A 72,089-nucleotide genomic window follows, 5' to 3' on the forward strand; every position below is an offset into this window, starting at 1 on the left:
TTTCTCCTTTTCCCTGACTGTGAAATCCTGGATAATATGAATCAAAGCAATGACTATTATTGGAACCTCTACTGCTCCTGTTTCCTTCTTCAAAGCTGCTGGGGCTGCAACCAGAAGATGATACCCATGAATTCACTTCAGCCACTCACAGATGACCATTTCTCTGGCACCCTTATCCCCAGTAAGCCACTGGGAGGGTGAGAGTTGTACAAGCCCAAGCATTAACACCCAAAATGCACAGGCCCCAGTTAGTCATGGACTCCTTTTCACCCAGAGCTGCAGGAACCTGCTTTTTGCATGACCAGAAAAACCAGGCGAATTTCCTAACTGGTTGAATAGAATTAGCACCCTTGCTTTCTAAACACAGGAGGATTTGGCTCCAGCTGTGAGGACACTGAAATTCATTCTTGCCACCCCCCAATATCTCCTCTCCTAGTGTTGACACCAATTCCCCATAGCCCAGCAGGGCCTATGCTAGGGCTTCCTGACACAAACTGGATTTTCTTAAGTATGACCTTGGCTCAGAATCAGCTCCATCCTCTTGTGAAGCCTGGCACTGGAAAGATAGAGCTGGCGACCCCGCCAGCTGCACCTGCTTCTACTCTCCCAATGAGACTAGCTTCTTTCTCTGCCTTCCCAAGTGAGCCCTTGGCAGGCAGAACCAGTGTCTTTCACTGCTATTGCTTCAGGGGCAGCCCCAAAGCACACAGTAGGACCTCAAAGAGGAATTGGAGAGTGGTACAGAAAGAGCCTGCCTGTCTGAGTTGCCTCCTGGCAGGAACACTCAAGATCTAGATTTTGGGTGCCAGAAGAGGCAGGCCCAAGTCCTCTGAGTCCAAATTCCTGAGGGAGAAGGGACAAGGAGGAGCGGGCAGCCAAGGAGAGTGTTCACCCGCCAGAAGGATGATTATGTGTTCCTGGAAACAGGTTTAATGGACTGGCTCCGAGCTGAGCTGGGAACAGGCTCTGAAGCTGGCTGCTCTTGAGTGGGACGTGGCTGGGCAGCCTGAAAAGTCCACATCTGATGAGAGGCAGAAATCTTACTGAATGGGGGGAGGCTCTGCTTTGACTTTATCTGGTGGCTTCAGTCTTCTTTCCCCTGCCATGGGAGCAGAGCAGAAAGGAAAAGCAGTGACTGCCTATAGCCAAGGGATCAAGGTCAAAAGAGAGGAACAGGAGAGAAAGGGAGAAGTGCATGCAGTCCCTTTGTGACTAAGAAAGACCTGGGCAGCTGAGCTAATGCTACACTCTTTCCTATGCCTTGTCCTATCCAGTAACCTTCTCTTCCCACACTGGCTCTCTGCAAGCTCACCCTATTTCCAGAACCAGAACTCCCCCATATGCATAGAATAAACATTCCCAGGACACATGAACACTGTGTGCTCCCAAGAAGATGCCATCACAGCATCTTACTCAGGGCTTAGGAAATAGAACTTGGGCTCAGGACCTGGGATCCATAGTAGATACATACCCCTTTTCTGCACCCCATAAGACAGTTGACATGACAGGAGGGGTCCAGGGTAGGAAGTTGGGTTTCATCTTGACTTTGCAGCATGCTGGGGCTTTCCAGGGCCAAAAGAACTTAAAATCATATCTGAAAATATGGATTTACATCCACAGAAATGTTGTTTGCTTGCTGAGTCTTGGTTTCTCCAAGGCTATTGTTTGGCTAAAAGAGAAACTCAAAAATAGAGAGGAAACTGCCTTTTGATGATTCTGGAGATCAATTTCCCTCATGCAGTCACACTTCTTTCCCAAATCCAGTAACTATAGACCAGGGGGTTATTAGGTATCAGGCTTTCTGGTGGGCCAAGCAAATACAAAAAAAAAAGTTAACCAGCCCTGCACATGTGGGGGGGGGGGGGGAGGAGGGGGGAGGATATCCATGGTACGCAGAGCTCTGTTCTCAGGAGTGACACCTGGTGGTGCTTGGAGGATCATATGTAATGCCAGGATTGAACCAGGGTCAGCTGCATGCAAGGCAAGTAAGTGCCTTACCTGCTTGTACCCTCTATACTCATTCCAGTACCCAGATTTTGTTCTTAAAGGGCTCATAATGTAAACACACATTTTATTCATGCACAGTGTTTGAATTCTCGTCGTAAGAAAATGCTTTCTGGGGCCAGAGTGGTGGCACAGGGATAGAACATTTGCCTTGCACATGGCTGACCTAGGACACACCGCGGTTCCAACCCCCAGCCCATATGGTCCTCCAAGCCAGGAGCGATTTCTGAGCACATAGCCAGGAGTAGCCCCTGAGCATCAATGGTGTGTCCCCAAAACAAAAAAAAATTATTTCTGAAGATATCCTAATTAGCTTGAACCCCATCCTAAAATTAACTGTTTCCTTGATAATATGATAAACATTGTTCTCACATTTTATTATTTCTAAAATCATTTTTCAACCGAACTTTTAAAGGACTTCATAACCATAGAATTGAACACCCATTTTTTTAAAAAATTTCTGGCTTGTCCAGATTTATGTTGTCGGGCACCTCAAATATCTAGATTGCTAGCTGTGTCCTCTTTCTGAATATCTTGGGGGAAGCAAAAGTATCCCACAAAGACCAGGATGCTGTGCCACCTATTAGCCACCAGAGGGGGCAAGAGTACTAAGGAGGGATGATTCTCAGGATCGGTGGCTTTGGAGCTTTTCTAAATTTCCCCTCCAAAGAAGACTGAAGGATCAAAGGAAAAGGTCCCTCTGTGAGCAATGGCCAGGTCAGGAAGAGGAATTGATAGTATCTGTATGATGCTTGCAGAGCCATGCTCAAATAGGCTATGTTTAAATGGATTCCTCCTAGAAATGAGGATACATGCTAGATAAAACACCGCAGAAAAAATATAAAAAACACGACAGAGCTCTATCTCAAGCTGGTAGGTGATTCAAACCTTACAAGACTCAGGAGATCCTCAAAGTTCTCCCAAATGGCATGGCTGTTTTTTCTTCCTACTTTTCCCCTTCATTTCCGTATTTAACAATTAAATGCTGAACACCTACAGCATACCAGCACAGCACTAAACCAGAGGTCTTACATTCTGAATACTAAGTTGGTAAAAGTGTCAGGGAGATAGATACTATACTCAAAATTACACAAAGCATTTTTGTGCATAAATATGTACATAGTATGAAAATAAAGAGTCCTATGAGATCACGGTCTGGGCATGTCAGAAGACTTCTCAGAAAAACATAAAGGAAATGCTAACATTGCCCTTGTGAAAAGCAAGGGGAGGACTCCAAGCAGACACACCAGCATTTGCTGAAGTCTTAATATGGGAAAATCTCAATGATTTCTAAGCATTAGAAGGGGCCAGTGGGGATCTCAGAAACAAGGGGAGGAGAGAGACCGATTGGGACATATCAGAGAAGGGACCCAGTGATGACCATAGATGTGCACTGTAAAGTGGAAGAGAAAGGAAGTATGATGTGAGATTCCTGAAGGGGTAGCTCAGAAGGGAGAGAGAACATTGACTGGAGCAGTTAGCTCTGTGGGAGAAAAAGAGTGGGTTTAGGCTGGGAGTGAGTAGCTTGAAGCTACTTTATGAATAATGGCGTGCAAAGAAGTACACAATTTGTAGATCCCAGGCTTAAATTTGGACTCTAAAGATTAGATTTGGGAGCCATAAACCTGGAGTTTACAGCCAGGGCAAGAGCTGTCATCACCAGAGTACAAGGGTCAGAAGAGAAGGTGTCCCTGAAAAGAGCTCCTCAGAACACTCACATGTAAAGGCTAGGAAGGAGTGAAGAGAGGGAAGTGTCTAGGAGGGATGGTAAACTGTAAAAAATGCCACTGAGTGGTCCAGTGAGATGAAGACTGAGCCATATTTGACTTTGCCAGTAAAAGATTCCAACAACCAATAGCAGAAACAAGGGTGGAGTGACAAAGAAGGAAAATAAAGTGCCAGCTATTCATGTGAAGCTGGCAACCTTACAGTTAAAGTAGTCTATCCCACTAGCAAGTTTCCTTGATAAAAGAACAGAAAAGGGCCCAGAGAGATAGCACAGCGGTGTTTGCCTTGCAAGCAGCCGATCCAGGACCAACGGTGGTTGGTTCGAATCCCGGTGTCCCATATGGTCCCCCGTGCCTGCCAGGAGCTATTTCTGAGCAGACAGCCAGGAGTAACCCCTGAGCAACACTGGGTGTGGCCCAAAAACCAAAAAAAAAAAAAAAAAAGAACAGAAAAGAGGGAAAGTTGGCTTCACTGGACTGAGGCTTCACCACACAAAGGGTATGGGGGGTTGAAAGAATAAAAGTGATGGGCCATGGATCTAGTTGGTTAAGGTCATGGGAATATAACATGGAGATTTGTTGGTGAAACTACCAGATTGGGGGCCTACCTAAAGCCAAAGGCCCAGTCAGGGAATGTATCTGAGCAGATGATCTGGAAGTAAAATTGGTAGAAACCAGAGGAGAGAATCAGAGTTTAGATATTTCTTTGTAAATTATTGTTTTTCTTGGGGTTTTGGTGTTTTTTTTTTTTTTTTTTTGGTTTTGGTTTTGGTTTTGATTTTGGGCCAAACCAAGTATGCTCAGGGATTACTCCTGGCTATGCATTCAGAAATAGCTACTGACTTGGGGGACCATATAGGATGCTGGGGGATCAAACCGTCCTAGGTTAGCATGTGCATGGCAGATGCCCTACTGCATGCACCACCTCTCTGGCCCTTTCTTTGTGTATTATTAAGTCCAAATAGTGGCCATGGAAATCAATCCTTCAGCCATTTTTAAAAGAGGGGGAAGGGGCCAAGTGGAGATGAAGATAAGAACTTGCAAAGTCAAAGAAAAATGAGTTAATGTCACAAAATGGTCATACGTGGATAGTATTAAAAGTAGAGGGGAAAAAGAAAACATTTCAATGATCAGAACAAAAGATAAATATATTCTGACTGGGTGGTCAGTGACATCTTTGTAGTAGAAGTTGCCTTTCTTCCTGACTTGGAAAAAGAGGAGGAGTTTGAAGGCAAAGGTCACTTGGCTCGGAAAACAGGTAATGACCTCTCGACAACAGAGGCTACAAACAGAAAATCCCATTTTTCCCCATTCCCTGAGGTCTCCATGGTCCTCACCCATACCCCTCCAGGACCTTTCCTGACTTACCTGCTTGCTCTCTTTTACTACAGATGAGCAGCCAGCCTTCGAAGGAGAAGCCAGACTCTCACCGCAGGCCTCTGCTGCCTGAACCTCTTTCCAGCAGATACAAACTCTATGAGTCAGACTTCACCAGCCCGAGCTGGCCCTCAAGTCCCCAGGACGCCCACCCAGCTCTGCCCCTCCTGGAAATGCCCGAGGAAAAGGTGAGGAAGGTGGCTCCTAAAAGGTTCCTGGGAGGGGTGAAGCATAAAGGGGAAGAAGAAGAGGTGAAGGAGGAGAGAGGAAGGTGATGATGGATGCTGCTTTCTGGCTTCCTGTGCTCATGTGACAGAAAGTCATAGAAGGCCATGGCAGGAACTAGGGGTTACATGCCTCCAGCCAACGCATAGTTACACTCAGCATCTTCTTGACCTTAAAAAGGTGACAGCATGTGACACAATTTGAGGGAGAAGTCAAAACCATTTTTTTTAGCCCTGTCTCTGTTGACCTCAAAGAAGTCCTCAGTTCAAATGTAGCAACTCTTGAGCAGGGACACAGAGGCAGGCTGGCTTTCCTACTGATGAGGAGAAAAGAACATAGATGCAGGTTCTGTTCATAGAATCTGCTTGTGCAAGCCAAAATTTAGGGGCTCTCGGATCTTTCTTGATCTTGTCCATCACCCTTGACAGGGCCCTACCTGTGTACAGGAGACCTTCTAGGTTCATAAGAACATATCCAAGCTCTTTGAACTCCCTTCTGGAATCCCTTGAGCTTTTAATTATCCTAATTCCCCTTTCCTAAATCTGCCACTTCAAGAACTTTTTTTTGCAGTATTTTCTTTGCCTCTTAGTGGAAGGGTTAATGTTGAAGGTTGCTGCTCTCCATCTTCCTGGTTATATGATCAGAGATCACCCCTGGCAGGGGCAGGGGACCATATGACATGCTAGGGGTTGTACTTAGATCTATTGTGTAAAGGGCAAGTGCCTAACCCTTTTCACTATCTCTCTAGCCCAGGAGATATGTATTGAGACAGGAAGGAGTAGGCTGGAAAAGAATCTTTCCAATAGTAATGCTCAAGGGAATCATAATGTGAGCCATACAGCTAAATTTCAATTTTCTATCCACCCTTTTTTAAAAAAGCATTTTTAAAAAAGCAAGTAAAGTTATTTTTAAAAAATTTTAAGCAACTATATAATGACATAGAATATTATCTCAATATGTAATCATTGTAAAATCTTATTGAGACATTTGATATTTTTTTAATTAAGTCTTGAAAATCCACTTTGAGGAAATCTTGGTTGAGAGTAGGGACATGCCCGACTGCCTTCCATATTGAATGGTCAAGCAGACCATTCTGGCCAAAGCAGTGCACATAGAATGGAGGGCACCTAAATAAAAAAGGGTGTGCAATTCGCCTTGGTGTTCACTCACCTCCAATGAACATTAGCATTTGCCTCATTAGGAATCTGGGTTATATTAGGACTAGGAGTGTCTAAGACTTTTGTCATTGTCATAGATTGGGATTCCCAGGAAGTTGACTGTGAGGTATTGGGGGGCATTGCTTACAGAGTAAAGGCAATAGGTGTAGGCAGAAGTGGGGCTGTGGGCTGCTCTCAAAGTAATTTGAATGACCCCACAGTGGTGATGAAAGATTACATGGCCCCACATATTCACTCATTACTATGGCATCATACTAGTTCTGGTTCTACCACACACAGGCGTAGAGCACAATTTTTCAACTATTGTCATAACTACATATCAGTATCTTGGGTCTCCTTTATCAATTTTAGTTCAGTTTTTAGTTTCCTTGCCACCGTTATTCTGACAAGAAGTACATGGACTTTGCCAAATTGCTGAGAAGAATCCCTAGCAATGTATCCGGGGATCAAAGGTTAAGAAATCATGGTGGGGGGCCGGAAAGATAGCATGGAGGTAAGGCGTTTGCATTTCATGCAGAAGGTCATCAGTTCAAATCCCGGCATCCCATATGGTCCCCCATGCCTGCCAGGAGCTATTTCTGAGCTTGGAGCCAGGAGTAACCCCTGAGCGCTGCCGGGTATGACCCAAAAACAAAAAAAAGAAAAAAAAAAAGAAAAGAAAAGAAATCATGGTGGGCCAGAGAAATAGTGCAGGGATTGAGGTGCTTGCCTAACAAGTGGCCCATGCCTGTTGGATCCCTGGCTACTTACATAGTCCCTTGAAAAATACAGGAGTCAGCAGTCACTCCTGAGCACAGAGACAGGAATGGCCAGGAAGTCACTACAAAACAATAAATTGGAGGGTGTGGATTTGGGCCATATAGGATGCCAAGGATTGAGCCCTGGTTGACCACATGTACATGTCGACCATACTATTTCTTAAATCCTTCCCCCTCCATTTTTTTAAAGAAAAGAAGAGAAATTCTTCTATGAAAAGTAGCCATCTTGGACTGCATTAGTCACAGATGTATGCATGAGCTTTTGTCCTAGAATCCAAAATTCCTACCACCTTCCCTATTCCCAAATAACCCTGGTCTTGAATAATTAAATTCTTTGTTATCTTGTCATGACTTCTCCGGAAAGGATCTTCGATCATCCAATGAAGACAGCCACATTGTGAAAATGGAAAATCCTCGTGACAGGAGTAAAAGGAGAGAAAGTGAGCCAACACATCGAGGTTCTGCTGGTCAGGGTGGTATCAGCCTCTTCCAAGCACTGGGCTACCTCACTGGTGAGATGAAGGAGTGCAGAAGCTGGCTGAAAGGTAGGTAGAGGCACAAAGAGATGACGGTCTCACGTCTGGGGAGAGAGCCACTCTTAGTTACATCAAAGTGGGGTTACCACTATTTGGGATCTCCCTGTAAATATAACCTACCCACAATCTTGAAATTCTCACTAAATGCATTTTACTGATTTTTATTGCTCATATGTCTCCTCTAATGCAATATATATAGGATGACCACATTAGCAATGTGTATGTCATTTGCCACCCCCAATTTGGTCATTCCTGGTCCTCTAGTGACCAAAAAAATACCCACCTGGGTGTTCCAGAGTGCTTTCCTTTTCTTGTTACCTAAACTAAATTCTACAGCCAACACCCCTCTGCTTCCTTTGCCTTGCCCCCACTGAAGTTTGCTGTCACAGAAACCAGCCCAGAGGCCAAATGTATGGTTTATTTTCTAAACCTGCCTTCTGGTCCTCAGTCCAACAGGACTGCCATCATGTCTACCAGGTTCTCTTCTCCACAAGCTTTTTTTTTTTTTTTTTTTTTTTTTTTGCTGTTCAGCATCACATAAAAAGATTAACAAATGCCCAAAAACAATAGAAATTAAGGACATGATAAGTGGTCTTAAGTAGGAACCTTGTTACTTTGGGCAGTGTGAGGACAGGACAGTTGAGACTACACTGCAGTTATCTGGAAGAAGGTGATAAAGTTATGGAACCCTCTCTATAACAGTAATGTAAACCATAGCACCTGAGTTGTTTTTTAAATGCCTGTCATAGAGACAATGTGGGGGTGGGAGGGTGACTGAGGATATTGGTAGAGGGAAGCAGACACTAACTAGTTAAGGGATTGGTGCTAAAACAGTGTATGTCTGAAACGCAACCATGAGTAAATTTTGTAATTCATGGTGGCTAAATTTTTTAAAGTTTACTTTCCTTCCTACCCTTTCCCTTGGACCATAATTTCTCTTATAATACTTTCTTACCAAACCAGTCAACAGATGGATGGATGGATGGATGGATGATCTATGAGTCACTGCACAGTTCTAGGTCTAAGACTAACAGCCACTGACTTGGCAGGCCCCTGGAGGCATGAACTGGTGGCCAGACTCAATCAAAACCTATTCCTGGCTGCATCTCCCAGGTGGCACGCCACCCAGCAGTCCCGCAGGGAAGCACGGGACAGCCCACTGATGCTCTGCTCTCTTTCAGATAAGCCCCTGGCCTTCCAGTTTACAGACTGGGTCCTGAGGGGTGTGGGCCAGGTTATGTTCGTCAACAACCCTCTCAGTGGGCTCGTTGTCTTCATTGGGCTCCTGATCCAGAACCCCTGGTGGACGATTGCTGGGGGCATTGGCACTGTGGCCTCCACCTTAACTGCCCTTGCCTTGAGTCAGGACAGGTAGGGACCTCTCTATGGGAAGTCTTGGAGACTTGGCAAGTGTGTGGGCGTGTGTGGACACCCACGTGCGTGTGAGTGTGTGTGTGTGTGTGTCAGAGGCAGCTAGGTCTGCCCAGCACTCACCCAATAAGCTGCTTTCTTGTGCAAGTGTCAGAAGTGCCCACTAAATAACATCAAACCCACTTGCCCTGTCACCCTTTCCCCCAGGTCGGCCATTGCCTCTGGACTCCATGGCTACAACGGGCTGCTAGTGGGGCTGCTGATGGCAGTGTTCTCTGAGAAGCTGGACTACTTCTGGTGGCTTCTACTTCCTGTCACGTTCACTGCCATGGCCTGGTGAGGCAACTTCCCTCTCTTCTTTCATCCCTGCATCCCCCAAGGGGTATGGGTCTCACAATGGACAGGGGCCTGCACCACGGTGGAGCACACTGCGCGGTCTCACAAGATACCCTGTTAAAACTCATGTTCAGTTACAACACAAAGAAATCGTTTTGAATTGCCACTCACAGGGATTCTGAAAGCAGCAGAGGAGCACCCTTTTCTCATTCGGTCATTCTGATGACCATCCTTAATACCAGTAGTGAATGTACATTGAGTATCTCCTTCATGCCATGCATTATGCTAGCTATTGGGGGCAATTATAGGGCCCAGTTTCCAAGCCCACACATGTGGAGAGTCCAGAGTCCACTCCAAGACTACAAGGCATCAGTGCTGATGTCTGAAACCAGAGTCTTCACTATGAAACCCGAAGCTACATGCTGATTTTCTCCCTTGTGACTTAAACAAGGCTCTAAAGCAACAAAATTACCTGTGACAAAAGCTTTCTTGGATGAGAACATCTGAATTCAAAGCATAGTTCCTCCAACAAGAAGGTGACCTTGCTGAACAATCACTTGGCAAAGACAAAACACAGAGTAACAAAAGACTGGTTGAGTGAAGGGTATACTAGGGCTTTCCCGTAGATCATCCTTAATTCTATTGAATTTACAGTCTGCCTGTTAAGGCCCCTTTCCAAACACACTTAGGAGCAAGTATGTATCACATGGGGGCGGGAAGTGGGGTGACCTCATCACCTACCTTTTATGCTCACACACTCCCAGAAGTGCTGGTGGTGATTTTCAGCATCTCTCCAAAATAAATATCTTCCATTAGTTTCAAAGTCTGGAGTTACTAAAAAAAGTTAGTTTAATTTAATTTAAGTACTTTTCCATTGCTTTTTAATAGAGCATGCACATAAACTACTACGTTAAGAATTCTGGGCAATCTATGTTTCTTCTTGGGGTTCCTGGCTTTCTTAATCCTTTAGGGACAAAGCTAAAACAGTTGTTTCTTACAATTCACTGGCCCCATTTTTAATCTCTGCTACCACATGCTAAAGCAGTCTTTTTTGCCGAGATTTCCTTTCTGGCCTCACACAATGAAATAACGAGGAGGAAGAGATGTGTCTTCATTTATATATATAATAGGCTAAATCACTCCTGGAACACCACACTGGGAACAGTAAATCTGCAGTTGCTACTTCCCCATTTCAGAAGCAAGTAGCCACTGAGCACCCTGCTCTGGGCTGAGCTCTATGTACTGACTCCTGGAATTCAATAATCCATTCCTATGGTCCTTGAAACCAAATCCATGTGTTAGGAATGTTCCTCTGACATTTTCCTGATGTTTCCAACATATATTTGTGAGAGCCTGCTGCTGGGTGTGAGGACTTTTCTAGGTGTTAGATGTTGCAGGTGGTAAGGGGAGTCTTCGCCCTCTTGGTGATTTCCTTCTTGGCAAAAAAATGAATCAATACATGCATGTATAATGACAGAAAGGAAGGTCATGTTATAAGGAGGGTGAGTGCTTTGAAGAACAAAAATCAGGATAAATATGACAGAGCTCAACTTCAGAAGAAGTGGTCAGGAAGGCCAAATGCATCCAACTGGAGATCAAGGTAAAGGGATTTGCAAAGACAACCCCCCTCCCTCCCGCCACCACATATGGAGAAGTGAGATGTAGTCAGGAAATAAGGATGATAATGACAGGAGAGAGAGATTCCTAACATGCTGACCCTGTAAGTCTCTTGATTTTTATGACAACCTTGCTGGGGAGCAGTTAAAGGCTTTAAGTGGATAAATGATCAAATATGGCCTCTCCTTAAACAACTCCAGTGGGTAGATTTAAATTGGAGGGGTGTTGGGTGTATTGCATATAGTGGAGAATATGCTCTAATTACCTTTGGAGGGATGGAGGGCTTTGACTCAGGATGATGTCCATGAGGCTGGTAGAGAGTGGTTAAATTTTCTTAGAATATTATGGAAAACAGAAACAATAAGACTTTCTGGGAGATAATGAAGAATGAGGTAGGGACAAGAAAGAAAGATCAGCATACTCCTATGATTTTCCAAGTGAATGAAAAGATGAAAAGAGAGACCAGAATAATAGCACAGCGGTAAGGCATTTGCCTAGCAAGCAGCCAACCCAGGACCTATGTTGGTTCAAATCCCAGTATCCCATATGGTGCCCTGAGCCAGAAGTAATTTTTTAGTGCAGAGCCAGTAGTAACCCATGAGCACCACTGGATGTAGCCCAAAAACAAAACAAAATAAAAAGGATGAAGAGAAAAGCAGATTGGTGGTGGGAGATAAGACATGAATCTTGAGTTCTTTGTAAACACCTTTAACTTGAGATTCCAAGCAGAAAGCTTGAGAAGCAGTTAAGCTTCTCAAGAGCTAGAACTTAGTGACACTGTCCATATTTGGAAAATACTTCAGCCATAGAGAAAAGAATACCACCAAGAAAAAAGAAAGTTAAAAAAAAAAAAAAGAAAGAAAGCCCTATAGAAAGCCATGGGACTTTTGATATCCATTGTCTGGTAGAGTAGACCTAGAACCAACTAGAACCAATGGAGATTTAAGAAGGAGCAGCCAAACTAATGCAGACATAAAGTATTTCTGTTCAATCTCGGGAGTTTATAAGCTAATGGAGAATGGCTGAATTTGGCAAAATGGATGTCACCTGTACAAGATAATTCCTGGGATGTGGTAGAGCACAGATCAAATCGAAGAAACGTTAAGAAAGACTGGGAATAGAGTCAACAAGAAGAAACAATACTTTTTGAATTTTTGCAAATTATGCTTACAGTTTACTATAATGTAAATATTAATGCTTTAGGCATAGTGTTACTGCACCACACCAACCAACAAAGTGCCAATATTCTTCCACTTCTGTCCCTTTTCATCCACCCCCTCTTCCCCTGTCTTTGGTATTCTCAGTTATGTGGTCAGAGCCTAAAGCTTTGTTTTCAATGGATACATTTATTCCCTTGATGTGTTTTTTGAATATATGCCAATATGTATGAGAGCCTCTGATATTTGAAACACAATAGTTTGAGAAGTATTTCTCTGAATGGGAAAGGGGGCAATAATTGGAAGAAACATAAATCAAAAAGGGGGAATTTTATTTTTTCTCTTGCAATAAATTCATTGTAAGTATTTTGTTTTTATTAAATAATTTATTTATTTAAACATTGTGGTTACAAAATTTTTCATAGTGGGTTTTAGTCATCGAATGTGGTACATTACCTTTACCAGTGTAACTTTCCTGACATCAATGTTCCCCATCTCCCTCTTTTCCTGCCTGTCTTCAGGACAGACATTCTATTTTTCTCTCTCTCACTATCATTGTCATGGTAGTTGTCAGTGTAATTAGTGCTCTAACTGCACTCACTGCACTTTGTGGTAAGCTTTATATCATGGGCTGGTCCTTCAGGCCCTCATCTTTATTGTCTCTGGGTATTATTACCACACTGTCTTTTGTTTTTCTTAAATCCCACAAATGAGTGAGACTATTGTGTGTCTATCTCTCTCCCTATGACTCATTTTACTCAACATAATAGTCTCCATGTCCAACCATGTATAGGCAAATTTTATGACTTCATTTTTCCTAACATCTGTGTAGTATTCCATTATGTATATGTACCACAGTTTCCTTAGTTGGGCACCTGGGTTGTTTCCATATTCTGGCTATTGTAAACAGTGCTGCAATGAACATAGGAGTACAGAGGACATTTTTTTAAATAATAGTTTTATTGTGACCAAAAAGTGAATAACAAATCTTTCACAGTAGTATTTAAGGTGCATAGTGACAATGAATCAAGGCCATTCCCACCACCAGGGTTGTCCTCCTCCCTCCACCCCTTTTCCCATCATGTGACCCATGTCTCCCCTTTGTCCCCCCTAGTGCTAGTGAAACTGCTCCCCTCTATGTATAGCTTGTTGTAGATAGCTTGTTGTAAATAGTTCATTGTAGTTGTTGTTGACTTTAGGTGTGATGTTTATGTTGGATCATTTTTTAATTCCACTCATGTTCATATGGCTGTTTGGTCCTGGTACCGTTCATTTTATTTTCCCCCTCAATTCACGAGGCAGAACAAAATGATTCACGTTGTCTGCTGAAAGAGAAAAAAAAGAAAAAATATAGCAGCTACCACCCCAAAAATAAATAAATAAATAAATAAATAGCACCTAGCAGCAAAAGAATCACCAAATAATAACCACAACAGTGAAAAAAGAAAAATAAAGAAAAAATGAAGAGAGAAGTAAAAAAGAAAAAGAAAAAGAAAGTTGTGCTAGTGTGGCAAGGTTTTGTGCTCCCCCTTTTTTTCTTTTGCATAGGCACAATGAGTATTGGGGAAGTAAGAAAGGGAATTCCTTTGGCCTAAGAGATTCAGGGTTTCTTCGCCCTTGATGCATACTATCATGGGAACAACTACTGGCTATGTACATGCTCATTACCACACCTCAGGGTCTTTTTTTTGCAGTGCCAGAAAACTTTCCACTCAGTTGTGGATGATAAAATCAGGCCTCTGTAGCTAGAGATTTTGGTATTTGCATTGGTCATAGGACAAGGTCTAGGATAGAGTCTTTATGGTTCTAAAAATTCTGTTCCATCATTGTTGTTGTAATCAGTCTTCTGTAATAAGTGGTCTTGGTTTTTGCTCAGATCCTAGACTAAAGCCTAGGATAGTCTTCCTTATGGTTCCCAAATGCTCAGTCTCCATTGTCAAAGTTGAACTTCTGTAATTAGAGATCTTGATTTTTGTACAAGTCCTAGGCTACAGCATAGGGTAAGATTTTTCTTATTGGTCCCAGGATAAGTTCTGCCCAGTCATGGTTGTGAAAGTCAGTCTTCTGTAGTTAGTGCTCTTGGTTCTTGCACATATCAAAGGATGCCATGTCTTCTGATTTCCTCTTACCATTAGGTGATGTGATAGGACAACCTGCTCTTAGTTCAAGTTGTTGTTTCCTCGTTGTCAGGATGTCATATCAGAATTGGCGCAAATTGATGCCAGAGCAGTGTTAGAAATTTCCCAGTGGAGTTTGGTTCCTGGTGTTGTTGCAGGGAACTATATCAGTTCTACGTCTGGGATCTAGGGTTCAGGGTTGGACTAACACTTAACACTGTCCAATCTCATGGAGACTGAATTATATCTACATGACACATGTTTAGGGAGGGAGGTGCCCTGTGTTTTAAAAAAAGTATGAGTTCTTATCCCTAGAAGATAAGATCTTGTCTCTGTGTATATGGTTTCCCCTGTTTTACTGTGCCTATAGAAAAGCATATGGTGTCATATTGCATTGTTGGTGTTATTGTGGGTAAGAGTGACAGGCTACACAGTCTCTGTGCTCTGGTTTTGACCTGAGCTTTTAGCCCAGGCAAGACTTTTTCTTCTCAGTTTTCATACCAAGCAGAACCAAAGCCTGTGAGGATAAAGAATAGAACAAATAAATAAAACTGAATTTAAAAAAGTAATTGAAGAAAACAATTGATGGAGTAGGCTACCTTTATATTTGGGAATAAACACCCTAAGATGCATTATTATAAAGATATTAAACATGCAAAGGCAATATAGGCCTCCCAATCAGGTCTTTTGAGATATTCTTGTGAGAGGTGAAATCCAAGGCACTTTTTTTTATCACACACCTTGGTCTTGAGTTTGAGACATGATTTGCAGCATTATGGAATCAGGTAGTGTCCTTGACCTGGGGGTCTTTCTGAAGCTGAAACTGGTACCATGCAACAGAAGTGAATGAGAAGGGCCACATAGCATGAGTCAGCAGGCATGTTGGTTGTAGTTTCTTGCGGGGTCACGAGTTGTGGGACTGAGAGGATGTCTTTTTGTTTAGGTGCTGGGTGGTGATTTGTTGGGGCAGGAGGTAGGTCTTGGTGCCTAATGAGCTAATAACTAAGGTTAAAGAGAGTTAAATAAGGAGGGATAATGGATCAGGATTTGGGGGTGAGAAGGTAGAAAAAATTCTAAAGTGGGGGGAGAGGTAGTATATAAGAGGGGCTATATACACTATAGACATGGATTGTTTACAGTGTAAGTTTGGCAGTCAGAGAGAAGACCACTGTATAGAAACTCATGCACACATATAAACAGACTTTAGATATCTATTTGAGTATTATCCTCTGGGTCTTGGGCATTCTATTTCCTTTCCTAGGAACAATCTAAAATTATGAGCACTGTGGAATAATGGTTAAAAAGTATTGTTGCCACGCGGGCGCATTAGCACCCACACGCTTTTGAAAATAAGACTAGTGAGAAAGGACCCTCCTGCAAGGGGGTGCACTGCATAGGCCCATTTATGGCTATGGAAGGGTCTGATTTCCCTTCCCCCACCACCACCAAAGACCCAGCTTCCCAGCCTTGCCCTGAAGGTCTGATCTGGCATGGGGAGTCCCCTACCCCTGCACTAGTGCTCAGTACAGGGGGCTTTTCACCTAGCTCCCCCACTCAGTGACCCCCACATACCAGTTGTAAGAGTAACAGTGAATCCTGGCATGTGAGGTCTACTGAAGCAGTCTCTAGCCTCACCTAGGCTTTTTGCATTAGGGGAGGTGTGTCTCCCTGCCCCCTATCCCCCAGAAACCCAGCTGCCCAGCCTTGCCCTGAAGGCCTGGTCTGGCATGGGGGGTCCCATACCCCTGTACTAGTGTTCAGTACAGGGGGCCTGTTGGCTAGCTCCCCCTCTCAGTGACCCCCACAGACCAGTTGTAAGAGGAACAGTGAAATCCTGGTGGGGTCTGCTGAAGAGGGCATTTTTTTAGGCCGTTATGAATTACAAGTCTTTCACAGTTGTATTTCAGGTGTTTAGTGACAATGAATTAGGGCCATTCCAACCACCAATATTGATGTCCCTCCACCATAGTTCCCAGCATTAATCCCAAACCTCCACTCCTAGCCTTCGGACTAGTGTAACAGGTCCATTTTGTGCTTAGTTTGTTATAGATTGGGTCTCTTGATTCTGTTGTCATTGACTCTGGCTTGGGTATTTAGATCTGACCTCCTTTTTTTTTCCCACTCAATGTTCCAGAGGGCATTTTTATATTGTGTTTTTGTGTTTCTAGGGTATATATCTAGTAATGGTGCTTCTGGATCTTATGGGAGCTCAATTTCTAGGTTTTTTGAGTAATATTCATATTGTTTTTCAGAAAGCTGGACTAGATGGCATTCCCACCAGCATGATGAGAGTTCAAAAACAGGAGTTTTACAAGTAGAAGATAATACTAGAGCATGTTTAATAGTTATCTGAGAACAATACAGAGATAGAGGAAAGGAAATACTGTGACAAGTTGGATCTGTAAGTCTAGGGAAAAGAACCAACCTGATCAAAAAGCATAGATACTGAAATTGTATGAGAAAGAGAGAGTTGGAGTGTAAATCAGGAAAATAAACTATGAATTATCTGGTCCTGCCTATTTTCATTTTTTGTTTGTCAGTTTTGGGGCCATCCCAATGGTGCTCAGGTATTACTCCTGGTTTTGTACTCAGAAATTACTCCTGATTGGCTCAAAGGACCATATTGGATGCCGTAGGTTGAACCCAGGTCAGCAAGGCAAATGCCCTACCTGCTGTCCTATTGCTCCAGCAGGTCATGACTGTTCTCTTACCAAAGAAAAGCAAGGTGGGCAGGGTAGTAGATGAAGGTAAAGGGAAGTAAACACTGGAGTGGAGGAATGGAATAATGTGATACTGGTTGTGAGGCAAATTGGAAATTCTTTTGGTTGTGTAACAGGGGCATCAGGTAGTCTTAAATGTCTATGTTAAATCCATTATCATTAATTAGAGTCTCACCAACTAGATCTTATAATTTCACATTTTGTCTTGGGCTTTCAAATTTAGAGATATGTGGTAGGTGTCTGGTGAGGTAGATCCATTAAGAAGACTCAAGGTAAGGGAGATGAATGGCTATAGAAGTTAGAACTTGCACCCGTCCATCTATCTCCAAATTCATTGTCTCAAAGGAAGAGGTCAGAAGGTTACAAAAACCCTGAAACTTCCTTTTCACTGGATGAATCCCAGAGTAGTACCAAACATTTCTGCTGAATCCAAGTCTTGAGATTACCTATGTCCCTGCAATCACCTCCTGGAAGGGCAGGCTCAGAGTGTTACCCTAGCCCAGACTGCAGCCTTTGTGCATCTTCATGGTCCAAGGACAATATATGGCATTTTAAAATGATCATAATTGGTTTCATTTTATTGAAACCAAAGTATTTTAATTATTTTATAAAGTTTTTATTTTTAAAAAAAATTAAACTTTATTGATTGATTAGTTGGTTAGTTGGTTTTGGGGCCACTCCTAACGGTGCTCAGGGATTACTCCTGGCTCTGCACTCAGAAATCGCCCCTGGCAGGGTGGGGACCATATGACATACCAGGAATCGAACTAGGTCCCTCCTGGGTCAGCCACGTGCAAGGCAAATGTCCTCTCCGGCCCCTGTAAAGTTTTCTACTCAAAACAAGTTATAATACTTTAAAGTGTGTTTCTTGATGGTATGGTCCTAAATTAAGCACCTCATTCCAATCCCAGATCAATGTCATTAGATATTCCAAAGAGCCAAGCATGGTCATGTGAAGGGAAGGGAACAGTCAATGATACAGTTTCCACAGCTGCAAAAATACCATGACAGTAATGAAGTTTTTTGCCCTTTATCTTCAGCCCAGTCCTTTCTAGTGCACTAAATTCCATCTTCAGCAAATGGGACCTCCCTGTCTTCACTCTGCCCTTCAACATCATAGTGACTCTATACCTGGCAGCCACGGGTCACTACAACCTCTTCTTCCCCACGAAGCTGGTGGAGCCTGTGTCTTCAGCGCCCAACATCACCTGGACAGAAATAGAGATGCCTTTGGTAAGTTACCTCATGACAGGTGAGTTGGGAGCTCAGGCTTCACCACAGATCTCTCAGTAAACAATTGGGGTGACTAAGGCTCTCAGCTTTTCTCATTGACTTCACTATATGCTGAGTCTTGGTCATGAAGAGTGAGGAAAGTGTCACTGCCACACCAGAGGTTCTTTAACAAACCTTCCCTGAAGATCGTATGTGCTGGGGTCTTCATCAAACCCATGGAATCTACAGAGGAATGTCCCCACTATGCCTTCATGTGGTCTATACTGCATAGTGGGAAACAGATCTGAAGCAAGAAGACAGAGGAGGGTTGGCAATACAAACGGTGGCATTGAGGAAGCAAGGAATGAAGTAAAATTTGTAAATGATTGTAATAATTAGGGTTTTATAAAGAAAATATCAATAGAAGAGAGGGCTGAATTGTATGTACTTTTCATATAAGGGTACTCAAGCATGCTTGATTGTTCCCCACTTGAACATTGGTAGATATATGCAGACAATTTTTAATTGTCAATAGAGAGATCTAAGGGTTCTCTTTGTCTGTAATGAGTGGAGGCTGGAGAAGGGGAGTAATTATAGTGACAGGACAGCTCTTGCCTGTAGCAAAGGAGCTTCCCATCCAGCTGGGAATCCTGCCAAAGCTGAGGAGCCTGCTTTATGTCCTCTCCTGACAAGCTTGCAGATATATGACAAGATTGCAGATATTGCAATCTCTAGATGTTGAAGCTAATGGGGTAAAATAAAGGCCTAACAAGATTAAGTATGCATAACTGGAAATTTTTTGGCCATGTTAATGAGACTGGAGCCAAGCTCAGTTAGTACAAAGGCAACAAATTATATCAAATACTCTTCCAAACCTTTAATTTATTAACTCATTTCACCCTCATAATATCCCAATAGTGTAAGTTCAATCATAAATCTCACTTTATTGATGAAAAAACTGTAAGGCACAGAGGGTTTGTTGTTCAACCAACCAAACCACAGCTGGTGCCAGGGCTTAAAACCCAAGTTTCAAACCACCAACTTAGTCCCAGACCAGACAGACACACCTGTAAAAGGAATTGCAGTGAGGGAAAGTCACAACCCCTCAAGACACTCATGAGTGTTGTTATCTTCTTTCCATTCTAGGGAAATCTATCTTGCTTTATTTTAATCCAGTGATTCTCGCTCTGCTTTCCAGATAAATCCAGAATCATTATTTCCAGAATCTCTTGACTCATAGAAAATAGAATCTATTCTTCAAATACTGTATGTAAAATCTGAAACATCATCAGCCAGCCCAACTCCTCATCTGAATTTGCTCTAGTACCCCCCCCTATTGCAGGTTGCTTAGCCTTCAGAGGTGCCCATGACTACAGGGTAGGGTACCCAGCACAGGTTCTTTGAAAACAACGACAAACTATCCCTACAGATAAGGACAAGATATTGCTCCTAGGAGCAAACTTTCTTTTAAAAGTTGTGTTAGGAATTCAAGTGTCAGTGTTAGAGCTTAAATGAAGAAAATGAAAAAGTCAGAGCCCTGCACTGAAAGAAAGACCCAACTCTCAGAGGGCAAATGGTTGGGGTAGGTACAAGAACAAAATCCTAAATCTCACACCATTGATAAAGTCACTAGTGATCACTCTTCAGCTCACTGCCTTTGGAGCACTGGCCACAATCCCTGAGACCTGCCAGAAGCACAGTCCATGTGACCAGGTAGAGTGACATTGTAAGAGACTGGATAGCCTCACTAACTCTGTAGATACAAGACTGGAAAGGCCCAGACAATGGGTGCTTCTTGTTCATCTTCAAGCTAAGCAGAGGGTAGTAGAACCCAATTCCATTTATCCTGATATCCCGACTCACCCTCTAAACTCTCACCACACACCACTCTAGCCTCAGGTTCCACCTCTTCCACATTGAGTCTTTAAGAATCCATGGCCTGAACTTTTTCTTCAAAACAATGGAGGGAAGTGACTTTCTTTCCACTTAGTTGGGCTGGGTTGCTTTAGGAGGATGGCCCAGAGTCAGGAGGTCAGAGCTCAGTAAATTTCCAGGCACACCTGACTGCCCTTCCCACCACCTTGTGGGTTACCTCATGGGGACCTGGTGGAGGGGACATCAAGGCCATTGTGCACAAGCTAAACTCTGGGTTGTAGGGGGAAGCTTCCTTCCAAACCCAGGCTCCTTTCCAAGGCATCTTGTTCCCTCATTCCTCTCATTCTTGACTATTTGGGCTTAACATCAGTGTTCCAGAAGGGAAAGGTAAAAGAATTCCCCATTGCATTTCATAGCCTTTGAGAAGACATAACTATTTATTGAATACCTATAATTTTGTTTCTCACACTGCTTTGTAAACACATTGTTTTCAAAGTTCTTATAGAGGTCAGAAGAACTCAAAGAACTGGGATACATGCTTTGCATACAGGAGTCCCAGGTTCCTGCCTTATATCGCATTATCCACTGAGCACCATAGGGTAGGGTTCCCACAAAAATAACATTTATTCAAGAGTTTTTTCTTGCCCACTTTACTTTATTCTTCTAGTTTCTTTGTTAAAAATTAGGAGGTCTGTATCTGGACTTTCACTTCTATTCTCCTCTCTCAAAATAAGCCTTTATTCCAGTAGCATACCATCTTGATCACTGTAGCTTTGTAGTATAATTGAAATTTGGAGAAAGAAAAAAGTTTGAATCATTTTAAAGCTAGAAGAGGTCTAGGTGAAGGCATCCTTCTTGTGCTACGCAGGAAAGTGCCAGCATTTAGAGTGTGACAACACTGATATGCCTCTACAATGAGTGCACACAAAGGCCCCTGAAACTCTTAGAGTCCCCTGATTCTAGATCAGAGCTTCCCCAAACCTACCAATCTTCTTTCTTTTCTTTAAACCCTGAAAGACTGCCAGATTGATGTGGATGATCAAGCTGGGTAGGAAAAGATCACCTGACATCATGCCCATGAGTCCACTGTCACCCATTGATTCTCAGCTCAGTGGGTGTAGGTGTAGTATCTTCTCCAGATGTTCTGTATAAGGCAAATGGTTCTTGTAGAACAAGGGAATTGTCTCCTCCTCTTACCTGGTCCCCACACCTAGGGGAGCTCTGAGTGTGCAGCAACACCCGAAAGAATAGGGTTCAACTTCAGAAGCTAGACTAATTTTGACCACCAATAAGCTGGGTAACCTAAAGTCAAATCATCCATCCATCAAGAAACTCAGGGATCTGTCCTATATCCTTAAAATTTAATGGATTTCAGAAGCTTTAGAGGAATTTCCAAAGTGATTTGAAATCCCTAGTGGCAATGAAGGAGAAAAGTGCTCTCTCCTCTCCAAGAATAAGACATGTGCCCCTCGAAGTATCCACTCATGCTCCTAGTGGGAAAGCTGCCTGTTTTGCAGGAGGGGTGCTGAGATGCCTGCCAGGTGGTGGAGTGAGGAGCAATTTGTTATGGTTTGTGGTCCCCAGTGTTCTGTCACACACTGGAGGGCACAGCCATTCCCACCTTCCAGCCCATTACTCTCACAAAAATTGCTCTGTCCAAACCCTGGGGCCTGGTCATTATGAGCCCATGCTCCAGTGACCAGATTCTGTTGACTTTGCAGCTGCTACAAGCCATTCCAGTTGGGGTAGGCCAGGTGTATGGCTGTGACAATCCCTGGACAGGTGGCGTGTTCCTGGTGGCCCTTTTCATCTGCTCACCGCTCATCTGTCTGCATGCTGCCATTGGCTCCATCGTGGGAATGCTGGCAGGTAGGCCAGCCCACTCTGCAGGGAGCCTGGAGGGCATTCTCCCAAGACCATTTCTCCCCCCCGCCACAAAACAAAATGTTCAAGCCTCCTTCCCTTGGCTTCTATTTCTAAACTATGTTTTGATGAGGGTCTCTTTTCCTGACTTAAGTCTCTAAAAGAAGCAGCTTGCAACAGGGCAGGGATGCAAGGAACCTGCAAACCTGCTTGGCTGCAAACTGAGCCATCAGAACTAAGAGGGGAGAGGATTGTGGATGGGAGCAGAATTGACTCAGCAGGGAGAAATGGCCCAGGCCTGGGAAACTGGACTGCCATTGACCAATGATGATTTAGCATTGCCAAGTGTATGTGTGTGTTTGTGCAGACATTTCTGTATGAATACGTATATGAATATGTTACTTATTCCTATGTTTTTTCCAAAAATACCTTGGAAGCAGAACTTAAGAAAAACTCTAGGGGCTAGATAGATACTACAAAGGTCTGTCACTTGCCTTGCATGTATCTGCATTGGCAAAGACCCTGTTTTGAATCCCCTAACACTGCATATGTTCCCTGATCAACTCCAGGGATCAGTAAGTATCAATCTAGGAATAGGTGCTGAGTAACTCCAGGTGCAAAAATTAAAATCTAGAAACATTTTGGAAATAATTTTAATCTAATCCAAAATTCCAAAGATGAAAAGCAGTGTGTGAGGTACCTGTGAATTCTTTATCCAGATTTAACTATTGCTCACTTCCTTCTACATCTGCTGCAGCAATTCTATCCTCCGCATGCCTGGAGATCATTGTTCTGCAGGAGCTTTCCTATGAGATATTTTGGTGAAATTTCAGCCACTGAAGCCTAAAAAAGTGGGGAAGACCTGGAGCACCTCTATTCTGTATCCATGCACCCTCCATGTTAGATCTTTGCTCTTTGAAAACCACTGCTCTTTTCTCCTTGTAGTGGGTGCTCCCCTGTTGGTTCTAGAAGGGGTGAGGAGTGAGGTCATCCTAAAGACTGGCACCACCAGGTGACACAGAACCCACAAGAAACACCTCCCACCCCTTCCTTCTCCCACAGCTCTCACAGTGGCCACACCCTTCGAGAAGATCTACCTGGGCCTCTGGAGCTACAACTGTGTCCTCTCCTGTATTGCTGTTGGTGGCATGTTCTATGCCCTCACCTGGCAGACCCACCTGCTGGCCCTTGTCTGTGGTGAGTATTTGGGAAAATTGGCAACCAAGTTAATTCAGCTTCTCATCTCCCCACCCCACCTCTTTACATGAAAAGGGGAGACCGTGAATCAGAGCTCGGCCTTTGGGAGAGAAGAGCTATCCCTCCTGGGGTGATGAGGGATACAGGTTCAGTGCTGGTCCCAAACAGTGGAGGCGTTGCTAAGTATTTTCCCTTCAGAACAAACTGACTGTTGCTGCTTGTCAGTGCACATGGCGCTGGAGCATGTACAAGGAAAACGCATATGCTTTCCCATGTGCCCTAGTGGCAATCATCCCTCTCACAATCACTCTTCCTTCAGCATTTCTAGAACTCCACAAAGTGCCAAGTATTAGGCTGTTTAAGGACAATTAAAGTGATGCCCAATCCCTCACGAAGTCATAGTGGAGCAAAAATAGTAGCGCAAATGTTGATGAAGTCTTTAGTGATGATGACGAGATTGTTGGAAAGAATCAGTGAGGTGATGCACCTAGGAGCACGAAGCTCTCTGAACATCTTAACCTAGCACTATGGAAGCCTGTTTCCCTTTGGGTCAAGGGAGAATGTGCTGTCCCAAGAAAAAGTTGACAAAATCCTACAATAGAAGGTCCCAGCATCAAGCTCTGCTTTATGCAGGACAATTCACTCATCCCACCAGGTATAGCAGTCAGCACAGTTTCACAAGGGAGGCCATGATAAGGGCTGTTTCATGTGTCCTCAGATACAGCTATTTCAGGCAGAACTGCATCCACTTTCCCTTCAGCCTTCCTGCCTTGGAACCGTTCCATTCTCTGGAAACAGCAGGTGTCTTGTAAGCCAAACTAGAGACAAAGAACAGGATGGTATCCAGAGAACCTGTATTTCATCCCTTGTGTGTGTGGAGAGTGTCCATGGTATCTGTGCCCCTTGTAGCTCCCCAGTAGTCAGCGTGAGGCTGAACATGGATAGTCAGGATGTGTTGCATCAAAAGTGCCAGTTCATTGAGAGGCTTGGGCTATCACAGGCCCTTCAGAGAAGTGTCCTGTCCATAGGGCTACTTCTATCTAAGCTGGTGTACCTGTCAGGTGGGATGTGAAGTTCATCTCCACACACTACAAGTGGAATTTGGTTTGGAAAAGAATGGAGACAGTGTTCTGAACAGAGAATCTGAAAGAACAAAGGCCCAGTGCCAGAAAAAGCTTGTTCTAAGGTGCCAGGACTGGAATGAGAGCCCCTAACTGTCCTGTAGACCAGTTTCTAGGGATTAACTCAGGATTCCAGGCCATGAGGAGAGAACAACCAACAGCATCATAGCAACTCAGAATCTCATAATATAAAGTCTCCTAAGGGCTGTATATATTTATTATATTTATTCATATACACTCTAAGGAGTCTAACTTTTCACCCCTAAACAAGTAATTAGACATCGAGTCTTTGCTCCACCATCCGCAAGCTCATTGAGAAGACAAAAGATGCCTCCTGTGCCCCCAAAGAATATAGTATTTTCATCTCTGCCCCCAATGCAAACAGTCTGATGGGCAAGAGGTCACACCCAGCTGTAGAGGTGGCTCAGGAGAGCAGGTCAACAGGCAAACGGTGCAGCACAGACACCCAGATATGGGCTGCAGGAAGCAGGATATCATCCCTGTTCTTGGGAAGAGGGACATGGCACCCAGGGATGCTGATTCTTGATAGCTCTTATTCCTTCACAGCTCTGTTCTCTGCTTACATGGGAGCAGCCCTCGCCAACATCATGTCAGTGGTAAGTTTGGATTGTCCTGAATTTGATCCTGAAACATCTTTATCCTGGTCAGGGAGGGCTTCAAGCTACTAGAACTTGTACTTTCTGCCATGACTTTGTCAAGAAGGCAGGTTCTGATTTTATAAGACTGGTGATTGTGTGCTTGTGCCTTTGAAGTGTGTGTGTGTGTGTGTGTGTGTGTGTGTGTGTTAAATATAAGAGTGATAGCAACCTAACCACCAGAGAATGCATACAACCAGATGGAGGGACTTGTGTTTGGCTAAATGTGGGGATCATTCCTATTCCTATTCAGCCACGTCACTAAAATAATGTAATTAAGGGAGCAAGAGAGATAATACAAAGAATAGGGCTCTTACCTTGCATGTGACCAACCACGGTATGATCCCTGGTACTCTATATGGTCCTCTGAACCCACTGGGATTGTTCCCCAAGTATAGAGCCAGGAGTAAGCCCTTGACACTGCTGGGTACAGCACCCCAAAATATAAAACAATAAATTAATTTAAAAAGTAAAGAACCTGACTTTCTCCAAAATACCAACACTTTATATTCCTTAATCTACTGCTATGATGTTATATCACTGACTATAATGGTAGGGATCCAGAAACCAATGCTATCCCTAGGGACAAAGGTTCTCTTCCTGAACCCTTACCACATCTATCTCCACAGTCCAGCACCATTCTCAGAGCCCCATGCTTTTCTTTCCAGATTGGTGTGCCACCCTGCACCTGGCCCTTCTGCCTTTCCACCCTCATCTTCCTGCTGCTGACCACCAGCAACCCTGCCATCTACAAGCTCCCACTCAGCAAGGTCACCTACCCAGAGGCCAACCGTATCTACTACCTGACCATGAGGAGCAGCGAGGAAGAGAAGGCCCCCAGCGGTGACTAGCCAAGTTCCTGGCAGAAATGCTCTTAGCCTAGACATAGCATTTCTCTCTGGTTTCAATTCTGAACCAATCTTCTTCTTCAATCTCCTTCTAGACCTCTCCATGCATCTGGGTAAAACCAAGCATACCTGTAGCTTCCTTTTCTTCTCACTCACTTCTCTCTGCTCACATCACTGTCACTGTGTGACATCAGAGGACTTTGGTAACAAGCTTGCTTGTTCCATGTTTCAAATGCCATCAACATAAAACAGAAGTGGAGGGGTTGTCTTTAGAGAAGCTGAGTAGTTCCAGGCTGACTTGGAGTGGGCAAAAACTTGGGAGGTGCTAGGGTACACAAAAGTCTGGTGGCCACATGCAGCTTTTTAGAAAGGAGGGGTTTTAGAAGCTAGAGGAGTGACTGAGTACATGCCTAGCAGGTGTAAGGTTCTGAGTTCTATCACCAAGACCATATGCCCTTCAAGCACCTCCAAGCACCATGGAAGACTCCTAGGATATCCCCTATTTAAAAATAAAATAAAATAATTTGAAAATCGGTAAACTTTTAAAGTCAAGACAGGGAGATTTAGGCATTAAAATTATCTCAATGGCTAGTCTCATTCAGTTATTTGTAAAGAGCAAAACGATACTTCAGAGTAGACAGGAATTAAGGAAGACAGTTCTCCATGGATCCCTTAATTTGGCCTTCCATTAATCATCATTGGGTTGTATTTTTGTCTTATATAATTCAGGTATGGCTGGGCTGGAGCAAAAGCAAAGCAGGGAGAGTGTTTGCCTTGCATGAGGCAGACCCATATTCAATCCCTGCAATCCCATATGGTCCCTGAGCCTGCTGGAAGTGATTTCTGAGCACTTATATATGAGTAATCCCTGAGCACCACTGGGTGTGACCCAAATACCAAAGAAAAAATAAGGTATCAAAATTCTTTTGAGAAAGATCAAGCATTAATTAATATATGGGACTCCAGCAGTCATAAAATTTTCCCTATACGCACTGAACCACATAGTTGTATGAAGCCACTTAGCTACTATGTAAACAAATGAGCATAGTGCTACCTTGCGATATGACTCTGTACAAGGCAACAAGCTAGACAGAATGCACATGCAATTTTTTTAGACTCTAATATTGAAGTTTGGTACAAAATCTGTGAGTGCTGGTACTTGACCTAATAGTGATGGGGATGATAGGTGGTTCCCAAACCTGAAAGACCCCCCCCTTATTTTCCAACAAACATAATAACACAAATGCTGCCTTGTAGTTAGACAATGAAGATACTTAGGAAACTGTTCCCCAGACAATGAGATCATTGTGGCCCTAATCGGGACCATCTGCTCCAAAGATCTTTCTACAGAATGGAAAAAGCCAGTGCCACTCCCTGGAAGTGCAATTATAAATCAGTCCCCCTTCAATCATACCTTCAGGCTCACCCTTTCTATCCCTTAATCTGTCTTCCAGCAGGCCCACCACTATCTATGAAAGACTCTTGAGTACAGGATTTTCCATGCAGGAAAAACACGGAGACCCTAGAATCTTTGCATTGGCAGAGAGCATGAAGCCGGCTTGTCCCTCACAATAAAAACCATTCTCTAAGATTTGAGCAGTCCAGGGTTTCAGATTCTTCTCCCCTGCACCAGGCCTCCAAATGAGACTCAATGGTCCCAAATGGAAGGTAACCACCCCAATAAATCTATCCTACAGAGCCATAAAACTTAATTTGCTCCTTAGAGGTACAGTGCAACCTGACCTAGGGACTCCCCCATCCTCTCTGGGAAGACCCTGAAACTCTCCATCCAGAGAATCTAATCAGGATGGGAACTATCTGGAAAACTCTTCAAATATCAAAAATCCTTTCAGCTCATTTGTATGAGATTATCTTCCACTTCCTTCCCACATTCTTTATAGTTTGTGATTGACAATGTACCATTTGGGGGTGTTTATTTGTCTCTCCCAAGATCCCACTTTAACCTCTCTAGAACAAGCTGAAAAGGTCAATTGAAGAAAAATAAAGACTAAGCTTATTGAGAAAAAAAGTAAAACCATGTCAGAAAATGTAGAAGTTTCCACAGGAAATACTGCGAGCACTGTGGTCCAGATGGGCCTATGTTAACACGGTGAAAGTAAAATGAATTCTCTATTTATCTTCTTTAAGAAAAAATCATGGTAATAACTAGCCATGAGAAATCTAGTGTGCATGATGAAAACTCTTGTTTAAAAACATAGAAGTAGGGGCCGGTGAGGTGGCACTAGAGGTAAGGTGTCTGCCTTGCAAGCACTAGCCAAGGAAGGACCGCGGTTCGATCCCCCTGCATCCCATAGGGTCCCCCCAAGCCAGGGGCAATTTCTGAGCGCTTAGCCAGGAGTAACCCCTGAGCATCAAACAGGTGTGGCCTGAAAAAAAAAAACATAAAAGTATTTATGAAATTATCTTATTTCTCAAATACAGTCACATCAGTTTCTCCAAAGACCAGAAAAAAGCAGGGGAGACATTGGTGAAAGACAAATGAGACACTACTCCTTGTGAAAAGTTTCAGGTTCAGTTTCCCCTGTCCAAGGACCTGAGCAGATGCCCAGTTTGACTTAATTCACTCACGTAGTCTAATGGAACGGTGAGCTGCTAGAGGGAGTCTGTCTGGCTTTCATTCCACGGCCTTCCTTACCATGAACCCATCCCACTGATCCCATGAATGACCCCCTGAACTTGCAGATTCTCACAGCCAACATGAACTTTCCCAGAAGTAGTCCACCAGCAGGGAAAAGAGCTAGCGGTTCCATCTTTGTGCTCTTTCTCTATTACCCCAAGCCACCACAGTAGCTCTTGTGTGTTCAAATAACAGTTGAAAACAACCATGCAGGGCTGAACAAAAAATAGCTTTGACCAGAGAAGGAATGTCTTTGTGATGTTGGAGCACAAGGCCATCTAAAGTGGTTGACTTTTATTCTCTTCTTTTATACTCCATTTCCTTTCCCCACAGTCCACCAACTCCAAATCTCTTCTCTGCCTCCATTCTCACTTCATCCATCCCTGTTCATCTTCTAGCCCACAGCACTTAACACTACTATCTTGAGAAAGAATGCTCCTGCTGTATTTCTTCCAGTTGTACTTTTGAATGACCCATCTTGAATCATCTTTTTAATCTCTTCTATAGTAAATGACTTAGTCAAGTTTTCTTCAGTTTTCCAAGTTTTCTCTGGCCTAACCTGAAGGTTTGCTAAAAGATCATCCATTTTCTGTACTTATTGTGTAGACTGTGTAGTCCTACATTATTCAGAATGTCCTTGGGCAAGTTTCAATTGTGTGTCACCTGAACTGTGGTTTAATCTCCTTTCCAATTTTTATCCTTACAATGTTCTGTTCTCTCTTTTCTTAATCAGTTTTGTGAGGGATCCATCTGTCTTAGTGCCTTTTTAGATAGACATGTCTTTGGTATGTATTTACCCTTTCTATTTGTTTTGGTTCCTCTTCTATTGATTTCTCTTTCTTGCTCTCTTATGATTTATGTTTTCTTTTTTCCTTATGTTTTTAAATTAATGTAAGATTTCTTCCTTTTAAGTATTCCCTTTTGACCAAAAATGGCATGTAAGGTTATTATTTTTTCTCCCTCATAACAGCATTTGCTGTATACTAGTATCTTGGAATAAAATATCCTACTTTATCAGTCTTTAAATTGTTTATAATGTTTGTTTTTATTTTTCTTTGATCCAATAATTATTTAAGAATGAGTTTCTAAATTTACAGCATTTGGTATGTTTTAATGTTGTTAGACTCTTTGGTTTTATTGGAATACAAGCAGAGAAAATAGGTCGTAAAATCTTTATTTTAAAATTTTATGAAATTTTTAGCTAAGTAATTGATTTGGGATGTGAAATGCAAAATTTTATTTAAAAAGAAATGCATACTAAATACATTTTAAATTTTATTATTTAGTTCTGCTTTAATTTTGTTTATGGGGTTATAATTCTAAAATAAGGGTATTAAATGTTTAATTCTCAGCATTTAAATGTTTAAATTCTCAGCATTTCTGAAACTTTATTCTCTTGTATTTAGCTGCTGCATTATTTGATACCTATTGGCTGTGCTTGCCATTGAGTCTTCATAAATTTGAACTCTTACTATTATGAACTATAAACTGCATTATTTTAATCCTCATTCATGGTTTTGTTTTTTTTTTATTTTTGTCGGTTGGTTTTGATTTGGGTTTTGAAGTCACACCCAGCAGTGCTCAGGGATTAATTCTGGTGCTGCGCTCAGGGATCACTGCTGGAATTGTTCAGGGAACCATACATAGTACTTTGCATCAAATCCAGATTTCCATGGACCAGGCAAGTTCACTGCCTGCTGTACTATCTTCCTGGTTGTATTCTCACTAGTGTTTTAACCTTCCCTGATATTACCTTTCTTTGATATTAATCATCTTTAGTATTAACATTGTCACACTCCGGGGCCGAAGCGGTGGCTCAGGGCGTAAAACATCTATGTGCCTTGCCCACGCTAGCCTAGGACAGAAAGCGGTTCGAACCCCATATGGTCCCCCAAACCAGGAGCGATTTCTGAGTGCATAGCCAGGAGTAACCCTTGAGTGTCACCGGGTGTGGTCAAAAAACAAAACAAAACAAACAAACAAACAAAAACCATTATCACACTCACTTTCTGGAATTCTCTTGTTCCTGTTTCAAAATTTTTATAGCTTTTTAACAACAATTTTCTTCTAATTGTATTTCTTAAAAAATAGTATATTGTAATCGTTCATATTTAGCATGATCACAGTGTTTAGATCATTTAGGAGGAACTCATTCTATTTATATTTAATGTAAAAATCAGCATACTGGTTTGATCTATTCCCTCACTTTATTTTTCACAACTGCTCTTGCTTTTTTATTTTCCTCCTTTTGCAAGTTTACTTGTGTCATTGTTGTCCTCTTTCTTCCCTTTATTGATTTAGAGGTTTATTATTATTTTTCAGTCCATTGATGGTGGTTACCCCCCACAACCATAATCAGAAAGTATAGATCTTTAACATAAAAATAAGATCCCAACAGTTTATCCTACAAAAAAAATGCCTTTTTCTCCAGGATTCCTTCCTGATCATGAAAAACTAAAACCTTATAACAGTTTCACTATCCTATCTCCACTGCTCCTTTCTTAAAACATTTAATCCCCCAATATTTCTAGCTCTAGAATTTCCTGAGATGATTTTTTCCACTTTGCATTTTTTTGTTTGTTTTTTGGGCCACACCCAGTGACACTCAGGGGTTACTATTGGCTCTGCACTCAGAAATCACTCCTGGCTTGGGAACCATATGGGAAAAGGAAAGAAGGAAAGGAAAGGAAAGGGAAGGGAAGGGAAGGGAAGGGAAGGGAAGGGAAGGAAAAAGGAAAGGGAAGGAAAAAAGGAAAGGAAAGGAAAAAGGAAAGGAACGGAAAGGAAAGGAACGGAAAGGAAAAAGGAAAGAAACGGAAAGGAAAAAGGAAAGGAAAAAAAAGGAAAGGAAAGGAAAGGAAAGGAAAGGAAAGGAAAGGAAAGGAAAGGAAAGGAAAGGAAAGGAAAGGAAAGGAAAGGAAAGGAAAGGAAAGGAAAGGAAAGGAAAGGAAAGGAAAGGAAAGGAAAGGAAAGGAAAGGAAAAAGGAAAAAAAGGAAAGAAAGGAAAGGAAAGGAAAGGAAAGGAAAGGAAAGGAAAGGAAAGGAAAGGAAAAAGGAAAAAAAGGAAAGAAAGGAAAGGAAAGGAAAGGAAAGGAAAGGAAAGGAAAGGAAAGGAAAGGAAAGGAAAGGAAAGGAAAGGAAAGGAAAGGAAAGGAAAGGAAAGGAAAGGAAAGGAAAGGAAAGGAAAGGAAAGGAAAGGAAAGGAAAGGAAAGGAAAAAGGAAAGGAAAGGAAAAAGGAAAAGAAAAGAAAAAAAGGAAAGGAAAGGAAAAGAAAGGAAAAAGGAAGGGAAAGGGAAGGAAAAGGAAAGGAAAAAGGAAGGAAAAGGAAAGGAAAAAGGAAGGGAAAAGAAAGGAAAAAGGAAAGGAAAAGAAAGGAAAAATGAAAGGAAAGGAAAAAAAGAGAAAAGCACAGAGTCAGGAAGTTTGCAGCCTCATGAACTGAGAGCCCTGATATCCTCCATGTACAGTAGTTATTGTTCAGGGCCAATAAGCACAAGAAGTGCAGACACTAACAAATAAATACTTATCTAATGCTAGTCAAGCCTAAGTGGGTCTTTACATATCTGAAAGATATGTGCATCAAAGAGGAAACTAATGGAAAGTATCTCTGGATCGTCTTCTTCCAGGAAAGGTGGCAGTCAAAAAAAGTGAGCACAGGACACCACCACTATCATTCTCTATGGGTGCCTGCATTCCAGTAATTAGAAACTAAGAGTCCTTAGATCACCTTTTTCTGTCCCTCTCCTCAGACATATTAATTAAACGTTTTTCTAACTAAACTTAATCAATTTTTTGGATGCCTTCATATTTAACACTAGTTCTTCACAAGTATCATCCTGTATGTTTTTGCTCTGTGTTGAGATATTTCTGCCATTTGATCTTCCAGACGACTGATTCATATCCTAACAAAAACTTCCTTTCATTCAGTTTAACAGATAAGTTGAATTTTTAATCAAAAGCCATGCCTTTCCATTTCAGAAAATTGTTGAAATGATAAGAGAAATTGAATTCTCATTTAATTATTTATTTAGTTGTGTTTATCTTTTGTTTTTCTCTTTTCCTCCTCCAAAAATTAGATACAGCTTTTGATCATTTGTGCTCTCGACTATCTTTTTCATAATCCCATGTGTTCCTTTATTCCAATTGTCCCTTGTGTTGATTGCAGGGACCATTTACCAACTTTTATGAGCTAAGGCCCTAGAAATTGCCTCATGGGTTTACCCCATTCACTCATTCATCAAGAAGGCTTTGTCAGAGGGACTATTAATATGTTACCCAGACCCATGCTTGACAATAAACCCAGAAAGAATCAAACCAGTTCCTGCCTTCAAGGAATTTCGCTAATAAGAATTTTCTCACTAAGTAAGTGATCTTGCCTGGCATAAAGATGAGGCTGAAATCCAAACTGTTTGAGCCACATACGTTTCGTTTATTTTGAGAGAATTACCTGGTTGAGTTGGTCTTTTGTTCAGGAAAAATATAAAGTATGATTTTAAGGGTTCTAGAAATTTTTCTTGTTTTTTTCTTGTCCTTTATTTCACCATTCCCAGGCATCCTTTCAATTTAATAGTTTTGAACCTGTGAAAATATAAATATTCCCAGGAAGGTAACATAATAAGCATGATCAACCATTTGTATCTTAGGTTAAAGGAGTAATTTCTGAGAACAGGTTGGATTTTAAATAGGGAGAATACAGAGAAAATAATGGTTAACATTTATTTTTAAATAATTTTTGGTAAAAGAGGGTATACACAGATAAGATCAAGCTGGGTCTCTGGGGTCTGGAGTCCTTATCTCCTGGGAAATGATTACGAAGCTATTATATTTGGCTCAGAGAAGAAACAGGTCATGACTGTCTGAAGGAGGGGTAGCAATATAGGAAAAGTTGACTTTCTCTGCATCACTCCAGAGCAAAGAGCAAGGACCACCAGACTGAGTAATAAGCAGGATGATATATATCAATGAAGAAGGGAGCATTTTAGCAAGGGAAGTTGCCAGAGATATGATTGTCCTGTGAGCTCCTAAGGTCTATGCTCTAGAAGGAGTTAGAGGTTTATGGGGGTGCATATTTGTGAAAATTTGAATCAACTATAAAGCCATAATGGGGTTGGCAGTTTTAATGTAGATAAGACTTGTATTCAATAAAGAGGAGCCATATGGCCTTCTTTCTTTGTATAAGTTTTTCCTCCACTTACTTGGCTCACTTCTCCATAGGGAAGCTTTCTATCCTTAGTAGAAATATTCCAAGACTCCTTATTGAGGTGTAAAGGGAATTGCCAGAAAAATCTTTTTTTTTTTTTATTAATATCCTCACACAGCTGTAAGGGTTCTTGGAACAGAGTTTTAAAAGTCTGTATTTGGAGGATTTAGAGCAGCTACTATTTACTCCATGAAACAAAGTTTTCCTTCCTGGAGGGCACTTGCCTCCTCAAGTTTAGTCCCTGACCATAACTGAAGGTCTTGTTTCTCCAAAATTAAAAATGTAGTGAAAAAGGACTCTGAGCTTAGCCAAGAAAACAGTGCTGAAGTAAACTATGATTGACCAGGCCCTCATATCTGAGCTGTTTTCTTCACTGTGTCCCTTAAGGACAAGAGGCCATGTTGATCAATGCTTTCCAGGATGATCATGGAGTCTCCCATCCCATTACTATAAATATGACTGCATTTCTAAGTACCATAGTTCCATTTGACGCAAGGAAGGTATACTGACTCTCTTAAAGGCTCCTCAGGATTGTAATCATGCTCTGTCTTCAAATTGGTTATTTGCTGTTTGTTAGTGCATCTCCCCATTCTTTCAAGGATGGAGGAATGCTTATGGGATTCAAGTGAGGGCTCCAAAACTAGATCAGTAGTCCTCAGGAGATAACAGCACAAGTAAGTATGAGCATCTAGGCCTGAGCCAGTTAACTATATAAAAGCAGGGAGGGTAAAGTCTTGTCAACATATAGCCAACAAACCTTGTACTGACAACACCAGGGAAAGTCCTTGAAAGAAAAATGACCGCTCTCTGGAATGTGAGGCCCACTGGGTTCCTCCCCCACCTTGTTTACTTTTCCTCTTCACAAGGTTCTCCGTGATCAGGACCCCTTATTGGCAGTTCCAAAACACCTGGCACGGTGGGACAAGAGCCTTTGACGTCAGTGGGGTGTTTGTCTAGTCAGGTGTAGCTAATTCCCTCAGAGTGTAGTTTTATTTCTGAACCTGAGGAGGCCACCTCACACCCGTGTGTATGAAGGGGGACCAGGGTACACAAGTGCAGTAAGACAAGGAGGGCGGATAGATTCTTGACCCAATCATACCCTCAAAGCCAAACAAAGCATGTTTGGATTGGGCCCTTCCCCAAAATCCATGGTCTCATGGGACTTGGGAGGGCCAGCTCTCCTAATATATAGACCTCATCATCCTTTCCAGAGACCTAGGTTAGATCAGACCCTTGTTGCTCTACAGAAGGTTTATGGTGAACCTCCAGATTCCCAATTAGCAAAAGTCAGAAGGAAAGGTATGAAAATTTCCAGAGAACCAGAAAGAGAGCATCTTGTCTTGGGCTCAGCAGAAATTTCCACTGAGAGTCTGATGATAATACTGTTCCTCAATTTGTGTGCCCTGTCCCTATGGGGAATTAAGGCGGTTTATTGAGATTGGAAGGATAATTGGCCCCCTGAGGAGACAACACTTAGATGTCTGCTTTAAAGGCAAATACTGGATCAAGCAATCTAATGAGTTGAGTAACTAGAAGATAATGTCTGAAAGAGAATAGAAAAACTACTATTAAATCATCCTGGCTCTGTCCCTTTAAAGGAATCCTACCTGGTCAAAACCACTAGGGAACCATGGTAGCAAGTCTTCCCTGGAGAGGTTAGGGAGTGATCTCCCCCATCAGGAGTCAGGAAAGCCAGAGCCAGTAAGAAAAAGAAGAGTGTGACTGCAGCACTTCCTCAGAGTACCTTTCAACCTGGAAGCCATCACCCAAGCATAGATTTGGGCATACAAAGTGGATTCAGGGGAAATCAGCAAGAGGTTGATCTAGTGGATTCTAGGTAGTAAAAAGGCTGGAACTGAGGAGAAGTCCAGCACCAGGACCCAAGGACCAGACACGAAGCCCCATCACAAGAAGCTCCTCTCTCAGTTCTGATGCTCTAGGTTCCTCCAGTCCTGTACGGGAAGACAAACGGAGCCAGGTAAGAGATCCCCAGGGGCAGAATTGAACCAAATAGACCCCTTAGCCAGTAGGAACATGAGATTTTGCCAAAAGGGGTGGTGGGTGGGTAGGAAGAAAATACCTTTTCCTGTTTCTTTCTCCTGTTGAGCTAAGGTGTATGAGAAGCCAGTTGTAAGGCCAGGAACCTTGTCAGGTGCTCCAGAGAAAGTTTAGATTCTAGAAGTTTACATCTTCACTATTAATGATTTACCCCTTACTTATAGTTGAAGAAACCATGACTTGTCCAGGTAGGTAAAGAGCCTACGTGGAAGTCCAGGTGCCCAAATTCACATGCTGAAGTACTCTTTGGTGATAACACCACACTTAAAGCTTCTTTTTACCCCTATCTTATTGAATAAGCCCTTATGTCATTTGTCACTTTTTCTGATACTGTAACTCACTATTCTGCTACCAGTGTGCTACCCAGCACAACACAGCATTGAATTAAGCCAATGCTAATGTGAAAGGAGGCTAATGAGGTTGACTTGAACAACTTTTCTCCAGTACTTACTACCTGTTACTTTCATATGAGAAAGTCCAGTCCAGACACTTGTTTCCCACTCCTCAAGTCCCTTCCCCTTCCACAAATATGTCAATACAGATAGACTACCTCAGTACCCATGAACATACCAGCAGGATATTCCCATAGTGCCATTCTAAATTTTCATCTTTTGTTTCTCTGAGCCATTCTGTATGGGGAAGTTTCTGAAAGACAGACTGTTGTGCTATATGAACCAACACATCAAAATATTGAGTTTATCTGATCACAGAATGAACAATTGTGTGGGTTAGATAATCTCCAAAACTGGTACCCAAAACTCTAAATCTTGGTGAACTCACAGAGATAAGGGATCTTTTGAGCCTTGGACATGACTAAGGTTAGGGCTCTATCTGTTTTTAATACCTTGGCATGTCTTTTCTCTCTCTCAAACATGGACAGTACCTATACCCCCCCTTAAATATTAGTGAGGAAATTAAGTTTTCACTCAGGTGGTGGAAAGATTCTGAGGCTATATTTAAACTTACTGGAAAAGAGTGCTCTGATAAATTAGTTGTTTGTCATGTATAATATTAGGGAATGTAGGATAGATGCTGCAATGATATGAAGAATGAAAATGTGACCACAAAAATAAAGTGGTAGCTGTTTTGGACCTCTTCGTCGGTGTTGCAAACATGCCAATATACTGGTTGATGGGTTTTGTTGAGGATTAGTTTTTTATTGATGTTGTAAATTTGTTACTCTTTTAGAGATATGAAAAATGCATCATTTTTTCAAATGAAAGGTCACAATTACTTTGATATCATTTGGGTGGTTGATATCAGCCATCACTTGCCTTACACTTATACTCCAGAAACAAGGAATCAAATACAAAAAGTAAAAACCCAGCTTCTTAAGTGACTATAGGAGTGGTCCCAGGTGAGCCACTTTTCTCTGGATTTCTCTGTTTATGTCTAGATTCATGGATCACTTAGTTACCAAGGATTGATTGATCCTACTAATTCAGTTAGATTTGGGAAGCATGTCTTAAATACTTCTCTGAGGCATTAGAATCATCAATATAAAACTCCACCATGACCAAAGTTTCAAAAGCTCTAAAGTGCCTTCTGCAAATGCAAAGGTAATTCAGTGAATGAAATTAAATAAGTCATGTATGGCCTTGTGGTGGAGGCATATTATAAACAAAACCTTGAAAGGTAGATATAACTTGAACAAGAAGAGAAAGAAGGCACATAGGAGTAGTGATTATGACAGAGTATCAAAGAAATGAAGGCGTGTGTTGGAAGGAAAAGGAGGATGTGTCGTGGAACACTTGGAAGTCAGGCAGGAGACAATAAACATCATACTCATGGTGATAGGGAGCCGCACAGACTGTTGAACATGTGAGAGAATGATATGGTTTTGCAGTTTAATCATAGAATAAATTGAAAGGAGAGAGAGAACAAAGGCAGAGAACTTGATAAAATAGATGTGCTGTTGTTTGTATGTGAGTTGTGTAAAAAATGGGGAAGAGGATCATTGACATATGACCATGGTAGCACATGAGCTTATTTAGATTTTAGATTCTCTTTAATCTTACTGATGAGGTTACTACAAGTGGATTAATGAAGATGCAAACTCACTTAAAATTATTAAAGTTATCTTGGAGGAGTGAGCCAAAAACTCCAAAACAAAGAAAAATTAAGGTAACATTGTCAAACTAGTGAACTAGTAAACTCTCTATGGGAAGGAAAAGAAGTTTAGATCATTTATTATGAAGTCTATCTTATTTTAGTATTATAATGACTCATAATGCCTTCTTTAAAAATATTTTTAAATATATATAATTAGAACACTGGGATTTTTAAATACATTTTATTCTATCCATCTCTCTCCTAACTCAGTCTAGATATAGTGGGAAGACACAGGGGATGGGAGATACTTTAATTTCCTGAAGGAAATGGAGCCTGTGTTTTTAAAGAATGTATCCAGAGTACCTAATCAGGTGATTATATTCAAAAGTAGAGTAAATTGGCAGACTCAAAATAAATACTGAGTAGGAAGTAAGATTTAGGGAAATGGCTCTAGACTGGATGGCCAGACATAAAGCAAACTTACAGAGTTTAGGTTATATAAAGCCCCTACCTGGGCCCCTAGCTGAGCTCCCTATAAATCTCTCCTTTCCTTAGCCCTCACTTTCCCAGGTATGAATGGAAGAACTGATTCTTTTTTTAATATTTTTTCTTTATTTAAACATCTTGATTACAAATATGATTGTGATTAGGTTTTAGTCATGTAAAGAACACCCCCTTCACCAGTGCAACATTCCCACCACCAATGTCCCAAGCTCCCTCCATCCAACCCCACCCCTACCTGTACTCTAGACAGGCTTTCCAGTTCTCTCATTCATTCACATGATTATGGTAGTTCTCAGTGTAGTTATTTCTATAACTGTACTGACCACTCTTTGTGGTGAGCTTCATGAAGTGAGCTGAAGTTCCAGCCCTCCTCTCATTGTCTCTGAGGATTGTTGCAAAAATGACTTTTATTTTTCTTAAAACTCATAGATGAGTGAGACTATTCTGCATCTCTCTCTCCCTCTGACTTATTTCACTCAGCATGATAGATTCCATATACATCCATGTATAGGAAAATGTCATGACTTCATCTCTCCTGACGGCTGCATAATATTCCATTGTGTATATGTACCACAGTTTCTTTAGCCATTCGTCTGTTGAAGGGCATCTTGGTTGTTTCCAGAGCCTGGCTATTGTGAATAGTGCTGCAATAAATATAGGTGTGAGGAAGGGGTTTTTGTATTGTATTCTTGTGTTCTTAGAGTATATTCCTAGGAGTGGGATAGCTGGGTCAAATGGGAGCTCAATTTCCAGATTTTGGAGGAATCTCCATATCGTTTTTCATAGAGGTTGTACTAAACAGCATTCCCACTAGGAGTGGATAAGAACTCCTTTCTCTCCCCATCCCCGCCAGCACTGATTGTTCTCATTCTTTGTGATGTGTGCCAATCTCTGTGGTGTGAGATGGTATCTCATCATTGTTTTGATTTGCATCTCCCTGATGATCAGTGATGTGGAGCATTTTTTCATGTGCCTTTTGGCCATTTGTATTTCATTTTTATCAAAGTGTCTGTTCATTTCTTCTCCCCATTTTTGATGGGATTAGATGTTTTTTTTCTTGTAAAATTCTGTCAGTGTCCTGTATATTTTGGATATTAGCCCCTTATCTGATGGGTATTGGGTGAATAGTTTCTCCCACATGGTGGGTGGCTCTTGTATTCTGGGCACTATTTCTTTTGAGGTGCAGAACCTTCTCAGCTTACTATAGTCCCATCTGTTGATCTCTGCTTTCACTTGTTTGGAAAGTGCAGTTTCCTCCTTGAAGATACCTTTAGTCTCAATGTCATGGAGTGTTTTACCTACGTGTTGTTCTATATACCTTATGGTGTCAGGTCTGATATCAAGGTCTTTATCCATTTGGAGTTTACCTTCATACATGATGTTAACTGGGGGGTCTATGTTTGCTTTTTTGCAAGTGGCTAACCAGTTCTGCCAGCACCACTTGTTGAAGAGGTTTTCCCTGCTCCACTTCGAATTTCTTGCTTCTTTGTCAAAAATTAGGTGATTGTATGTCTGGGGAACATTGTCTGAGAACTCAAGCCTATTCCACTGATCTGAAGGTCTGTCTTTATTCCAATGCCATGCTGTTTTGATAACTATTGCTTTGTAGTACAGTTTAAAGTTGGGGAAAGTAATGCCTCCCATTTTCCTTTTCCCTAGGAGTGCTTTAGCTCTTCGAGGGTGTTTATTGTTCCAGATGAACTTCATAAGTGTTTGATCCACTTCTTTGAAGAATGTCATGGTTATCTTTAGAGGGATCACATTAAATCTGTATAATGCTTTGGGGAGTATTGCCATTTTAATGATGTTAATCCTGCCAATCCATGAGCAGGGTATATGTTTCCATTTCCACATGTCCTCTCTTATTTCTTGGAGCAGGGCTTTGTATAGGTCCTTCATGTCTTTGTTCAATTTGACTCCAAGATATTTGAGTTTGTGTGGCACTAATGTGAATGGAATTGCCTTCTTGATGTCCATCTCTTTCCTTTCATCATAGGTGTATAAAAAGGCCATTGATTTCTGTGTGTTAATTTTGTAGCCTGCCACCTTGCTATATGAGTCTATTGTTTCTAGAAACTTTTTGGTAGAGTCTTTAGGGTTTTCTAAGTAGACTATCATGTCATCTGCAAACAGTGAGAGCTTGACTTCTTCCTTTCCTATCTGGATTCCCTTGATATCTTTTTCTTGCCTGATCACTATAGTAAGCACTTCCAGTACTATGTTGAAGAGGCGTGGTGAGAGCAGACAGCCTTGTCTTGTACCAGAATTTAGAGGAAAGGCTTTTAGTTTTTCTCCATTGAGGATAATATTTGCCATTGGCTTGTGGTAGATGGCTTTAACTAGATTGAGAAAGGTTCCTTCCATTCCCATCTTGCTGAGAGTTTTGATCAAGAATGGATGTTGGACCTTATCAAATGCTTTCTCTGCATCTATTGATATGATCATGTGATTTTAATTTTTCTTCTTGTTGATGTTGTGTATGATACTGGGAGATTTACAGATGTTTAACCATCCTTGCATTCATGGGATGAAACCTACTTGGTCGTGGTGTATGATCTTCTTGATGATGTATTGGATCCTATTTGCTAGGATTTTGTTGAAGATCTTTGCATCTGCATTCATCAGGGATATTGTTTTGTAATTTTCTTTTTGGGCATCATCTCTGTCTGGTTTTGGTATCAAGGTGATGTTGGCCTCATAAAAGCGGTTTGGGAGTGTTCCCGTTTTTTCAATTTCATGGATGAGTCTGGCTAGGATTGGTAGTAGCTCCTCTTGAAAGGTTTGAAAGAACTCATTAGTAAATCCATCTGGGCCTGGGCTTTTTTGGGGGGGGCAGATGTTTGATTACAGTTTCAATTTTCTCAATAGTGATGGGAGTATTTAGATATGCTACATCCTCCCTATTTAACTGTGGAAGGTTATAAGTGTCCAAGAATTTTTCTATTTCTTCTAGGTTCTCATGTTTAATAGCATAATGTTTCTCAAAGTAGTCTCTAATTACCCTTTGGATCTCTGTGATATCTATCGTGATCTCCCCCTTTTCATTTCTAATGCGGGTTATCAGGTTTCTCTCTCTCTTTTTTTGTGAGTTTTGCCAATGGTCTATCAATCTTGTTTATTTTTTCAAAGAACCAATTTCTGCTTTCGTTGATCTTTCGGATTGTTTTTTGGGTTTCCACTTCATTGATTTCTGCTTTCAGCTTTGTTATTTCCTTCTGTCTCCCTATTTTTGGTTCCTTTTGTTGGTCATTTTCTAATTTTATGAGCTGCGTCATTAAGTTATTCAGGTATGCCCCTTCTTCCTTCCTGATGTGTGCTTGTAAAGCTATAAATTTTCCTCTCAGGACCACTTTTGCTGTGTCCCATAGATTCTGGCAGTTTGTGTCTTCCTTATCATTTGTCTCCAGGAAAGTTTTGATTTTCTCTTTGATTTCATCTCGGACCCACTGGTTGTTCAGTAGCAGACGGTTTAATTTCCAATTGTTAAAGGTTTTCTTCCGTGTGCCTTAATTTCAGAGCCTTGTGGTCAGCAAAGGTAGCCTGCAAGATTTCTATCCTCTTGATTTTATGAAGGTATGTTTTATGTGTCAGCATGTAGTCTATTCTGGAGAATCACCCATGTACATTGGAGAAGAATGTGTATCCAGGTTTTTTGGGCTTGAGTGTCCTATATATATATATATATATATATATATATATATATATATATATATATATATATATATATATATATATATATATATCTACTAGTCCTCTTGGAAGAACTGATTCTTGATAATCTCAGAAATCCACACCCAGATCCAGGAATATGACACAAAAGTGGAATAAACATTAATTTTGAGCTAAAATAGAAGCCACTTCCAATTCTAATATTTAATGTCTTAATTAAATGGTGTTTGACAAATGGCACCTACAGCTTCACCAAAAGGAGTACCAATTCCTTTTAGATTTCCTCTCTCTCACACAATACACACACACACACACACACACACACACACACACACATTCCGGAAGTTACAAGTCATAATGCAAAGTTTACTACCTTCCAAAATGTGGGCTAAAGTGTGATCATAGAGAAATGTATGCAGAAAGAAAACATAAAACTTGAATTATTTATGGTATGTCAAGTAAAAAAAAGTGTCATTCTGGCATAGTGACTATCAAATTGTCTTGTGATGTGTGGTGTATCCTCAAAAGTATGTTGGAAGGAAGGAGAGACTCTGGGAACTAGAAGAGGGATGAAAAATGCCCATCAATTTGGAGGTTCTAGATGCTTCATCTATTGAAGATTGAGAAAAGTCTCCAGAGGGCATCAATCATATCTAAAAGATGGAGAAGCCTACCCCAAATCTGAGCAAAGTGACTTATAAAAATTGTCTATAAATGAACCTGTTTGAGTAAAGGCTGGTTTTCAGGAATATTAAGTCAGTTCTCCTCTTCTGAAAGCTGTTTGATTTAACTTTTTTTGGTTTCTTTAATTCTCCTCAACAAGATGGAGATAAAACCTCAGGATGATATTTGGCAGGTAGAATCTTCTACAGAATCTTTCCATGGTTGACATGTTCTGTGTGTCAGAGCAGTGTCTACCTAGCACTCTGGGCCATAACTATCGGCAGAGGGCCTGTTTCTGAGTCAGTAAGTCTGGCTCATGAAGTTCCTTCAGATCTCTGAACCAGCAGTAGGACCTCATGCCTGGAGTGTGGTCTGTTAAAGCAGAAAATGGTGGCATCCTTGAGGTTGGGGACTGTGCCTAGAAATGTTTCCAAATGTTCCCCTACTGTGAAGCTCCCAGCTTTAGGGCCTTTCATGAGGTTTGCAGAGAGGAGAGAGCAGTTGTTCTTACCCCAGAGGACATGACAGTTTTTCTCAGTGTTAAGTGATAAGGAGTTTCTCAGTTCTCAAGGTCAGAACTTCCAACCCCTGTGCCACCCAAAAGTGTCTAAGCCAAAAGGAAAAACTTCACCATAACCCTTCAGGTGGAGCTGATGTGGCCAGAGTTCCTGGGCTACCTTCTAACTAGAAACATCCCAAGTGTTCATACTTACAATTTTCTTTTTTTTGTTTTTGTTTTTGTTTTTGGGCCACACCCGGTGATGCTCAGGGGTTACTCCTGGCTATGCACTCAGAAGTCGCTCCTGGCTTGGGGGACCATATGGGACACCAGGGGATCGAGCCGCGGTCCATCCAAGGCTAGCGCAGGCAAGGCAGGCACCTTACCTCTAGCGCCACCGCCCGGCCCCCACACTTACAATTTTCAATTTTCTTTCTTTTTTCTTTGTTTTATGGGTTTTCTCTTTTTTTTCTCCTTTGTGTGCGTGTGTGTGTGTGAGTGAGTGAGTGAGTGAGTGAGTGAGTGAGTGAGTGAGTGAGTGAGTGTGTGTGTGTGTGTGTGTGTGTGTGTGTGTGTGTTTTGAGTTGCACTCAGGTATTACTCCTGGCTCTGTGCTCAGAAATTACTCCTTGAAGGTTCGGGGACCATAAGGGATGCTGGATATCAAACCCCGGTACACTGCGTACAAGGCAAATGTTCTACCTGCTGTGCTATTGCTCCAGCCCCACATTTACAACTTTCTATCCACGTTGTGATATTGGCAGGTGAGGGGTGGGCCACTGGAAATCATTGAAAAAAGTGTGAGAAAACCAGAACTTGGGTTCTAGAACACCCTGCCTCACCTTCCAGCACCTCTGAGTTATTGGGAGGGAAGCACAGAACAAATCACATTCAGCCACATCTCTATATCTGATGATGTTCTCTCCTCTCTCATCAACTCTTCTTCCTGACATTCACCTGCGATTTCTGGGATCCTGGTGAGTTGGTCATGGGTGGCTGATAACCTTCTAAAAACTTTTCCTTTGGCCATGCAAGCATGGACACAATCCACTCTTTAATCCCTCGACTCTTAGGACTCCACAGGATTTGGTTCTTACCTTTGCCTTCATTTCAATATTTATCAAGCATTTAGGGGTGCTTTATGTTTTGTTTGGGGGGGGCCACACCCGGTGATGCTGAGGGTTTACTCCTGGCTTTGTGTTCAGAAATCACTCCTGGCTTGGGGGGGCTTAGGTTACTGGGAGATAGAATCGCGGTTCGTCCTGGGTCAGCCGAGTACAAGGCAAACGCCTAAAGCTGTGCCATTGCTCCAGTCCCCCAAAATTATTTTTAAATAATTTGTACCCTAACATACTCAATAATTATTCACTCTACCATTTAGAACCCAGGAACTCTGGGTTCCTTTAGTTTAGCAGGTGCCAAAGGTTCCAGAGTAAAACTCAAGAGTCTGTGGGGGTGACAGACCCAGCACATTATTGACACCTGACTAGGTAAGGGTGGGTGCAGGAAGGCTAAAATGCCTGGTGTGCAACAGGATAAGGAGATTTGAAAAGAGATACAGAGCTACTGAAGGAAATGGTCTCCTGAGGAGGTGCTGAGATGTGAGCACAATAGTGATGGAACATTTTCACAAGCATTATCTCATCTTGTAGCCACATGAGAAAGAAATGGCATTATTTTCCTCCCAAACATCTGCTGTCCTTCTGTCTGCAGGCTGTGCTTCCATGGTCAGGCCTCTACAATCAGTGTATTTCTCTCGGGGAGGAAACAGTAGTTGTAATCATATGACTTGTAAACTGAGTGATTTCCAGTTTCTCAACAGTAGCACTATTTTCTGCTATGGATCCAGTGGCCTTCATTTCCTAGAATGTTTGTGTAGATGTGTTGATTATATTCTTTACTTGGAAAATACCCAAGCATTGCTTAGGGGACTCAGGGACCACTCCTGGCAATATTTGGCCAGCCCAGTCAGATAGTTCAGTGTCGACCAAGGATATGGTACTGCTCAGACCCCAGCAATGCTGGGGTCCTCCTGAGCTGGCCAAGCAGTGCAGGGTAGAGGGGTGGCCATGCGATGCTGAGGATGGAACTTGGGTCCTCATGCTTAGGAGGCATAAGCTGACCACTGAGCTATCTGGCTGACACCCTACCCTATAATATTCTTGAAATTATTTTAACCCATGATGTGAGCTTTGAGATAGAAGAGGTGAATGACTGTAATTTTGGATTTCAGGATTTGTTGTAAGTTTTGTTTAATGTTTTCTTTTTTAAAAAAATATCTTTTTGGGGGGAGTCACACCCGGCAGCGCTCAGGGGTTATCCTGGTTCTATGCTCAGAAATCGCCCTTGGCAGGCTCAGGGGACCATATGGGATGCCGGAATTCAAATCGCCGTCCTTCTGCATGCAAGGCAAACACGTTACCACTATGCTATCTCTCTAGCTTTGAAAAAATATCTTTTAATTGAAACACTTTAAGATATACAGTTACAAAGTTGTTCATGAATTGAGTTTCAGTCATACAATATCCAACACCCATTCTTTCATCATTGCAAATTTTATGCCACCTATGTCCCATTTCTCTCCCATCCTTCCCCATCTTCCCCTCTCCCGCCTGCTTCTGTGACAGACATTTTTCTTCTCTTTATCTCATTTTTCTTCCTCTTTGCCCTTGAGGCTCCATGTTTTGCAATACTGTTACTAAAGGGATATCATGAAGGGATATCACTTTATTTCCTTTCAGCACCCAGTTCTTGTCCAGAGTGATCATTTCCAACAATCATTGTCATAGTAGTGCCTTCTCTGCCCTAACTGCACTCCCCTCTACCCCATTTGTGACAAGCTTCCTACCAGGAACCAGTCTTCCTGACCCTCATCTCTATTTTCTTTGGGTATTACTACCATCCTATCTTTGTTTCATAGCCTACGAATAAGTCCAATGATTCTATGTCTATCAATCTCCTTCTGACTCATTTCACTCAGCATAACACTCTCCATATCCATCCATGTCTAAACAAACTTCATGACTTCATTTTTCCTAACAGTATTCATTTTGTAGATGTACCACAGTTTTTTATCCATTTGTCCTTCAGCACTTTTACAGCTGATCTAGTGGGGTATTTTATCTCCAGTCTTCTTCTGGCCATCTCTCTCATCCCCTTCATTCCCAGCTCTAAACCAGCTGTGTGAGATGCTCCTCCTCAGGGCCACAGTCCTTTGTGCCAGAACACACATGAGACCCAGAATCAGGCCCACCAGACCCCACATTTGCTTCCTCTCTCTCCCCAAGGGAGACAGAAAGGCATTTTTGAGGTAAAGGTGTGTGTTCCTACTGTCCACGATAGATCTGAACACCAAGTACTGTCTCAGCAACCTGTGAGCAGGCAGCTGGGTTCAGAGGCACTGAAGGGGAAGGGACAGGGCAGGAAGATGCAGAAAGACCAGAAATCCTGCAGATGATAAGCTGAGCCACCTTTGCCAGTCAAGGGACCTGCATGGCTTTGCCAGGAGCGATGTGAGTTGTGAATTGGACTGAGTCCCCTTCTCTGGCCCGGGATTTGGGCTGAGATGAAGGTCAAAGTACCTCTCTGTGCCACTAGGGGCGCCCAACAGCAGGTGAGGAATAGTCACCTGGGGCCTGTAGCTGTGCTCCAGGGGAGCAGCAGGTGCTGTTGGGTGATGAATGTGGCACCTGTTATTCTGCACCACAGCAACCCTGTCCCTGAGGTGCCCCGGGTCAGGCTGGCACTCCAGAGGTGACCCCAATGTCAGGGTCAGTGTTTAGCGCTGAAAGTCTTTCCCTGGGGCCAGAACAATCATACAGCAGATAGGGCACTTTCCTTAAATGCCTCTGACCCAGGTTTGTTCCCCAGAACCCCACATAGTCCCCTGAGCATCCTCACAGGAGTGATTCCTGAGCACAGAGCCAGGACAAAGCCCTGAGCACAGCCGGGTGTGACCCCCAAACCAGCTCGTTGAACCCTGGTATGTGTGTTGGTAGCAGAGCTCCCACCCTAGGTTCAATCCACTTAGAAAAGAGAGGAACAGATCATATTGTTTATTGAACCTGGGACACGGTCCAGGCGCTTGTAAACTATTTGTTTTCTTTGGGGATCCTCTCAAATGGTGCTCAGGAGACCAGTGGGACAGGCCCAGTGTTACTCGACCAATAGGACAGAGGCTCAATGTGCAGACTCGAGGCTGCAGTACAGCTCGGGCCTGTGGGGCCTTGGATTTGCACCCAGAGCAGCCCAGCAGTTCTTGGGGGCCTCGAAGAGCAGGCCCAGGAGATCAGGGAACCTTGCAGTGCTGGATAAACCAGGCGCAAACATGCACCTTAATCCCTGTAAATGCTCATGTGGAACCAACATTGAACTCACATACAATATGCGCACACTTACAAGCTCACCACACAAATACATCCACATATTTGCACATATACACACGGATGCACACAGTTGCATGTAGACACATATGTGCGTACATACACATCATATGCTCGGGCGCGCGCGCACACACACACACACACACACACACACACACACACACACACACGTTCCTGCCCAGACGGTGACCGCAGTGCTGACTGAAGGCCTGTGTGGTCAGTAAGGCGGACTGGGCCTCCCAGCACAGGCCCCAGGAGCAGAAGCATCCTGCCAGCCTGGCCAACACCTGCAGGATCTGGACTAATGAGCTGGATGGAGCCTGGGGTTCCGGGGGGGGGGGGGGGCCAGGAGCGAGGCCTGGCTGATGCTCTGTCCTCTGCAGCTTCCTCGCTGTTTCCCGGCTGGCTTTCGAGGCTCTGGTGCTGTGCTCCACTCAACCGGCTCCTTTCACCCCTGCCAGGTGGGGAGCAGCAGCCGGCCACAGCCTGTCCGAAGGCCGTCGAGGGCTCGACAGCTACGCGCCCGAAGCCCAGGAGCGTGTTCCACATCGAGTCCATCCGCAGAAGGAGCAAAGGTGCGAGCAGCTTCCTGGCCACCGGGGTGTGGATCCCCCTCGGCCCTCATGGAGAGTTGGGGGCCCTGCTGCCAAGGCGTGGGGAGAGGCACAAAGATCGGTTCCTGCTGGCCCACTGAGTCTTGCCCCCAGCCTGCCTGCACTGGGGAGCCAGGGCGCACCGTGGGCTCTGGGGGGAGGCCAGATGCTGGTTGCACGCACCCCATCCCACCCCGACTCAGTCCTGGGTACTAGGAGGGTCCCACAGGCTCGCCACTGCCAAGTCAGAACACTGGTGCCCGGGGCTGGAGACGGGAAGCAGCCTGATTCTGCACCCCAAACTCAGAGAGACGTTTACCAGCCCAAAGGACCCTGCTAAGGTCTTTGTCACCCAGAAAATAATTCATCGTTTTCTTCCTCCGGCTCGTCTCTTAACAGAGAGCCCAGCAAAGCAGCAGCGGTCAGAGGGGCGGGAGTAGGTCAGCGAATTGCAGGAGACCCGCCAGGGGGTTCCCCAGAAGACGGGCATCACGTACATCCAGGTCTCCCCGCCCCCCCCCCGCCCCAATTAATTGACTTCTAAAAAGAATAACCTCACGCTCTCTTGCATTCTCCGTCTTGCATCCTTCCCAAACGAAAACACAAAACCTGGGGCGTATCCCTCTTCCCGGGGCGTGGATACTGGAAAGATGGGAAAACGAGGAATCAGAAAGACTAGTTAGTTCCTCGCTGTGAAAATAGGGGCGCGCAGAGGCCAGCTTGTCATTCTCATAGTTGACCACAGGAGAGAGCCAGAGCACCAACACCAAACCTAAATGTGTCAAACTCACCACAGCAAATCTTGTAACCATGACTTCGTAAAAGGTTCTTGCCTTGAACCTGGGTTCAAGGCCTGGCAAGGCAATAAATAATAATAATAATAATAATAATAATAATAATAATAATAATAATAATAATAATAATAAACAATAGCTTATATGTATATATAAATCCTAAGTAAATTGATCCTTTCTCATAATAAATTATATGGCAAATAGAAAAACTTTTAATGAGCATTGTGCAAGAGTTTCAAGAATTAAAAGGATAGGGGGGGCCAGAGTGATAGCATGGAAGTAGGGAGTTTGCCATGCATGCAGAAGGACGGTAGTTTAAATCCCAGCATCCCATATGGTCCCCAGAGCCTGCCAGGAGCAATTTCTGAGCGTAGAGCCAGAAGGAACTCCTGAGCACCACCGGGTATAACCTAAATAAATAAATAAATAAATAAATAAATAAATAAATAAATAAAAGGATAGACTAAAATATTTTTAAGCAATGACATGGATAGCAAATTAAATCAATAAGCAGCTACTGAGAAATGATTTCAATTCAGAGGTTAATATCCAAAAGGTACCAGAACAGCCCAAAGGAAAAGATTAAATCTGATCATCATGGTCAGAGTTAAACACAGGCATTGCATAGCTTAAATAGCTTCATACTTAAAAATATGGTCTCTCCTAACCCACCCAAGGGAGTGAAGACCAAGGAGAAATGTGGACCACTACATGAAAATTCCAGGATTCTGGGTTTCCTCGGGTGGGTTAGGAAAGATAAGGTTTCTTAGTTTCTCAAAGAAAACAAAAAAATAAACACTGAAACTTTGCCCCCCAAAAATGTGCTGCTCATGGTCTAGGGCAAAGATATTTGACTGCTAATGGTCCATTCTCCCTGCTGCAGTGTTTGGAAAAGGTGAGCACCAGGAGAAACAAGCCAAAGACCCCTTTCCCTATCACTACCGCAAGGCCACCGTGGAATTGTTGGTGAGTAATGTTGGCTGAAGTTAGGGATTAGGATGGGGGCAGTGGTACCCACAACCTCACTTCCAGCACCCCTACACTAACCTGATCCTTTTCATGAATCTGCGTTTCCAGTCACTTAATTCTCTGGGGTCCCAAAATGAGTCTTCTTGCAGCTAGTGATGTTTCCTGTTCCTGTTATTTGAATTATTTCTGTTCCATCCTCCTCTCTGGCCAGCAGCATGCAAGCTTTTAGGAAACTGCATCCTGTCTGTGTCCAAAGAGAAGAATGTCAGGTTTCCTTGAGTGGCCAGTTCCATTCTAAGGTGGGGCTGAGGGTGTCTTCATTTCTCCAGGGGTAAATCTCCACTCACTGGTCTGTCTGCCTTGGCTTTTGTCATGAGAACCACTCCCTGCCTGAGCCCACAGCTGAGAATGAGGACACAGATAAACGTCCGTACTGCTCAGTGGTTGCCCCTCCGACAGGCACTAACCCTGTCGCACAACACAAAAGCTCTTGCTGGCCCAGGAGCTGATTGCACAGCCATTGTACTAACCATGGAATGAACATCTGAATGTGGCTGGGGCGTCTCTTCTGGGTGTGAGAAGTGCTGGAGGTGGGAACTTGGAGCCCCTGCCTTGTCCCTCGACAGGACCTGGACACCATGGAGGAGAGCTCGGAAATAAAGGTGGGCGCCCACCCTCCCAGGACCTCCTGGCTTCAGAGCACCATGGCCGCCAGCAGCAAAGGGCTCAGCAAGGTGCTGGGTTACATCACGGGGGAGATGAAGGAGTGCGGGGAGGGACTGAAAGGTAAGTCTATGGCTGCTGGCTGGGTCACCTGGAAGTGTCACTTGAAAATATGTTGCCATGAAGCCACCAATGACCTTGGAACTGGGCTCTTCTGCAGAATCCCAGGCTCTGCAGAGGTCCTACTTCTGAGCATTGTGACCAAATTGAACTACGAGCCCTGCTAGGACAGTGGTCAGACTTGTGGCTTTGGGATTCCAGGAGGTGGCCAGCCTTTCTGTAGCAACAATGATAGTCCCCTGGGTCCTCCTTAACTCCCCCAGCCAAAGATATAGTTCCCTGACTACCCCAAGTCTCCCACCTGACTCTGTCTTCTGAAAACTCATGTCTCCTTCCAAGCCTGGCTCATGGCATTTCTGCCCACTACCTGAGCCCCAGCTAAAGTTCACAGACAATAAGCAGTAGGCTGGAAGAATTGGGACAGGGCCTGAACCCCCTGAAGTCCATAGATTATGAACAGTGGACTCGAAAAACTGGAGTCCTCTAAAGTCCACTAAAGCTTAAAATCAATAGACAGTGTGTATAGGACCCGGGCAGGGCCTGAATCCTACTAATGTCTGAAAAATGAACAGCAGTACTGGAAAGACTGAGAAAGGACCTAAAGTCCACAGTCAATTAGTGGTGGGGCTGTAAGGACTGAGACAAGGCCAGTCAATAGTGTCCTTCTGTATCCCTGCTGTCACCAGGGTTGACTCTCTGCCATCCCATGCTGGATACAGAAATTAGGGCCTCACGACCTCTGCCCTCTGCCTGATCTCCCACTTCTGAGCCATCTTCCACCCATTTTCTTTTCCAGACAAATCCCCAGTGCTCCAGTTCCTGGACTGGGTGCTGCGGGGCACCTCTCAGGTGATGTTTGTCAACAATCCCCTCAGCGGCACCCTCATCATCATCGGCCTCTTCATCCAGAACCCCTGGTGGGCCATCTCGGGGTGCCTGGGCACCATCGTGTCCACTCTGACAGCCTTGGTCCTGAGTCAGGACAAGTAAGTGCTAAAAGACAGGGGTCCATTTCACTTCCAGGTTTCTTATGGCCACAAGAGGCACCACCTTTCCACTCCCCTCACTGCCAAGCTTCTTTTGGCCATCAGAGGGCACATTTTCCTTTCCATTCCCCAATGCTAGTGGTCACCCCTGTAGTCACCAGGGGGCACCACCTTTCCTCTCCCCTCACTGCCAGGCTCCTTGTGGGCACCAGGGGGCACCTTCCCCTTTCACCCCTCACTGCAAGGCTTTCTGTGACCACCAGGGGGTGTCCTTCCTTCCCACTTTTCACCACTAGTTTGACAATCCTAAAAACAAACAAACAAACTGCACAAGTTTCTGATCACTAAAACCCATCCATCTCTGGTCTCTGGTGACAGCTCTATGGTAGAGGGAGGGCGGAAAGGGCAACGCATCTATTGGTTTGAAGGTGGGTGGGCCAGATCCGAGGTAAGAAAGCTCTGACTCAGAAGGAAGAGCCCCACAGGGGTCACGCGTAAGACCCACTTCACTTGTCCCTCCGCCCTCCACCCCAGGTCAGCCATTGCAGCTGGACTTCACGGCTACAACGGGGTGCTGGTGGGGCTGCTTATGGCCGTGTTCTCTGACAAAGGCGACTATTACTGGTGGCTTCTGCTCCCTGTCATCATTATGTCCATGACGTGGTGAGTTTGTTTCCAGCGGTGCAGGTGTGGGTGGGCTGTTGTGGCTTGTTTAGGCCTGAACATGTGCCTGAACCTGGTATTAGAGTGGAGAGTGAAGAGGGGTGAAGACGGGGCCAAGGTGACTCGGGACAGTGGGATGGAGGGAGGGCCAGTGGGCACTTTGGTGGTTGTCCAGATACAGTAACTTTGTACATCAATGCCATCAGTATTACCACTGATGGGACCTAAACTATAATGAAAAAGTTTAAAACTAAATACCGAGGGTGCTGGAGTGAGTGAAATACAGTGGATAAAGCCCTTGCTCGTAGCAGCTGAGCTGGGGTTGATCTCCAGCACCCTACTAGAAGTGGTATTTAAATATTGCTAATAAGCTCAGTGTTTGGCTCACTCCCTCTGTTCCTTGTGCCAGCACACAGGAAGGATAGGGTGGTCCCTCTCTGTGACACATGTGGGCTGGGGTTTTCTCAACCGCTTTTCCTGTGCTTCTGCCCTCAGTCCCATCCTCTCCAGTGCCCTGGGCACAGTCCTTAGCAAGTGGGACCTGCCTGTCTTCACTCTGCCCTTCAACATTGCCGTCACCCTGTACCTGGCAGCCACAGGCCACTACAACCTCTTCTTCCCCAGCATGTTGCTGCGACCGGCAACCTCTACACCCAATGTCACCTGGTCAGAGGTGCAGGTGCCCTTGGTAGGTGTCATGATGGGGACAGGGCAGCACCTCCCCAAACTGCTGGGAAGGGGCCAGGCCTGATTTTGCACAAACATCCATGTGTAGACATGCATGTGTGACTAGAGTAATATGCATGCATGTAAATTTTGTGTACATATGTGTGTATATGTTTCTCTTCATGTGTGCATTGTTTTGTGTGCGCATGTGAGTAAGCACTGAGCATGCCCAGCTCTCTGCTCTAGATCCTCTTTAGCTGACTTTCCTTTCTCTGTCCCATCACTGAAGGGCTCATTGCTGGCTTCGTCCTATCACAGCAGAGAGTAGGAAACTCTCCCAGTGTCTTATAGCCACTGAGGTCACTCAGTCAGATGAAGAAGACTTGGAATTGGGGGGAGGGGAGTGGCTCCCACTCCACTTGCAGCCTTGATTTTTGGGGAGTCAGTGAGAGGGTCTAAAGATCTGTCATTTGTAGGCCTCCCACAGTTCCTCCACTCTTAAGGCCCCTGCATGGTCTCACCTCGCCTCCAGGCCTGTGTAAAATTCCCTCAGCTGCCCCCTTGCTGTGATGTGCCAGATCCCAACCTGTTCTTTGTTCTGAGCTCACAGGACACTGAGCCTGCATTCCACTCTAATGTCTCCAAAAGTAAGCAATGATTCCCCCAAGAGCCTCTGAAATGATCCAGGGGCAGGAACAGTATTGAAAGCAATTGGGAGGTGCTTTCTGATTGTGTTTGTTCCATACAAGGTAGATTTCATGGGGGCGGGATTGCTGGTAGGTCAGATAAGTGTGGGAGTTTCTGCATAACTAGACAAAGCCCAGGGGTCTTGCAGGGTTCTGGGGTCTACAACCCTCCCAGCAGTCCCTCTGTAGCCCACATACCCTTGAGGAAAAAGTCCCAGAGGACTTTTGCATGTATTTTTCATGTATGTACTTCTCTGCATGCCTATGCATAGTTTTTATGTGCACCTATGCTCATGTGTGTGATATGTGCTTGCAGGTATACATATGTATAAATGTTTGCTTATGTACATGTGTGACATATATGATGTGTGTATCCACCGGGGTGCTTTCTAACAACACCCCAGCAAATGCCTAGAACTCAGATCTAAAGGCACTATGTTTTAGATGAACCTTTGATAAATTTAATTAATAAATTAAGCTTTAGGAGATTAATATCAGTATATGTTAATGAATCAGAACAGTGATGCTGTCATTAAAGAAACAGAATGTCTACACTCTCCATATTATACTGTCTAGTATACTCTGTAGGGCTGCTAGTACTATTTTCAACCCATGGTGGCCTGTGGGCCACTGAGGGGGCCGTTGACATTATCTGTAATCCTGCTGCACCCACAGCTCCTGAGAGCCATTCCCGTTGGCATCGGCCAGGTATACGGCTGTGATAACCCCTGGACTGGAGGCATTTTCCTGGTAGCTTTGCTCCTGTCTTCACCTCTTATTTGTTTGCACGCCGCAATTGGGTCCACCATGGGGATGTTAGCAGGTCAGTGTCCTTGCTTACTTCTGTCTTAGTTGTGGGCTATCAGAATGCTAGTGAGGGAGGAGTCACTCCCAAGGAGTGGTGCCCCATGTATTCAAAGCTAATCCCCAGGAAGGCTGCTGAGTTCATCCTTTACACCCGTGTCTGAAGTTTGGGACAAGTCTTTTCCAGATAAGCTGAAATTCAGGTCTTCTTTCTGATCATTCAAAAAAGGATTTCATCTTATCTGAGGGCAGCAAGAAATTGATGGAGGGGTCATTATTTGTTTATTTGTTTGTTTATTTTAAATTCAGGAGAAGATCCTTCTGTGGGCTATTGGGATCAGCCTTCACAGCTCCTCCCAGCATCCCCAGCTATGGTCTTTATGGCTAGATGCTTCCTCGAGGTGCCTTCTACTGAGTAAAATCACAAGATATTTTTACAAAGACAGGGTCAACATTTAGTTGGGGAGAGGGATCAGTGATGTGATTGTATATCCTGTACTAGATATGAGGAGGACCCCAGTCCTCTCACTGATGCCAGCCTTCTCTCGCAGCGCTGACCATCGCCACGCCCTTCCACTCTATCTACTTTGGCCTATGTGGCTACAATAGCACGCTGGCCTGCATCGCCGTGGGTGGCATGTTCTACGTCCTCACCTGGCAGACTCATCTGCTGGCCATCGCCTGTGGTAGGTGCTGCTGGCCCATCTCCTCTCTCTTTAAAGGTGACAAGGATGTCTCTGTGCCCCTCAGAATACAGGGAGGACAACTAGTAAATTCTCTTCATTTAGTTGACTTTACTCTCTCACAAGACTAGCATGTGCCCTGGCCCCCAGACTCAGATCCACTCCTGGTCATGTCCCCGTCACAGATGTCTTTAGAACATGTAACTGCTGATGTCCGTTCATTTTTCAGGGCCTGATTCCATTCAAAGAAATTAAAATCTAGAACTGCAAAGCATGCTGAAGATGATAGATAAGGCCAAGGGTCTGATGAGCATCTGGTCCTACAAACCTTCCAAATGCAGCCTCAGGATCAGAGCAGGGGACCTTTGTCAGAGCAGGGGCAGAGTGGGGACCTGTATTCATGGTCTCCAAAATATTGCCTGAAACTGGAGTTTCAGAAGTTCATGGCATCAGGTGGGAAATGACAGCCCAGCACTTCCCTGGCCCTGAAGACAGCTATGCCTAAGGAAATCAGAATTTTTTTCCTGAAAAAGGCTGTGCAGAAAAGAGATCTGACGATGGGAATTTGGACTTCCACAGTCACATTTAAATGCCCACTTTGCAGAGAAGATTCTCCATGCTTCTCAAACAGGATAGCCACCCCTCACCCCAGACAGAGATGGTGGTGACAGATGATAGATTGGGTCATCGCCCTGTGAGGAAAAAATGATTCCTACATTTTAGTGGATACAAAGAGGGGCTTGGCTCTCTTGATCCACAAATGACAGGGGCAACTCTAGAGTTACCCCTCCCCCTCCTAAATATCAGCAATATCCAAGGTGCCCCCACCTCAGTCTATACCCTCTCCTGCAAGCCTCCTCCCTCCACCCGGGAAAGAGTTGGCATCTGCTACAGTCCAACCCCATAGACAGATGCGAGAAGTTCAATGAATTGAGACAAGCCAAGATGGGTCAGTCTGACAACAAGTCCATGCTTTTTGCAGCCCATAATCAACCATAATGGCTTCCTAATACTGATGCTGTCTTCAGGAGACAGGAACAGAGGAAGCAGTCAGGCCTTTCCCATGTCCATAGAGCTATGATGCATGGGACAGGCAAAGTAGCCCTGAATCCTTTATAGAAGATTTCTTCCACCACAGCCTGCTTGCCCACTGCAGACATGACTACCTCCTAGCCAGACACACCAGACAGAATGTGTGTTCATTTCCTTCCCTCCTCCCAGCCCCTGGTGCTTCTTCCCTTACTAGCAGCACCTGTGGCAACACTTAAGCCATGAAAAGTTTTCACAGACTTTCCTGCTGTGAGCAGACCTAAATGAGGCTAGAGGAAGGAGTGAGAATAAACCCTTTGGCTCTGTAAAAATCTCTACTAATTAATTAGGTAGAGACATTTTAAAAGGTCTGTGATGTGACTTAGCAATAGAGCACTTGCCCTGTACATGCCTGAGGCCCCGAGTTCAGTTCTTAGCACTGCTAGAAATAAACCCCAAACTACTATTTAAGTCTATTTAAGTCTTATTTAAATCTATTTAAGACTCTGGACCTCAGGAAAGGTGGTTGAGCTGGATGGAACTGGCCTATTTCAGTCCTCACAGTCTGATCTTAGAGCATCCGCTCACTCAGGCTCTCCTACTCTGGGTCTGGTCTTCTGAGCCCAAGTGCACTCTTCAATATCCCCTCTTTCTCAGCTCAAATCTTAATGGCTGCCTTGGGGGAGCCGGATAATCAATGAAAAATTCCCTGAATTCCCATTCCTGTCATTGACCACATCTAAGATTGATGCTGCCTGTCCTGTTGACAGGACATGATCCATAGAGGGTGCTTGCGAGTACTGGGTCTCCTATCTGCCCCCTGGTGAAAGGGATGCAAGCCAAGGCCACCCTGGACTTCTGTGCCCTCCCAAGAAATGAGCCCCATAAAAACCACCAGAGTGCCCCCAGAAAGCATTATGTGACCATGCTCCAGAAAACTCCTTCCACTGAAACCTGCCCCTGTAACAGTGGTAATTCTCCAGCTTAGGACAGGCAGTGCAAAGCACTAAAGTTTCATCCTGAACCCCACCCCATCTCAGATCCCATCTGAAGCATGAGGACAGCAATGTCAAGTTGTGGGGCTGTGAAGTGCATGCTCAGGACCAGCAGGGGCACCTAGTAACTCTCTGATCAAGAATCAATTGGGATGCTAGACTGAGAAATGAGGGGCTCTAAGACAAAACCAGCCCTACTGGTCTGTTTTGTTGTTGTTGTTGTTGATGTTGTTTTTCGGGCCACACCCATTTGATGCTCAGGGGTTACTCCTGGTTAAGCACTCAGAAATTGCCCCTGGCTTGGGGGACCATATGGGATGCCGGGGGATAGAACCGCAGTCCTTCCTTGGCTAGCGCTTGCAAGGCAGACACCTTACCTCTAGCGCCACCTTGCCGGCCCCTACTGGTCTGTTTGCTCAGGGCCACCCTGTCTTCCCTGGGCCAACCTGCTGAGGTCCTTTCATGCATAGCCCAGCAGCAGGAACATGGTGAAGCTTCCTTAAGTCTCCCGGGTGCCATCCTAATGATGCTAATAACTTTTTTTTTTATTTTTATTTTTAATTATGAGAACAAAAATGCAAAGAAAGAGGACAAGGTAAAGTTGCAATGGGAAGACAATCACCCATAAACAGAATTCTCAGAAGAAAACCCCTTGGTGACACCTTAATTTTGAACTTTCAGTCAAAGAACATTAAGAAAAATAAAACAGAACCCATGCACAAATACTTTGTCCCTCAAGTCCCCAGATTGTAGTACATTATAACATTTCTTAGATGCTAATAACTGTGCCAGTCTATGCTAGCAGTGGCTCTGGGAATCACTTGCCTTAGCTGTACAATGAAATTTGCTTGGATGTTTGTGCTGCCTAATGTTCCATCTCTGGAATAGAAGGTTCTGGGGTCCAGAGAGGGTCAGCCATGGCTCATCCTCAGAGCTCTACACCATTCATCAGACATAGCTGCCTGACACTTGCAGGCATGGAATACTTCCCACAGTAGCCAACCAGACCTTGTCACCCTGTTTGGGATTTTTAATCCAAGGAAGCATTTGTGGAAGTAATTGTCTGAGGAGAGAAATGAGATGGAGACTCCTACTGAGACACCCTGAGTCACCCACAATCTCTTGGTTCTTTTTCCAGCTCTGTTTGCTGCGTACTTGGGGGCCGCGCTGGCTAACATGTTCTCTGTGGTGAGTGAATGTGGGTAAAGACCCATATACACCCTTTTCATGTTCCTCTCTTGATTTTATTTTTTGTTTTGGGGCCACACTCAGTGGTGTGCAGGGGTTCTACTCCTAGATCTGCATGTATGAATCACTCCTGGTGAGCTCAGGAGACCATATGGGACGTGGGGATTAAGCCTGAGTCTGCCATGTCTCTGCCACCCTCCTAGTCATCTCTTAGCTTCCCCCAAATGAGCATTGGCTCCACATTCAGATCATGCCTCTCCCCTCCCCTCAGCATCCCAAGACTCCCACAGGGGCTCAAAGTTGCCCTGCCCACTGGGGTTTATTGGCAGCCAGTGGAAAGTCCTATTACAGAACCATATCAGGGGACATTGTCTTGAAAATCAAACCTTGCTGTGTGAATCCTCTAGAACAGTTTCAGATCTTTGCCATCTCCATGTTTGTGAGGTCACAGAGTACCCAGCACCCTGCATACCTTTCTTTGACATGTATCAAGAGTCCTGAAGCCACATGTCACTAGGAAAGGTCATGAGGAAGACGGGCAAAGCAGCTGCCAAACTCAGAAGAAGACAGAGTGGGTGGCTCAGGGCCTATGCCATAGTCTAAGACCCCTTATCTGCACCCCAGTGCAGTGCGGAGGAGCTGCCTGCCAGTCCCAGCCCCCCTCTCTGTGACACTACTATGCCCTAGAGTCCAAGAGGGGTTTCTGCTTCACTGCAGCCCCCAAATAGCCACCCAGTGCTGATTGCTTTCTAAATATTCCCCATCCAGAGCCTCTGCACATAATCCCTTTGTGTCTGTGTTCAAATGAGAAGGAAGATGCTCTGCCCAAGTTCTGTCTTTGAACCAAAGAAACTGCAGTCAAGGCAGAGGCTTCTCCCCAGTTCAACCCACCATGACCAAAGAGAGAAAGATCTGGAATGGTTGTCTAAGCATGCCCCCAACCCCCCACACACACACACACACAATGGGAGAAGGCCCAGGGCTCTGAGTGTAGAGGTCAAACCTGACCAAATACTCCCAGACATTCAAACTATGTCTGCACCTACTGGACTGTACTCTGCAAAGACAGACTTTAGCAGCATATGACTGACCTGTGTGTATGTGTATGAACTCCACTCACAAGGTTTTGTTTGATGGTCATCAATTTGCTACTCTTCCCAGTGCTCACAGTTCCACCTCTTTCTCCCACATGGGGGAAAGTAGGGTGGAAAAGATATTGAATCTAATGTCACTCTTTTCCTTGTGTCCCCCCCTCCAGTGTGGATTGCCACCCTGCACGTGGCCCTTCTGCCTCTCAGCACTCACCTTCCTGCTCCTAACCACCAACAATCCTGCCATCTACAAGCTCCCACTCAGCAAGGTCACCTACCCAGAGGCCAACCGCATCTATTATTTGTCCCAGGAGAAAAACAGAAGAGCATCGACCGTAACCAAGTATCAGGCCTATGATGTCTCCTAACTTTTCCTTTCCCAACTAAATCACTATAAATTCACATTCAGCAGGTGGTCTAGGCCCCAGGCAAATGCTCACTTAGCTCTCTGACCCATGATTCTCCTAAGCCAACCTGTCTCTACCCACAGTTCTCCCCACGCACAAGGAAATACTGAGCTAGTCACCCTTGGGAAGCTCTATAAGATCCTTGACACTTAGCAAACACACTTTTTCAACCAGCATTTCTCAGACAGGGGATATATGGTACCCTGTGGGCACCCCAGGACATTCCAAGGGGTCACGGGTAAAGATCGTGTAAATGGACTGTCATGGCACAAGATTGAGTGAGGGAGTCAGTAAGATGGGGGATCACAGGAAGGAAACAGGGTTGACGGCAGCCAGAGTCAGGATAAGATTAAGGAACTCTTGTCTAGACTCTCTCCTCTTCACTCACTTTCTAAGAATTCCTTTAAAGAGAAACTTAATATTTCCTGCAAAGGACACCAGAGGACAGAGAATGGGAAAGAGGTTGGTGATGTGACCAAACATGTCACACTGTATAAGGCCAAGAAATGTGAGTTCACCCAGAAGCCAATAGAACTGGGCTCCAGATATTCCATAATGCCTTCTTCCTCCCAGGGGTTCTCCTACACACAGCCCCTTAGTCAGCCTCATCCCTTTCTGGTTTCAGAGAGGGGACATCATCTCAGGTCCCTTCTACCTCACAAATGTTGATTCTTCACTTTCTTCTGTAAATAGTAAAAAATCACCAAAGTAATTATTTGAGGCCAAGTAAGAGATGAAAGGTTCCCAGAACTGAAAGCAGAAGATGCTTTCTCATCTTCAGACATTGTTGAGTGACAGGAAGCCATTCCCCAGAATTGGGGGAGAAACTTAGAATCACAGAATATTTACCAAAGTATTTTCTGGGAATGTCGTAAGATGAAAACAAATCTTTTTTCCATATTCAAATCATATTTTAAACCAATATGTTTCCTTCTCTACGGTTCATAAAAACACACTCATTAAAGCATGAACTTTGCAAGTGCTATCAGGATTTTCTTAAAATAGGACTCAGTTCCTTTTTTGGGGTATTTCCCCACTGAGGGGTGTTCCATGATGAAGATGTGTTTGCAAAGACATAAGGATGGGTTTTAAACGCACAGAAGAGGGACTGAATTTTTTTATTTTGTTTGTTTTATTTGTTTGGGGGCCACATCCAGCAGTGTTTAGGGGTTACTCCTGGCTCTGCACTCAGAGATCACTCCTAGCAGACTTGGGGATCCAGATGGAATGCTGGGAATCAAATCCAAGTCAGCCACATGCAAGACAAGCACCCTGCCTACTGTGCTATCACTCTGACCCAGAAGTTCTGAGTTTCATCCTCATCACCATATAGTCCCCCAGCACCACCAGCAGTGACTTCCAAGCATTGAGCTGGGAGTAGTCCCTGAACATCTGTCTGGTGTAACTCCAAAACAACATAACAGTAAACATAATAAAGATCAGAAGAAGGTTTAATCAGCATACAAAGGGAATTACACCAAAATAGACATGGTCACTAACTTCTATTTGAGTTGAAACCCAAAGTGAAAGTTCTCACTTTTTAAAGGATTTCAGTTCCTCAGTCCCCGCCTCCCAACTACAAGTTCAGTCTCTCTTAATTGGAGACTCTTGTCTTTATTTACTCTTGCCAGCTTTCCCCCAAGGTTGAGCGATGGACCTCTTTCAGCAAAGAAGTTTTCCCATTCCTTATACTTCAGATCAGTGAAGTGATGGCATGGGGCATAGGGCAGGGGAAGGAGCCCCCACAGGGAACAGAAAACTTTTATGACAGAAGCTCCTTTGCCCACATGCATCATCCCTGGCAGGCTGCTGTCTCCATTTCTTTTATTTTCTCTGTCAGCCCTGAGGTCTCAGCTCTCTCCTGCCAACCCAAGAGCACGGGGCTGCCTCTTTCTCTTCCAGATCATTCTAGCCGTTTACGACCTCTCCAGGAAAAGGGAACACTTCTCGCTGGAAGCATAGGAAGGGGGAGCAAGTTGCACTCCAGAGACTGCCTCTGAGTGTGTTCACACCTTCAGGCCAGGAAGGTCTCAGCTGCGTTGTCATGACCACGGAGTTATAACTCTCTGAGGAGTCCGCATCCACGATTCCCACTAGCAGGCTGTTTATGCGCACAGCTTACTCAGCTGCCCCCAGACCTCCAAGTGATGATATAGAACCATTAAAATACCAATTTTCATGCATTTTCCACCAAAGTGTTATAATCTTGTTTTATTATTGTCCACTAACTAACCAGTTCCTCCATGGTTCTAATCATTCCAGTATTCTCACCTATAAAGCATGCTGAGTTGGGTCAGTCTACCAAACAAGAGGGGGAAGATGGGAGCAGGCAATTCAGTTATAAAAAATATCAACAGGGTTTCCAAAGAGCCCAGATCCTCCAGCTTTCCCCGACTATCAACAGGGCAAGAGGAAGATATCTCTACTTGCTCCCTCATTTGCACGTGAACTTGTCTCTCCCAATATTCCCTCAGTAGCACCACATTGAGAACATGAAGTTGGCATGGTAGGAGTGTTTCCACAAAGACGGACATTAGCAGACTACAATACTGGGCATTTTAACAGCCCAGCATCACTAAACTACTAAGCCAATTTGGGGATATAGAGTGGGATACAGGGAAAGAATAGTTGCATAGAGCCAACCCATGAGACTAGAGCCAAAAGAGTCCACTCAGCAACGCCCCCTGAATACCTTTCTCAAAACAAGTGTACTTGAGAGAATAACTCAAGTCTCCTCAGGCAGAAAGCAACATGAGGATCTATCCCCAGAACACACCACTGTAAACATTCTTAGGTGGAAGCATCCAAGTAAGAAGGAAAGAAGCCCAGGAAACACCCCAAGGAGCATAGAAGAGAACTTGGTAATATTTACTCGACACATCCATGGACACTTGTACATGTGCACATGCTAATTATAAGAGTATACATCATGTGTGCATGTACATAAATACATGGATATTCATATGTGTATATGTGTGCATCTATATCATAAACGCCTTGATATAAGTATTCATAGTCATGGTCATTGTGTCTGTCTCTTTCCCTTGTAGAACTGGCCCTAAGAAATAATTAAGTGATGGACTGAAATACACACACACACCATCTCCACTTTGTCCCTTGGCAGATCCCTGGAATATGAGGTTTGTCACCTGAACACAATCACAAACACAGACAAAATTGCTGGCAGCCTAAATGAGTGGATCTGGCTTAAAAAATTTCTTGAAACAATAATGTGTAGAGAATGGACAACCCCTTTCCCTGAGAATTTTCATCACTTTCTGAGTAATTTGACCCTCTATGAGTGTCTTCTATACCACCCTTTTCTTATAATAGAGCCCTAGCACTTGCACTCAACTCAGGTAAATGGTTTCACCAGGGAACAAATGGGTGGTCAACAATTTACTTTCAAATATGATCATATACTCAAGTTGCTGAGAATCTAAACAAGATTGAACATCTTGGGTGAATGCCCAGAGCTAGATTAAGTCCTTTTGGGGCAGGATCTGAGAATTTGTCCTTCTAACATACTGCTGTAGACTCAGGAATCTAAGAAACTACCTTGGTAGTATCTTGGTCCCTTTTCAGGTTATAGTGTACTGGCTTGCAAAGCCCTAGCTAGGGCTTCTTAAAACAGATGTCTGGCCTTCAACCCAAGATTTTCATTCAGTAGAATGAAAATAGTATGGGGGCAGGGGCAACACAAAGAATCAACTTCTAGAAACTCTTGAGCTGTCCAGATATAATCAAGGTCCAGCTCAGATCACTGGCAGGTGGGGTTTTGCCAAGGCAAGATTAGCATCACCTGGCTCTGAAGCCTAGGCTCTCCTCTCACAATGAAGTCAGTGTAGTTTTATCTAGGCACAGGATGTGTTTTAATTTCTGGGGTGACTGTAGTTTGTGACCTGGTAGAAAACCACAGAGGTATCTGGTTCCCACCACCGGACTCTGTCCTAGAGAAGCCCAGCCCAGATGGGTTGTGAGGGAATGGAGAGTCCTCAGAAGTGCTTTGGGGCCCATCCCCATCCCTCTGAGGAGACCAAGTAAAGGAAATGAAACCACAAAGGGTGGGTGACATCCGCCCCGTGCAAGCGTGTGCATTGGTGGAGATGGGCAGGAGAGAGAGGTGCAGAGAGGAGGGTGGCAGGACAGAGCGGCCAACAGATGCAAGGTGAGGAACAGGTGTGCTGTGGAGCAGGTACCAGAGAGGGCGGGAGGCAGCCACAGCAGGTGAACAAGGCTAGGAGGTGCATAAACAGGAAGCCTTCCAGGCTTGCGCCTACAGCCCTGAGCCAGTGGACAGCAGAGGCAGGAGGTAAGGAGATGGAGAAAACAGAACCTACAGAAACAAGGGAGAACAAGGGCGGGGGCGGGGAGCCACTTACAGGAAAAAAAGGTGAACCAAAGAGGGGTAAGGGAAGGGGCGCCCCTCTGTGACCCTCGTGGGGCCAAGACAGGACTATTTGTGCTCAACTTCTCTTTCTACATTTACTTCTTTTTAAAGACAGGTGCAGGGACTGCCTGCCACCTGCAGTGGCAAGTTATGACAGGGAGAGTAGTGGGGCAGGAAGTGCCTGAACCACAGTAGAAAAGGCTGAAGAGGCTCTCCAAGGGCCCCAGTGTGAGAGTAAGCAGGGATGTTGTGTGCCGTCAGCCTTTGGCAAGGCCCTGGAGCAGCTGCAGAGGGAAGCATGACTGAGAGGCCCCAGGCCAATATCCTCTAAAGACACCATTTTTTCATGGCTGAGAAACCCCAACTTAGCATAGCTAAAAGGCCCTGGATCAGTGTGACTTGTCAGGGTTGTTTCCTCCAGGATCAGTGCTCAGGACTCAAGACTGTTTCACAGCTGAGGAAATAGGATCTACCCCAGCATTAATTAATGCCAGAGCTTTCTATGTGCAAAGTGACAGCAGTACCCCACTACCAAGGGCCAAAAGACCCTCCATCAAGTGCCCCCAGGTCTCCTTTAATCCGGCCAGCCCTCCCCAATCTGCTGGGTGCCCTTGCTTCTCTTGTCCAACTGTTTGTTTGCATTTGCCATTGTCTCTCCCCACGCTTTATTTCTTTCTGAGTGAGGTCACCCAGAGTTTCTCCTTCTCCATCTGACTTACTTTGCTTTACATGACCCACCACCCCAGTCCCATCCAAGTTCTAGCAAAAGGGACGAAGGATACTGTCTTGGCTTAAAGCTGAATCTTACAGCACTGTATCGATACTCTGTACCCGGTCTAGCTACTGGTCATGTGGGCTGTCCAAAGTCTTGGCTGTTATAAAGAGAGCTGTCATGAACATAGGCATGCACTGCTCTTTTAAAATCTAAGTTTCTTCTGTTTGGGGGAGGGAAGGCGCACGATCCCCCACTGTGTGGTGACTCTCACTGTGTGGCGTTGCACTGTGGAGATTGTCACCGTGGTAATTCTCACTGTGTTGACTCTGTGATGTGACTCTCACTGTGTCATGATTCTTACTGTGTGTTGACTCCCACTGTGTGTTGATTCTCACTATGGTGATTCTCACTATGTGGCAACTCTCACTCCTAGCCCCATGGAAGAGCAAGGATACTCTGTGTTGCTCTTTTTTTCTGTTTAAACTCACTGGTGCCCAGCTCACTCTGGGCATAGTGACAAAACACGGGGCATGGTGAAGGGTCTGGAGGTCAGCCTGGTACCCACTGCCTAGTGAGCTCTGGGCACAGGGATGAGGGTTCATGTATCCCAAACCTACCTCATCCCAGAATCTGGACTCCCAGAGACAGACAATATTATAGTAAAGCCGATCAGACTGACCAGAAGAAAAAAAAAACCTGTATTTATGTCCCTTCTCCCTCTTCTACTTTCCTCCATTCCACCAAATCCTCCACCGGTTGTATTATTTGAGAATTAGATGCTCCTGGGGCCCAAGAAATTGTTGAGTGGGTGAAGCACTTGGCTTGCTGACTATGCTTCAATCCCTAGCACTACATGTGATCCTCTGAGCACTGCCAGGAGAAAGTCCCTGAGTTCCACTTAGTGTGGCCCCCAAACAAATAAAATGATGACCACTCTTTCCTCTTTCTCTATCCTCTTGGGCAGGGGACCCTTCCTACAAGTCCCTCAGACTTTGAACTTGGCTAACTATTCTTTCAACTCCATCCCCAAACTTTCCATCCTTGAAGACCCTCTTCCCTTTGCCTGTGGCCCTGCAGCCAGCTGGCTAGTGGGCATTGGATTCTGCACAGATATCAGAGAACTCACTCCCATAGATAGCAACAGCCCCCTCTGAACTCCTCTGCTTTTCACGATTCTTTCTCATCAAGTAACAGCTCAGCACACATGATGATGTAACCATTTCCACAGAGAGAGATGCCCCAGAGATAAGGATGAGGACCCAAGGGCAAGGGAAAACAAGCAGAGGGGGCACTGTGACAGGGAAAATCCAGATATTACAGGAAGTTCAGGAACCATCCAGGAAGCCATGCAAGGATTCTGGAGCAGAGCAGAATAGAGATCCTTGCCGCACCTCTGTTCTGAAAAGCAAGAAGTTAATCTTCTCTGCCTCCCACAGCCCCTGAAGTACCACATTTTACTGCAGATTCACCACATATTTTGCATTATTTTACCTGATTTTGTGTTTTTGTTTGTTTTACAAAAAGTAGGATACAACCATTGTGTGGAGCTTTGATTTGATTGTTGCAGCAAGAGAGTTACCAGCCTAGTACTTGAGATTTACTCCTGGTTTGATGTTCAGGTGTCCCCCTTGGCAATCCCAGGGAACAAGGTAGGGGATACCATGTGCAAGACAAGGGCCTTACCCTCTGTACTAACTCTCAGGCACAAAGCTTTGTACTGATGTATCTGAAAATACAGGTGTGATAATGATGGTGATGATGATTATGCAGTGAAATAGGGAAGGCCCTCATCAATACCTCATCAATACACTAAGTGGGGGTTCATGCAGGAGCCATGCCCCTGCAGACCCCAACTCCCTGTGTGTTGCCACTCCACATTTCCCACCTATGTCACTGCTGTGTCTTTGATTCACAGCCCTTTTGCCCCGTCAACATTCTTCGTGGCCCAGAGGCTGCACAAATGTTTGCTGGCTGATCAACTCTGGTCACTATTATGTCCAGAAGGAAGACCCTGATGCAATATCAGTTCCCAAGACAGAGGGCAGGGTTTCCAGGAAGGTAGGATTCAGGGGGGACTAGAAAGATTTTACTAGCCTTCTACACAGCTGGAAGAGGTTCTCCAGAGAGGATATAAAAATATATAGTTACCCCTAGGTGCATCCCTCATCCTAGGCCTCATGAGGTCTGACCTGGAAACTAACCAAGTAGATGTCATCCTGCCAACGGTGCTCCCTGTGGAGAAAACTTGAGCCCAGGGCCTCTCTTTAGCACGTCAAGGGTTGAGCAGCTGACTCTGGGTAACTTGGCATAACTCAAGGAGAACCTAAACTGTTGGGCCTTTCTTCCTTGAAGGCTCCTTTCATGCACATTTTCTAGTAGCTTCTCTCTTCTGTGAAATAGCATGTGGTTTCCCCAAACACAGCAAGACACAACATTCATCCCAATATGAAACTGGTCTGGTCCTGCTTATTCTCTTTCTCAACCACAGATTAGATCCTGCTGCCAGGGCATCTCATCCTGTGACCATTGGCCCAATTACCTGGTGTCCCAAAGGGCTGAGGGAGAGATGCCCACTGAGCCAGTGCCACCTCAGCCTAACCCAGGGCTGTGTCCGCTCTGGCTCTGCAGCCATTGAACTGCCCTGTCCGCTTCTTTCTGCTCATCTGTGAATCGGGGGTGCTGAGAGTCACATGTAGGTGGATGGATAAAAATGAACTAACTGTGATGTTTTCTGGTTTAAGAGCCTCCCTTAAGGTCCTGGGAAGGAGAAGAGAGAGATCATGAGTGGCTCCCAGTGCTACAGCACTGGCCTCAAAGAAAACCTGTTAGAAACACAGACCTCCACCCACCCATGGACCCAGAGACTCTGGGTGCCAACTAAGCTGTGCTCAGGAGGTCACTTCAGGCAACACATGGCTCAGGCCTGAGATTTTAATGCTTGGGGCCAGTAATGCAGAGTTGCTCAGGCCCAGTGAAGCTATATCTCCAGGCAACCTAGCTGCACTCAGAGACCTCCAGGGCTATACCTTTTGCTGCACAAGGCAACCAAACTCAGGAGTCAAATGGACCTAGTGCATGTCAGGCATGAAACTCCAACTCTCTGAGCTATTTCCCAGCACCACGTTTGTTTGTTTGTTTGTTTGTTTTCTGTTGTTTAATTTTGGGACCACCCACAAGTATTCAGGGCTTATTCCTGCCTCTGTGCTCAGGGATTAACCATGATGATGCTCAGCAAGCCCAAAACAGTGCTAGCAATCAAACCTGGGTCGGCCACATACAAGACTACTACCCTGACCATGTTCTCCTTGTCAGTCACACAAACTGATCTAAGTGTCTCTGAGATGCATAAAGCTATGCTATGCTAAGGATTTAATCCATCTTATGAATCATAGAAGTGAGTTCAGAGGGTCCAGCTCCCATGGGTGCAGTAGACAGAACTATGGGAATCATGAAACAGACTGGACAACGGAAGTGGGGGCCTGGTTGTGATGAAGGACAGAAACAAACAATGGACACAGAGAGTAGAGAAACAAATTCAAACCCATTTCTAGCCCTTAAAAAGCTCTGTTCTGCCCTTGAGCCACCAATTGGCCTGGCTCACCTTGGAAGTTGCTGTGAGAGTACCATGTGTGAATGTTCTGGAAACTCTGACACCATACACTGCTAAAACACTCAGCTAAGCTGCTATAAATGTTATTGACCCCATAAGCAGACTTAGTCCAAGGAGAATGTTTTCTCATCTTTTCTCCAGGAGTTTTATTTCCCAGAAAGTAAAATCCTCAGCCTGGTTCCCGCCAACAGATGTGGAGCTGGCAGCTTTCTATTAATCTGAAAACTCAACTGAAAAGCAAAGATTTCTTTTCTTATGCAATTCTTTTATTTTTTATTTTTTTATTTAAGCACAATGGTTACAAACATGTTGGTAATTGGGTTTCAGCCATAAAATGGACACCCCCTTTACCAGTGCAACTTTCCTGCTGCCACTGTCCCCCATTTCCTTCTTCCTCCACCCCCTGCCTGTCTTCAAGACAGGCATTGTATTTATCTCTCTATCGTTATCCTGGTAGCTATTAATGTAGTTATTTCTCTAATTGCACTTACTACTCTTTGTGATAAGCTTGTTATCATGGGCTGGTCCTTCTAGCCCTCATCTCTATTGTCTCTGGTATTATTATTGTCTGTCTTTTATTTTTCTTAAATTCCACATATTAGTGACACTATTTTGTGTTTATCTCTCTCCTTCTGACTTATTTCACTCAACATAATAGTCTCCGAATCCATTCATGTATAAGCAAATTTTGTGACTTCATTTCTTCTAACAGCTGCATAGTTTTCCATTGTGTGGATGTACCAGTTTCTTTAGCCACTCATCTATTGTTGAGCATCTGGGTTGTTTCCAGATTCTGGCTATCGTAAATAGTGCTGCTATTAACATAGGAGTGCAGAGGGCATTATTGTAAGGGTTTACCCACAGCCTCTTGGGAAAGAATTAGAGGAATCCTGGGTTTAGTTTGATTCTGTTTTATTGTTGTTGTTTTCTAATAATATGAGTTTCCAAATTTATTTGGTGTTTGGGCCATACCCAGGAGTCCTCAAGAATTAGTCCTAAAAAAATAAATTAGTTCTGCCTCTACACTCAGGGATCACTCTTGGCAGTGCTTAGGGGACTCTACAGCATATGAGGAATTAAATATAGGTTGACTACTTGAAAGACAAGTGAGGAGGCCCACTGTACTATCTCTCTGGTCTCATGTTTTTGTTGTTTTAACATAATACCTACCACTGGACATATGTATGACCTCACTCTCACTGTAGGTCTATATTTTCATCCTCGGGCCTGCAGAACTAAGATATCATTAGGGCCACACCCTAAAGATGTGTCCAGGGAGGCATGTGATGCCAGGAGCCTGTACTCTTGCATATGCTAGGCATGTGTTCTACCACTTGAGCTATCACCCTGACCACTATAGCAGGTTTCATTTTTCTGTGATTTGGGGTTCATTCCCATGCAGGTCAGTAGTTCAGTGAATGGTCTAAGGATGTGGAGCTTCCAAAGTCCTGCAGTGTGGGGATCCCCATGCCACCCAGGTGTTGCTTGGAGGGCCTCAAGGGCTGCTTCCAGAGATGCTTTTGGTACTGTGTGGGGCTATATATTGAATGCTAAGCATTCACCTTGACTGCTGACTACCTCCCTGTCTCCCATAGGGGTTTTTACACCTTTATTGAGCTGCAATTGATATGCCATACAATTCAACACATGGTTTTCAGGATATCCAGCATCCCACCATTAATTTTAGAGCATCAATGCCACACTAAAGAGAGCCTGTCTCTACTAGCAATCACTCCCAGTTCCCCTCAGACCCTTCAATTCTAAGTAGAGCTAATCCATTTTCTGCTATTCCATTTCTGGGCCTCTCACACATATGGAACCATAGCAAACATGGAGTTTACTCTAATAGTCTGTTTGGTGCGCTGTTTTTGAGTTTTACCAACTGTGTCAATAGCAAGGCTTCCCTCCTCTTAATTATAATCTTCCATTGCATGCTCATTCCACAAGTGGCTGATCCATTCATCATTTGTTCACAGACATTGGGCTGCTTGTACATTATGACTTTTGTAAATAATGTTGCAATAAATAACTATATACATATTCTAGGTATCTTCACTTGGATATATGCCTAGAGTTGGATTACTGGGTCCTATCCTACTCATAATTTATTTTCCACCCTAGGGTGTGATCTGGTGATTGGATTACTGGGTCTCCCCCACTTAGTATTCGTTCTCCACCCTGGGGTGTTACCTGATTCTTGCTAGTAAAGCCCAGATTTCAGGAAGGTAGGGTATTCCTCCTCCAGTCTTCCTCCATTAATCTACCTTCCTTCTTAGGAGCAGAAGGCTGTGTAGTGGAATTCCTGAACCTGCTCTTGCCCCCTTTCACTGTATGGATTATTTCCAGCATCAATGTTTGTTTCCAGTAGTTTGCTTTGAGGTCTCTTCAGGTCCTAGTTTTAGAGTGTGATGCTTCCTTATCAACCTAGGATTGGAATTATTGATCCATGTGACACCTATGCATATGACCTTTGAGGAACTGTCAATTTTCCAAGATTGCTGATGTATCCAGTTTCAATTTTCTTCACTTCTTCATCAACAGTAACATTCTCTGTCAGTTTTTTCCTTTGGTTTTTGGGCACACCCAGCAGTGCTCAACAAACTCAAGGCATACATTCTATCACTGAGTCATATTTTCAGCCCCAATTTATCATTTTCTTTTATTGATGTGCCTTGAGTGTCATATCTAAGCAAACATAGTCTAGTCCAAGGTCATAAAGAAGCTTCTAATCATTTGTAAAGTTTTAGCTCTTACATTTTTATCTATTTTGAATTAATATTTTGTAGCCGAAATAGTTCATGCAGTTTCTGCATGAGATTCATGCAGATTCATGCAGTTGGAAATCCAGTTATCTAGCAACATTAATTGAAAGGAAGATTATCTCCCACTTACAGGATTTCTTCAGGTTCCCCCAAATCTCTAAGTGACATTCCTGTCATTCTAAGGTAGCATTTCCAAAACTTACCTATCCTGAATCTTATAAATGTATAATCATAACAGGAAAAAATAAAACCTCACTATTTAAACAAGAGATCCAAGTACATTCAGATAAAAAATGATCAAGCATCTTTTACTACTGGAGGCTTCCTAGAGGATTTAATGCAGAATTTTTTTTTAATTTGGGGGCAACATCTGGTAGTGCTCAAAGGACCATATAAACTGCCAAGGATGAAGTTTTTTTTTTTCCTTTATCTTTATTTAAACACCGTGATTACAAACATGATTATAGTTGTATGATTACAACTATAAGTCATGTAAAGAGCACCCCCCTTCACCGGTGCAACATTCCCACCACCAATATCCCAGATCTCCCTCCTCCCCACCCCCCTACACCTGTACTCGAGACAGGCTTTCTACTTCCCTCATTCATTCACATTTTATGATAGTTTTCAGTGTAGTCATCTCTGCAACTGCACTCATCACTCTATGTGATGAGCTGCATGTCCTGAGCTGCACCTACCAGCCCTCATCTCTCT

General features: G+C 43.9%; 1 protein-coding gene across 1 annotated transcript; it reads left to right on the forward strand.

Moving 5' to 3' along the window:
* Nucleotides 1-5,122: 5,122 nt before the first annotated feature.
* On the forward strand, nucleotides 5,123-59,859 carry SLC14A2 (solute carrier family 14 member 2). Its single transcript, XM_049782475.1, has 20 exons — nucleotides 5,123-5,296; nucleotides 7,634-7,814; nucleotides 8,987-9,176; nucleotides 9,384-9,512; nucleotides 18,164-18,356; nucleotides 21,932-22,079; nucleotides 23,136-23,270; nucleotides 24,959-25,008; nucleotides 25,716-25,890; nucleotides 32,166-32,171; nucleotides 48,023-48,136; nucleotides 49,832-49,914; nucleotides 50,544-50,703; nucleotides 51,497-51,686; nucleotides 52,221-52,349; nucleotides 52,845-53,037; nucleotides 54,377-54,524; nucleotides 55,057-55,191; nucleotides 58,351-58,400; nucleotides 59,659-59,859. Exons 1-20 carry the CDS (start codon nucleotides 5,123-5,125, stop codon nucleotides 59,857-59,859), a joined length of 2,784 nt encoding a protein of 927 aa, XP_049638432.1.
* Nucleotides 59,860-72,089: the final 12,230 nt, after the last annotated feature.

Source organism: Suncus etruscus, chromosome 10 (genome assembly GCF_024139225.1).
Source record: "Suncus etruscus isolate mSunEtr1 chromosome 10, mSunEtr1.pri.cur, whole genome shotgun sequence".
NCBI classification, from domain to species: domain Eukaryota; kingdom Metazoa; phylum Chordata; class Mammalia; order Eulipotyphla; family Soricidae; genus Suncus; species Suncus etruscus.

What these genes read in the sequence shown, in the direction of transcription:
- SLC14A2 (XM_049782475.1), top strand. Translation starts at nt 5,123, where the DNA reads ATGAGCAGCCAGCCTTCGAAGGAGAAGCCAGACTCTCACCGCAGGCCT. An exon ending in CATCCGCAGAAGGAGCAAAG is followed by an intron (nt 48,137 to 49,831) that starts GTGCGAGCAGCT and finishes TCCCTGCTGCAG; the next exon opens with TGTTTGGAAAAGGTGAGCAC. An exon ending in TCTGCTGGCCATCGCCTGTG is followed by an intron (nt 55,192 to 58,350) that starts GTAGGTGCTGCT and finishes TTCTTTTTCCAG; the next exon opens with CTCTGTTTGCTGCGTACTTG.